The 72,089-nt window shown below is 41.0% G+C and overlaps 1 protein-coding gene, 1 long non-coding RNA gene and 1 pseudogene across 2 annotated transcripts; all 3 read right to left on the bottom strand.

Annotated features, from left to right (window-relative positions):
• GORASP2 (golgi reassembly stacking protein 2) lies at nt 14,675-45,988 on the bottom strand. Its single transcript, XM_021074828.1, is given in 11 exon segments — nt 14,675-15,741; nt 15,744-15,824; nt 17,734-17,841; nt 19,077-19,163; nt 23,491-23,614; nt 24,907-25,039; nt 28,104-28,234; nt 28,965-29,051; nt 29,535-29,738; nt 30,714-30,794; nt 45,741-45,988. Coding segments are annotated over 11 exon segments (1,356 nt in total). The 5' UTR covers nt 45,804-45,988; the 3' UTR covers nt 14,675-15,484.
• LOC110256942 lies at nt 45,738-46,121 on the bottom strand. Its single transcript, XR_002339024.1, has one exon. It is a non-coding gene; the product is annotated as an uncharacterized LOC110256942 (long non-coding RNA).
• On the bottom strand, nt 52,054-52,447 carry LOC100620292 (annotated as a pseudogene).

Raw genomic sequence — 72,089 nt, 5'->3', positions numbered from 1 at the left:
GCATCTTTTCCAACCACAATGCTATATGACTGGAAATCATCAACAAGAAAAAAAAAAACTGAAAAGAACACAAACACATGGACACTAAACAACATACTACTAAACAACCAATGGATCACTGAAAAAAATCAAAAAGGAAATTTAAAAAATACCTAGAAGCAAATGACGACAAAAACACAATACAAACATAAGGGATGCAGCAAAACAGTTTGAAGAGGGAAGTGTATCGGAATAGAAGACTACCTCAGGAAATAAGAAAAAGCTCAAATGATCTAACTTTGCACCTAAAGCAATTAGAGAAAGAACAACAACAATAACAACAAAAACTCAAAGGAAAGAAATAATAACTATCAGAGCAGAAATAAATGAAATAGAAATGAAGAAAACCATAAAAAAAATCAATGAAACTAAAAGCTAGTTCTTCAAAAAGATCAACAAAATTAATAAACCCTTAGCCAGACTTATCAAGAAAAAAAGAGATGACTCAAATCAATACAATCAGAAATGGAAAAGGAAAAATTACAACAGACATCACAGAAATACAGGATCATTAGAGACTACTACAAGCAACAATATGCCAATAAAATGGACAACCTAGAAGAAATGGGCAAATTCTTATAAAGTTACAATCTTCTAAGGCTAAACCAAGAAGAAATAGAAAAGATGAATGGACCAATTATTAGTACTGAAATTTGAAAGTTTGATTTTAAAGCTTCCAACAAACAAAAGTCCAGGACCAGTGGCTTCACAGGTGAATTTTATCAAATATTAAGAGAAGAGTTAACATCTATCCTTCTGAAATTATTCCAAAAAATTTCAGAGGAAGGAACACTCCTAAACTCATTCTATGAAGCAAACATTGCCCTAATACCAAAACCAGACAAATATACCACAAAAAAAGAAAATTACAGGCCAATATCACTGATGAACATAGATGCAAAAATCCTCAACAAAACACTAGCAAATTGAGTCCAGCAATATATTAAAAGGATCATATACCATCATCAAATGGGATTTATCCTAGGGATTCAAGGAGTTTTCAATATCCACAAATCAATCAGTGTGATAATCACATTAATAAACTGAGGAACAAAAACAATATGATCCTCTCAACAGATGCAGAAAAAGCTTTTGACAAAATCCAATACTCATTTCTGATAAAAATCCTCCAGAAAGTGGGCATAGAAGGAACCTACCTTAATGTAATAAAGACCACATATGACAAACTCACAGTTAATATCATTCTCAATGGTAAAAAGCTGAAAGAATTCCCCTTAAGATCAGAAACAAGACAAGGATGTCCACTCTCACCAGTTCTATTCAACATAGGTTTGGAAGTCCTAGCCATGGCAATCAGCAGGAAAAAAAAGAAAAGAAAAAGAAAAAAAAAAGGAATCCAAATTGGAAAGGAAGAAGTAAAACTATCAGTTTGCAGATGACATGATACTATACCTAGAAAATCCTAAAGAGGCTACCAGAAAATTATTAGAGCTCACTGATGAATTTTGTAAAGTCAAAGGATACAAAATTAATACACAAGAAATCAACTGCATTTCTATATGCTAACAATGAAAGATCAGAAAGGGAATGTAAAAAAAAATATCTTTTAAAATCACACACACACACATACAAAATATTTAGGAATAAACCCAGGAAGTAAAAGACTTATATGCTTAGAAGTATAAAACATTAGTAAAGGAAATTAAAGAGGACTTAAAGTAATGGAAATATATCCCATGCTCTTACACTGGAAATATTAATACTTTTTAAATGGCCACACTAAAACAATCTACAGATTTAATGTGATTCTCTATCAAACTACCTATGACGTTTTTCACAGAATTGGAATAATCAAAAAATTTATATGGAACCATAAAAGACCCAGAATTGCCATAGCAATCCTGAAGGGTGGGGGGGAAGCAGGAAGCATAAATTTCCCAGATTTCAGACAATACTATAAAGCTGCAGTAACCAAAACAGTATTTATTGACACAAAAAGAGACATATGGATTAGTGGAAAGAATAAAGACCCCAGAAATAAACCCAGATACCTACACTCAATTATCTTCGACAAAGGAGGCAAGAATATACAATGCGAAAAAGACATTCTCTTCAGCAAACGGTGTTGGGAAAACTGGACAGCTGCATGTAAATCAATGAAATTAGAACATATCCTCATACCATGAACAAAAATAAACTCAAAATGACTTAAATACTTAAACATAAGACCTGACAACATAAAATTCCTAAAAGAGAACATAGAAAAAACATTCTCTGCCATAAACTGTACAAATGTTTTATTCGGTCAGTCTCTCAAGGTGATAGAGATAAAAACAAAAATAAATGGGATCTAATCAAACTTACAAGCTTTTGCACAGCAAAGGAAATCATAAAAAAGAACCAAAAAGACAATCTATGGAATGGGAGAAAATATTTGCAAACTGACAGGGCTTAATCTCAAAAATATACAAATAACTCACACAGCTTAAAAACAACAACAACAAAAAAAATACAACCCAATCAAAAAATGGGCAGAAGACCTAAAAAGATATTCTTCCAAAGACGACATACAAATGGCAAGTAGGCACATGAAAAGATGCTCAACATCACTAATTTTTAGAGAAATGCAAATCAAAACTACAATGAGGTACCACCTCACACTAGTCAGAATGGCCATCATTAGTAAGTCTACAATAACAAATGCTGGGAAGCTGCTGTGTGGTGCGGTTGGTCAAGGATCTGGCATTGCCACAACTGTGGTGCAGGGTGAAACTGCACTGAGGGTTCAATTCCTGGCCCTGGAACTTCCACATGTTGTTTTTCATTTGCAGCCAAAAACAACCCCAAAACACACACACACACACACACACACACACACACACACACACACACACACACACACACACAATGCTGAAGAGGGTGTGGAGAAAACTGAACCCTCTTATACTGCTGGTGAGCATATAAACTGGTATAACCGCTATGAAAAACAGTATGGAGGTTCCCCAGAAAAGTGAAAACAGAATTACCATATGATCCAGCAATCCCACTCCTAGGCATTTATCTGGACAAAAGTATAATTCCAAAAGATACATGCACACCTATGTTCATAGCAGCTCTATTCACAATAGCCAAGACATGGAAACAACCTAAATGGATTAAGAAGATGTGGTACGTAGACACAGTGGAATATTACTCAGCCATAAATAGGAATGAAAAAAAATGCTATTTGTAGCAACATGGATGCCACTAGGGATTATCATACTAAGTGAAGTACATCAGAAAGAGAAGACAAATACCCTATGACTCCACTTATAAGTGGTATCTAAAATATGTCACAAAGAATCTATCTACAGAACAGAAACAGACTCATAAACTTGTGGTTGCCAAGGCAGAGAGGGGAAAGAAAGGGATGGCCTGGGAGATTGGGGTTAGTAGATGTAAACTATTATATTTAGAAAGGATAAACAACAGGCCCCTACTGTATAGCACAGGGAACTATATCCAATCTCCTGGGATAGACCATGATGGAAAAGAATTTTAAAAAGAATATACATACATGTATGTACGTATATGGCTGTAAAATTTTGCTGTATGGCAGAAATTGGCACAATATTGTAAATTGACTATATTTTAAATTTAAAAATTTACAAAAATACCAAATTTCTCCAAATTTTGGTATCTTGAAGCTAAATTAAGTTAAATTTGGTTTTTCCTTGAAGCTAAGTTAAATGATGCAACTGTGTTGAATAGTTAGGTCATTCCCAAATAAAACAATATACCAATCTAAAAAAAGGACACAATGAATTTCTTTGCAGAACAGATACTGACTCACAGACTTTGAAAAAGTTATGGTTTCCAAATGAGACAGGTTGGGGGGTGGGGGATGCTCTGAGGGTTTGGGATGGAAATGCTATAAAATTTGGTTGTGATGACGGTTGTATATCTATAAATGTAATAAAATTCATTAAATCATTTTTTAAAAAGTAAATTTAAAAAGTGGTTGGGGAGTTCCCGTCGTGGCGCAGTGGTTAACGAATCCGACTAGGAACCATGAGGTTGTGGGTTCGGTCCCTGCCCTTGCTCAGTGGGTTAACGATCCGGCGTTGCCGTGAGCTGTGGTGTAGGTTGCAGACACAGCTCGGATCCCGCTTTGCTGTGGCTCTGGTGTAGGCCAGTGGCTACAGCTCCAATTCGACCCCTAGCCTGGGAACATCCATATGCCGCGGGAGCGGCGCAAGAAATAGCAAAAAGACAAAAAAAAAAAAAAAAAAAAAAAAAAAAAAAAAAAAAGAAAAAAAAAGTGGTTGGAATCCTGAAAAAAAAAATACACGGAGACATCAATTACTAAACAGAACTAAAGGTATTTAGAATGATTAATGGCATCTCAGGGTTCCACCCTGAGATATTCTCTATGAATCTACAGACTGTAAAAGTTCATGGTTACTTAAGGAAAGTAGGATGTGTGTTTTCAGTACAAAGGTATGAGACGTGGACTTGCATTTTATTAAGGGGAAAAAAAAGTAGGTTATTCTTAGAGCCGGCCAGGCCAAAGAACTAAGGGAAATACACCTGAACCAAGGGGCTATTCTGCAGTATGTAGATCATGTAGCCCCACCATGGAGCCCTCAGATCAGAAAACCATTGAAGTTCTTCATTTCTTTGGGGTCCAGAGCTATAGGTTCTCCCAGAAAAAGGTACAAATCTCATTATAACAAGTTGAATATCTGGGATCTCTTATAAACCCTGGACAATGTCAGTTATCGCCAGATAGAAAACAAACTGTATTAGCACCTAAAGACAAAGAAGCATCTTTGTACCTTCTTAGACATGGCAGGATTTTGCAAAATTTGGATTCCAGGATTTGGGCTAATGGCTAAGCCCTTATAAGAAGCCTCTAAAGACCGAGATACAGAATCATAACTTTGGACTGGGGAGCAAAAAAGCCTTTTAATAACCTTAAATAGGTCCTCACCAGAGCTCCTGCTCTGGGTCTCCCCAGTTTAAAAGACCATTCATCTTGTGTGTTGCTGAAAAGCAGGGGACAAGCCATGGAGGTCCTTATGCAGACACTAGGAAAAAGGCCTCAGTCTGTAGGCTATTTTTTTCAAACAACTAGATTCCAGGGCCTGGGGATGGCCTGGCTGCCTCCTGGCGGTAGCTGCCACTGCATTATGAGTGGAAGAAGCTAATAAGCCTACCTTTGGACAGTCACTGGAAGTCCAGATCCTTCATCAAGTACAAGGGATTCTGGAGATTAAAAGTCACCACTGGCTAAACTGGAGGCCACCCTACTGAGAACCAGGTTTTACTCTTTGATTCCCAAGAAGTAACCCTCAAAACTTGCCACATCCTCAGTCTGGCTATGCTGATTCCTGCTGAAGGCCCCAAACTAATACATTCCTCCTCAAACTCTTGAAGTTTATGCCTGTAGGTCTGCTCTATGGAAAACCCTGAAGAGGAATGGTTTACTGACTGAGGTAGTTTATAATTAACCACCAACCCTCACTATTCAATATGGGCAGGGAAATTGAGAACTAGTTCTCTAGTTTGTTCTTTGGATCCCACAAGTTATAAAAAACACTTTGGGGAGTTCCCATTGTGGCTCAGTGGTTAACAAATCCGACTAGGAACCATGAGGTTGCGGGTTCGATCCCTGGCCTTGCTCAGTGGGTTAAGGATCCAGCGTTGCCGTGAGCTGTGGTGGAGGTTGCAGATGTGGCTTCAGATCCCACGTTGCTGTGGCTGTGGTGTAGGCTGGTGGCTGCAGCTCCTATTCGACCCCTAGCCTAGGAACCTCCATATACCACGGGTGTGGCCCTAAAAAAGACAAAAAAACAAAAACAAAAACCATTTTGACAGGAGGTTTTCATTTTCTCCTAACCCTTCTCTTTTCCATCATACTGATTTATGTCATATTTCCAATGTCTTTGCTACTGTTGTAAATCTGTGACTAAGACTTTTCGGTCCAAGAAGGAGACCTGGGACTAACAGGTCCAGGCCTTCCTTCCATTTTAAATATAGAGAAATGTCCTAAACTTTAACCCTGAGATTAACAAAAATATACACCCAAGCAGAATGGCTTCACAATCTTGGCAAGGGTGATTATCACTTCTGCTGTCTGGCCAACAGTTAAGGAAGCCCTCTCAAACTTAACTTGGTACCATCCATTTCTGAGCCCTATAGTGGCTATTGCTGTTCTTTTCCTTTTGTGGTTAACCTTTTGGTGAAATTTGTGTCTTCTAGGAACCAACAGTTTGAAGTAAGGCTCATGAGGGCTCAAGGAATTCAACTCATTCCGGGGAAGGGTGGCCCAGGTCCCTACAGGTCCTTGGAATAGTCAGCAAGGGACTCCACACCTCTAGAGTAGGCTAGGGTTTGGGCCCCAGCAGGGAGAAGTTTCAGAAGAGACCTTTGACCCTTTACCTCTTCACAGTAAGGGTGCAGAATCCCTCATCTCTGGGAATGAGACAGGCTGGGACCTGGGACCCTTTGCTGCAGTGCCTGCCCCTGGACAAATGTCTCCTCCTCGAGCAACAATATACAACGAGGTTATAATAGCTGCACGCATGCACAGTTGAGGCAAACTATGGGCAAGTTACAAAAAGACCAAGAACCCACTGCCACTTCGGAGAAACCTGGAGCAAAAGTAGGGTACCAGGAGGAAAAACAGGGTACCGCACATGCCCCCCAGACACACAACCGTTGAAGGAATGGGCGAACCATCCCTGTGATCCTACTTTTAGACCCACCCCTACCCTCACCCCATACAAGGAACCAGCTCACCCCTCCTCAGCAAGCGAGGACGGGAACCTGCTGCTTGCTTTCACCTGCTCATGTTGCAGCAGAAGCCCTAATAAAGCCTTGCCTGTTTCTTTTCTGGCCTCTTAGCAATTTTTGTTAGGAAGGCCAAGAACCCTGGTCGGTAACCCACCCATCCCATCCCCACCTGGCACAGGCTGGGGCCAAGCTGAAAGAACAGGAATGGTTCCCATTTCCACCTGGGTACTAGGGCCAGCTCTACCACCGGTGTAGCTGTGAGCCCAATTAACCTCTCTGGATTTCACCATCTTCATCTGGAACTCGAGGAATTGAAAGAGATCTCCAAGGCCCCCCAACCCCCAAGCTGCTCTCCTTGGTGTATATGCATGGTTGGTTGCTGTTGTTGTTGTTGTCGTCGTGTTTTGTTTTAAAGCACCAGGGTGGAGAAGCACTGGTCTGTGGATTGCTTTCCTGCGCCCAGGTGGAAAGGAGCTGCAGACGAAGAAGAAACCTCACTCCTCTGGGCTCTTGGCTCTCCCCAGACCTCTATAGACTCCCCAGTCACACAGAGAGCAGGGTGCTGGACTTGGGAATGAGGGGGATTGGAAGGTGGGAGACAGGGCATCATGGTGCTTCTTTGGGTTTTAAGTCTCTTTCGAGATAAGATGAGATCCTAAAGTTTCCCCCCACCACATGCACTCTGCGGGACGCCTGCTAACGACCTTTCTCTCCTGCTCAGAGGGAAGCTGCCAGCAGCTCCACCTTGCTTTTTGGTTTTTAAGTCTATGCTCCACATATTTTATTTTCAAAAGGCTATCTGCTGGCTAAAACCACTGTTTTTCAAACCACTGATCTTTGTCAAGGGCAAACCTACTCCCTTCTAAAAACAAAACAGAAAAGCTTTCATCAGCTCTTCATTAAGGCACAACTTGAGCTCCCTGGCATGGCATCCAAGCACCCTCCCGCCCCAGCCCCCAAGTTGCAACTGCTGCCACGCCAGACGTCACCATTCCCGCCCCAGCCACTCGGAGCAATGTGCGGTCCCAGGACACACTATGGGCCACATACCTTCATGCCATTGGCGGATGCTGTTGCTTCTGCCCACAGTGACGTTCCACTTCGCCAGAGAACCTCTATGTATCCTTCAAAGCCCTGACGTCACCTCCCCCGGAAGTCTTCTCGGACTTCCTCCGGTGGAAGTCATCCCATTTCTGTCCCTTACTATCATCACGTGGGTACTAAATTACTCATTATAAGTAGTGGGGTGAATGTCTTTGGATTGAGATCACATGGGCCCAAACCTAGCTGTCCCTCTAGATGCTCCTGGGCCTGCAAAGCAGGAAGGTTCTCCTCATGGAGCTGTGGGGAGGATGAGAGAGGCCCCGAGTCCAGCCAGCCCACGGAGGGTTGTTGGGCCATGGGAGGTGCGCCCCCACATCCAGGCTCTAACCTCAGGGGGAAGCCTGGGGTTGGGGAATGGGGGGAGCAAGACCCTGCCTCTCCCCACCAGGTTCTCAGACTTCTGATGTTTCTTGCCATATCTGAGGAGTTTACAGACACCCGTAGGGCTTTTCCTTTTTATCTTAATCTTCAGGTTGATATATTTACTTTAAAATTGTGTTGAAAAAGAGCTCCTTTTGGTGAATGCACCCAGGCTTTTCTGCATCCCCACTCAGCTAAACTTGTCTGCCATAAAAGGGAAGCACAGGACCAATTCCAGGAGCCCTTTTCGAAAAAAAAACAACAGTCACCCCCATCCTTGGGGCCCCTCCCGCGACTCCCCAGCCCCGCCCCAGGGCCCTGCGAGGCCGGCCCGGAGACCCCGTGGCCTCCAACGGGGCGCGGCTTTTCCAGGTTCGCGGCGCCACCTGCCGGCAGAGGCGCGTACTGTGGACTGGCTCCCGCTCCACGTGGCGGTGAATTAAACAGAAATCCCGGGGCAAAAGCCAATGTTCGGCGCTGTGGCCAGCCGGTGTGTGGAGACAGAACTGAGACCTGGGTGTGGACCGACCTACTAGGAGTCAGGTCCTACCCCAAAGTTCCCCGCTGTATAAACTGGAGGAGGTTTCTTTTCTGGTAAATGGAGCGATCAGTACCACCTGCCGGGAGGCCAGGGAGAATTAATAGAAAAACTCACTCAGCTTGGTTCCTGGTGCCTGCTATCAATGCAGCACTTCTCTGTAAATTGATTCCTTTTTCTCACCAAAGTTTATTTGTAAAGGAAGCTATTTTAGCCTTGTCCTAGGAAGCAGCTCTATTTTTCCAATGCATGTTAAAATGCACATATATGTAATAAAATTAGAAAACAATTTCCTTCAGGTACAACACACCAACATCCCTCAGTGTCTGCCCAGGGACCCCTCCTCTTTCTCTTCTGCCCCTTTCCATGTCCACAGTCAACCTTCATGTAGAGGACCTGGAAGCCCCAGTGGGTTGAGTTTTCATCTCAGGTGACAGCATTTTCCTAGCAGAGATCTCAATTTGGAAAGACAGATTTCTCTGACTCTGAGGTTTCATGCCCTTTTTAGTTCTGGTCATTCCAGGAAAGGAAAAACAAACACTTGGCAGACACCAAGGAGGGTAAATGCTTTATTAAAATCAGAATGAGCTTGAGCTCCTGGACTGAGGCAATAGTAACCTGTCTCCTCTTGCTTTTATTCAATAAGACAGACGGAGTTTGCTCTCACATTTATGTTCCCCACCACCCAAAACACACAGGTTGCTCAGCTGACAACCTCAAGTGAAACAATGTTAGAACTGTGTATACTTCATGTACCTAACATTTCCTGAGATCTAAATGCCAGGACAGCCCCTAGAGACAATGTGTTTCTCCTGCCATCCTGTCTCTGCGTCTTTCTGCTCAGGATAGGTGTCTGAACCACAGAGGTTCAGTTTCTGGCCAAAGTGACAGTTTACTAACACTGCAGATGATCACAGTGTAAGTCTACAAAGGCAAACGTCACTGATAATTCTAATCTAGGGCCAGTGTTAGGGATCTCTTAGTAGAGAGCTTTTAAATGCCGCCAGAGATGGCAAGCCCCTCCACTCCAGGCTCAGCAGTCCTGGCTAAGTCTCCTACTTCTCCCCTACATGAAAATAGCCCTATTGTTTTCGTGGGTTAAAAAGTAATTCAAATATGTTTTTACAAAGTCTATCAACACACAAGTGTATAAAGAATAAGTTCCTACAACCCCACCCACCCTAATTCAAGTGTTCCTTGAAGATATGCTTTCTCCTGCAAACCCAGACAGACTTACTAGTTCCAGTCTCAAACCAGGCTGGCCTGGCCAGAGCTGGGCAAGGGTAGGCGGCTTTCTTCTCACCAGGATGGGAGGCCATAGAGTGGAGGGAAAGGAAGCCGTTCAGGAATTGAGGACTTCTCATTGCCTACTCCTTGGTCCCTATGAAAGAGAACTGATGATACATTTCAATAGATTTGGTTGATAAGGTAAATAAGTAATGGGTTTTTGGTCCCAGACTTGGCTTCTGGAAGAGGCTGGGGAAACCTAAATCCCTGTCACTGTCCAGAGATCTATGTCCCCCCAGGTTTATAGTTTAAGCGACGGCTTCAAATTTTGTCAACCTGAGTGCCCATTTCACCATGATTTATGGATCCAAAATAATGAAGTCCATGAAAGGATCCTGTTTTCTGATCCTGGATCCTCTAGGCTCTAGAGCTTCCAACTTTTTGAAGCCCAGGCTTCGACCCCATCCCCACCAGGATAATACTCAAGACACTGAGCTTCAGATGCCTGTGGGCCAGGCAGGTGGCAGAAACCAGTGGGGCCAGTGGCAAACCGCTCAAGGGGGTGGTGGTTTCCTTGTGGGGCTGAGGACCCAGTGTTGCCAGATAAAACCCAGAAATCTGGATTTATGTGAAGCTTTGTTTTCCAAATGCTGGCAATTAACTCATACTTAGAAATATACAAGGTGGCTCTAAGGAAGCATGTTTGAGGGAGGCCAGTGTGCTACTCTTGTTTACTGGGCAGCCTGTCCTGCCAAGGGCTTTGCACAGGGCTGGTTCAGCTCCTTGCTTCAATATTTACCCCATGAGCCAGGAGCACTTACTCAACCTTGGTTACTGCTATTATCATAAGACCTGAGGCCTTCATGGAGCCGAGACCTGTTTCAATCTAGTGCCAGGAAATATGGTGCAACCTCAGTCTGATAACACCAAGTCCCCAGGCCCCCGTCTGCCAGCGGATGGAGTGTTTTTTCTCGTTTTGTTTGAACTGGCAGGAGGGGTCAGAGAGTACTGCGCCTCTGCTGCCCCGGGGAGGCAGCTTTTCCTGAACCTGGTCTTTAATGTGAACTGTCCCCTGCCCTCTGCATGGGCCATGTCCTTGTGCACAGTGCACTCTGTCTCTGTCTCTGTCCCTCTCTAGTTGCCAGCATAATACCGGCTGGCAGTGGTTCCACCTGCCGTTCCTCTAGCCTGTGGTTCTGGCGTGATTTCCCCCTTCTTTTAGCTAATCAAGTTGGCTTCTATGCAAGAAGCCTGTAAAGGAACAGGTTGGTTAACAAGACTGGAAATTGTTCTTCCGAGATCTACTACAAGCAGTATCATTGATAAAAAGGATCCCTCTCTAGCATGTGTGCTCTAAGGATGAAAGTGTCTTAGTAGACAATGACCTTTTTGTTGTCATACTACTTCCTCGAACTATAGACCAGCCAGTCTCATTGACCATGCAGGTGGTGGTTCGGGGCTGCTGCTAATTGGAGCCAGGGAGGGTCAGGTTCAATGAAGACAATGTCAGTGTTTAGGGGTTCTCCTCCCCTGAAAAGCTTTTCAGAACCCCCAAGGGTTCAGGAATCCATATTCTAATTGAAGTGGTTCTAATTTGCAGCCAGGGTTGACCCCCCTGCTGGGTGGTCAGATGATTAAGGGGAGGCTTTCACCTTCAGACCCATGAAGAGCCATCCCTGAATATATATATATATCTATATATATGTATATATATAATATATACATATATATATATACACACACATATAGTCTTTTTAGGGCCGCACCTGTGGCATATGGAGGTTCCAAGGCTAGGGGTCCAATCAGAGTTGTAGCCACTGGCCTACACCACAGCCACAGCAACGCCAACTCCTTAACCCACTGAGTGAGGCCAGGGATTGAACCTGCGTCCTCACGGATGCTAGTTGGGTTCGTTAACAGCTGAGCTATGACGGGAATTCCGAGCCATCCTTGAATACTAGTTGCAGTCAAACAAATGAGGAAGGTCTTTTTCAATTCATTTCATTTTCTTTTTTGATTTTTAGGAAATGAAATAAAGTAGGCTGTTCTAAAGTTAGCATGTTTAGTAAGGGACTAAACATAAAACAAGAACACGACAGGGAATCACAGTCACTATCACAGACTCAGTCTTAGCTACCCAAGTGGCAGCAACCTCCTGAGTCCCTTTTTCCATGTCTGCTCTAATGGCACCGCTGCTGGCCCTCTAGCCTCCATTGCTAGACAAGCTTCCTCAAGTGCAGATCTGCGCCTGTCCCCACAGAAATCCTTCAGTGACTCTTGTTTTTAAGACAAAGCCGCAACCCCCACCCCCACCCCCCAGCCTGGCACTGAGGATCTGAGCCCCTGTGTTCTCTACTGGCTGTTCCTCTGCCACTTAAGACCTTTCCTAACCTCTAGTGGTCTCCGCTCCCCTCTGCCTGAATAATTCTTCATGTCAAATGTCATCTCTCAGAAAACTTCCTGCTCCTGCCCCAGCACCTTGGCCAGTTTCTCTTCTGGTCCCACCAAATCTTGGGCAAATAGTGGTGCTGTGTGGGGGCCACATGAGGGCTCCATGTGGTGCAGTGGGGCTGCTCCCAGGGCCTCACTCTTCCTCCTCCGCAGTAATGGATGCACACATGGCTGCAGGGACTTCATTTCTCAGCCTCTCTTGCAGCTGTAAGTGGCCACACAACTTCACAATGGTCCGAAAGGATGTAAGCCAAAGTGCTATGTGCAACTTCTCTCAATTGTTCCCAAAGGAAGGGGGCTAGCCCTTTGCTTCTGGCTGGAACCAGGGCATGGTGGGGCACCAGCTGCTGTCTGGGACCCTGGAGACAGAAACCACAGCGGGCAGAAGTACAAGATAGGAAATGTGGTCTCTGATACTGCAGTGGCCTGGTCCTCAGCTGGACCACTCCCAACTCTCTGAACCTGGGAGAGAGAATAACCTGGCTTGTTTAAACCACCGTTATTTTGAGAATTGTTAGAACCAAGCCTATTCAAACCACGGTCCTCCCTGTCACTGCCTCATACCTCTAGATGTGAACATGGGCGCACTGAGTGATCCACGAGTTCGTAGCTAATTCTGTTTGCCATCCTCACCGGGGCTCATTTCCATGGTTAAAGTGCTTTGAAGAATTGCACCCCCCCTGCCCCCCACCGTCCCCGCTTCAAGGTCACTGCTCGATAGGGACACTGTCTTTTACATCCCTGTATCTAACTCCTGGTACAAAATATGCTACTGTCTATAAACAGCGAAACTGGTGTTTCTGAAGGAACCAGAAAGCAAGTATTTTCTACCTCAGGATAATCCAACAAACCAGTGTAGGCCAAGTCTTTGCCCACCTTCCAAGTGAGTGCTAAGAATCCATCTCTCTCCAGAGCTTAGTGTTTTTACATGACATTTTCCTGGGAAGATGATACAGGGCTGTCATCACTCAGAGTTAAAAAATCACTGCATTGGAAAAACTGCTGTTAAAGAAAATTGTCTTCAAAGCTTAAAAATATTACTTGCTTTCTACTAAGGTATTTCCTTAATATTTTTAAAAAATATGAACACTGGAGTTCCTGTTGTGGCTCAGTGGTAATGAACCCAACTAGTATCCATGAGGATGAGGGTTTGATCCCTGGCCTCACTCAGTAGGTCAGGGATCTGGCGTTGCCGTGAGCTGTGGTGTAGGTGGCAGATGTGGCTTGGATCCGGCGTGGCTGTGGTGTAGGTCAGCAGCTATGGCTCTGATTTGACCCCTAGCCTGGGAACATCCATTATGCCGCAGGTGTGGCCCTAAGAAGACAAAAACCAAAAACCAAAACAAAAAAAGAGCATCTTTTAGAAAATAATAACAAACTTGGTCAACTTTTCCTATTCTGGAAAGTAAAAAATTCTAACATTTAATTTAAACATGCTGTGAATATTTCCCTACCCATTATAAGCTCCTTTTCAAAAAACAAGATTGTTAACTGAAAGAAATAGTCTAGAAATATTTATAATGCAAAATGAATATAGCTGGAGGCTTCTTTTACCATTTAGCTTTAAGTATAAGCCTAGCTCCAGAAATGATGGATCTGTCCTAAAAACAGGTGGGCGCTGGGCTGGGGCTGATAATGCTAGTCTCCAGCTGAGTGGTTGCAGACCAGTTCCATGTGCTGCTCTTTTAGCAGCGTTCGTGCCAGTGCCAGGTTAGTAACTGGTGAATCTCTTTCATCTAATTAAAAAACAGAGATAACACATTTAATTTCGCTCAACACATATGGAGTTCCCATTGTGGCTCAGTGGTTAATGAATCTGACTAGGAACCATGAGGTTGCGGGTTCGATCCCTGGCCTTGCTCAGTGGGTTAAGGATCCGGCGTTGCCGTGAGCTGTGGTGTAGGTCGCAGACACGGCTCGGATCCCGCGTTGCTGTGGCTCTGGCGTAGGCCGGTGGCTACAGCTCTGATTCGACCCCTACCCTGGGAACCTCCATATGCCAAGGGAGCAGCCCAAGAAATGGCAAAAAGACAAAAAAAAAAAAAAAAAAAAAAATTCACTTAACACAAAAACTCCATGTAACTTACCATCCCTTAGAAAATTTAGGAGAAAGTGAATGTCAGACATGAAAAATCACATTAACACAGTGTGACATATCAGAGAGTAACCAGTGCACACATGGCAGTCAGGAGTTGTAATTTAAACATACCACAAGAAGAAAAGCAAAATTACTGCAATTTATTGCTGTGTTTATGCTTTCCCAGTACAGCTGTAATATTATGAGTAGCTACAAAGTGCCACCTTCTGGTTTAAAACTGTGCAACATCTCCTTTATTTCTTCTCTTTCTAAATGGCCGTTTTATGGTGGACGTATAAAGCAACAACAGCAGCAGTTACAAAATGTTGTCTGAGTAATTCTGAGAGCTCAAAACAAAGATTTGTGTACAGGCTGAATAAAAAGATGTTCAATTAATAGTGCACATCATGTAACTTTAACAAACATCTTTAGTTGGAATTTTTGTGTAAACCTTAATAGAGATCCCAAGTAAACCAGCTCAACCATCTTTTCCTTTCACGGTTTAGTGAGGTGGTCTGCATTCTTGCAAACAATTTACAAAATACAAGAAACGTTGAGTGTGGGTATTAGGCATAAAATATTTCATTTTCTTACAGAAGGAGCAGCAGGAGAACAGGGAGCCTAGTAGGTACCCCGTCACCACCTTTCCCAAAGATGTACACCCCCAAGAATGGCAGTGGAAACCTGGCAGCAAGCCACCCTTCCAATTCTTTTTGGTTGTTTTAAAATACAAGCACTTTCTGACCTTTCTCTCCCCAGCCCGTGAGCCCCACGCGGACCGGCAGGATACAAGCCCCACATCCTCTTGCTTAGTTTTCCCCTTAGAGTTATTTACAGGACGCCTAAAGATACGGTACAAACTAGTACGAAATTAAGGATAGTTTGCAGCTCCAGACTCGCTTCCGTGGTTAAATAAGCACACCACGCCAATTCCGAAGGCCGGTCCACAGCTACGGTGACTCAGAGGCATTTGCATCTGTACCCGCAGAGGCAGGCTTCTCGCTGGCTGGGGCGGACTCGCTGGCTCTGTCCTCAGCAGTGGTGGGGGCCTTGGGAGTTGGGGGCGTCACAGCCACAGCGAGCGCGGAGGCAGCGTCTGCCCTTACAGAGGTCGGGACGGGGTCGGAGGGTGGGCTGCTGGCAGGCGGGAGGGAGGACAGCAGCTCCCCTGAGCCTGCTGCGGTAGAGACCTCTGGAACCAAAGGAAGGACGGGAGGAACTCGGTCGGCAAGGGGAGAGGTGCGATGCCAGGTAAGTTTCGGGGAGGCAGGGAAGGAAGAGGTGGCAAACCTAGGACAAAAACAGCAGAGGTCACTCATCCTCCCCGCACCAGAAGAGCAGCGGTCGTCATCGTCCTCACATGAATTATTTTAACATCTCGTTAAGGAAGCCGAAGCAGAGGAGTGACAATATGAACCACAACCTCTGCTCTTCCTCAGCTGGAGGCTGGGACTGAGTTAAATATTCCACGGCAGGACCAGCTCAGGGAAGAAATGATTCTCCCAGCCGGGGACAGCAGGAGCCCACAAAGCAGGTGATGCAGCCACATGGAGTTTGGGCAGGAGGATTCCACTCCCAGGCAAACTGTAGGCTGCCTTTATGCTGTCCTCTGGACAGGCTACGGGAAGAGGAGACACTGGCCAGGCCGCCTGTGAAGGTTTCCAAAGTGAGGGGCCTATGGGGCAGCAGCCCCCGCATTAGCCTCACCAGAAGCACCCAGCCTTTGTCATGCCCTGTGATTGACATAACTATTTATACTATACTTGGCAGATTTATTGTAATAATTTCAAAATGCAGACTGAAGGCAAAGAGCATTACTTCTTTAAGAAACAAAGGAAAGGCAGGTTGTACAACAGATTCAGGGCAAGCTGGGGCCTGGCGAAACCCTCAGGGATCTGGGTCTGTCTGTTAATCTGGGGAAAGGGCAGAACCAGAAGCCAAGCATACAGGGCACAAAAGAAAAGACAATGGAAGTGACAAGACAGTGGACACTAGCTTGAACTTATTGGCTTCATTTGTTTTGTAAACTATTGTACTGAAAAGCGAATGGGTTAAATGAGGATGGGTGATAAATATACACAGATGCTGAGTGTTACAACAGGGGCAGTTAGGACCTAAGCAGAAATATAACGATGTACAACGTACACCCTGGTGTAACAGGACCGCTCACTGACATCACCGACGGGCCCAGTTACTGAGACGAGCAATTAAAAGGCAGCCCCGACAGGACATGTGGCCATCTCAGAGCTAAAGGGAATCTGGGTAACCATTAACCACAAGAGCAGGCATGCAGGGCATTTTGCTGCTTCGTGTTCATCAGTGCATAAAATCTGAGTGTAAACACTCCCATTATGTGCTGACTCAACTATCTGCAGCTAAATCTCTCATAGTTTTTATCATAAAAGATAACTGTTAATAATGGAGAATATTTATCAAATAAGCCCAACCAGCTGAGCAAGGGTGACAGCTTTTGGGGCTGGGCCTGGGCCATGCGAAGCAGGCACCTCTATGACCTGGAGGGCAGCTCCTCCAAACCCGAGGAGAGTCATAGGGGGTTCATTCACCTCCACAGGGTGCACGGTTCACCTCCCATCTGATCAGCTCCAGCTCATCCAGGCCACGGGTCTCTACCTCTACAACTGGCCTTGCTGGTGCCTAAGCTGTCAGGGCGCAGGAGGAGGAAGGGGGAGGAGAGGCAGCCAGGCAAGAAGCCTCACAAAGACATTCCTCTTCCTCTTCTTTTTCAGGTTTTTAATTTTTTTTATTTTTTATTTATTTATTTTTCTTGTCTTTTTGCTATTATTTCTTGGGCCGCTCCCGCGGCATATGGAGGTTCCCAGGCTAGGGGTCTAATCGGAGCTGTAGTCTCCCGCCTACGTCAGAGCCATAGCAACGCGGGATCCGAGCCGCATCTGCAACCTACATCACAGCTTACGGCAACGCCGGATCCTTAACCCACTGAGCAAGGCCAAGGCTCGAACCTGCAACCTCATGGTTCCCAGTTGGATTCATTAACCACTGCGCCACGATGGGAACTCCTCAAGTTTTTTAAATAGAATAGATTAAGTTTTGTTGGAAGCAGCTGAAATTTGTTAAACTGATCTGCCCTTTCCAGGAAAAAACTGAAATAGAGGACTGCCTTTTCTGGATACAGCTTTTTATTAGACCGAGTCCTAGGAGGGCAAGGTGGGCAACATACCCGGGTTCACGAGCTCCGGTAAGCCGACACCTGGCACGATGGGCGCGGGGAGGTTGAGATTGGGGAGGGTGGGGAGGTTAGGTAGTCCTGCTGGCAAAGGTATCAGACCTGAAGAAAATGCAGAGAAGAGAAAGCATTCAATCTTTCTGCACTGAAAAAAATACTACCCACCTCACAGTGAGAACACCCCCAGTCCATTTACTGTGTGGGAGTTTTGTATCCTAACAATAACAAGACCTTACCCAAGAGAAGGGTCTTCCATACCTAAGCGATGAGATGGTAAAGGGGGTAAGGGTTAAAACAAATGAATACTTCTAAATCCAAGAGCAAGAATGATGCTGGCCTCAGTGTCTTGGAGAAAGGACTGATTTATCTCAGCAAGTACGGAGCTGAATTTTCTTTGATGGCTGAGGTTTACAGTTTATCAGGCAAATTTTTCCCCTCCTTTTGAAATAATTTCAGACTTCCAGCTGCTAATTTATATAAAGAATCCCTATATATACCTTTCATTCAAATTCCCCAAATGTTAACATTTACCACACCTGCTTTACCATTCTGTATGTGTGCACACATTTGGTTCATGGCTTAATATGTCTGTGTAATGACATTTTTATCCGTACAATTAAAGGCTCTCACAAAGCAGATGTATCTGAGACTGAAATAATATGTGACCACTATCTGCTGGATAAAGGGACTTGGTCTTCACTGGGAACAGTGAGCGATATCACACCTAACGTTAGAGCTACTGAAGACTCGAGCAAGGAGTGCGCTCCTCCGGGACACAGTGTTATTGGGCTGAAGGACCGCACCTTCACACCCTCCTTATTCCTGCCTCAGGCTGCTCTGCAGGGGAGGGGAGGTAGTCGGCTGCAGTTATGGAGCCCCAAGGCTCAGCAGCTACCCAGCTAGTGACAAGGAGCTCATTGCCACTTGCTTACATTTATCACAAAGTTACAGCAGAGATAAAAATAAAAAACATAAAAAGTCATGACACAGGTATACATTTTTTTGTTTTTTAAGATGCAAAATATCAGTAATGCCATTCTTCTTCTTCTTTCTGTCTTTTTAGGGCTGCACCTGCGGCATATGGAGGTTCCCAGACCAGGGATCAAATTGGAGCTGTAGCTGCTGGCCTACATCACAGCCATTGCAACACAGGATCTGAGCCACGTCTTTGACCTACACCACAGCTCACGGCAATGACAGATCTTGAACCCACTGAGCAGGGCCAGGAATTGAACCCGTGTCCTCAGGGATACTAGTTGGGTTCATTCACCACTGAGCCACGACAGGAACTCCAGTAATGCCATTCTTACATACATCTCTAGTCTGCTGCTGCTTACCTGGTAATGTAGTAGCTGGGTTCATTGGTGGCACAGAAGTGAGGGACTGGTTTACTTGTGGTGGCAATAACGGTACTGTTGGTACACCTAAAATAAAAGCACAACCTTTAAAAAAATTTCAGTTGATAAAGAATGAGCAGCCCATTGAGGGGGGTCTTCGGTTGGCGGGATGCAGTCAGTCTGGGTCTCTAGCTGCATATTCTCCCTCCTACCCCCACCTTAACAAAGACTGTTAGCCAAGCCTGGGCCAAGAGAGCAGGAGGCTCTGGGAGCCCACCCCAGCTAAGCTCATGAACAAGAGTTTTACATCTGACTTAAGCAGGACTGGATCAGAAAACTGTTTGGGGAATTTCTGTCGTGGCGCAGTGGTTAATGAATCCGACTAGGAACCATGAGGATGCGGGTTCGATCCCTGGCCTTGCTCAGTGGGTTAACGACCTGGTGTTACCGTGAGCTGTGGTGTAGGTCGTAGACGCGGCTCGGATCCCGCGTTGCTGTGGCTCTGGCGTAGGCTGGCAGCTACAACTCCAATTAGACCCCTAGCCTGGGAACCTCCATATGCTGGCAAAAAGACAAAAAAAAAAAAAAGAAAAAAGAAAACTGTTTGGGAACTTCAGAAATGGGACACAAGGATTCTAGTCAGTCTCTTCTAGGCTCCTGCCCTAAAAGGCCACGTAAACCTGGGGCTGCTGAGGAGGGGGGTAGGTTTGGGAGGGAGGGGCATGCACTCTGTGAAATGCTGAATGCTGGTCTGGGAAAGGGAGAATGAAGCCGAAGGTCTGAAAGAGACAGAAGAGCACGGGGACCTCCAGAGAGGGCAAGAATGACCTGGCTTCCTGAATCTCCATCTCCTTTTGACCTGTGTTCTGTGCCCCACTTTTGAAGTTTAGTACATTCCCATTTTGAGGGATGTCATCAGTTTGAAGAGATTGTGTTTTTTACATTCAAGTAACTTTTAGGATACCACCTGATAAAGATTACCGATTGTCTACCACCTACTTGTGTGAGAGGCTTTGCTGATGTTTAAACAACAGTAATACTGCACATGGGTTCCAGATCTTACAGAGGTCTGCTTAAATATGGTAGTAGGGACACATTGTGCCTCAAAGTATGAAGCAACCATTTTCGGATAGTTTATTTATTTAGTCATGTATTTACTTTTTTACAGAAATTGGAGGCATGCAAAAGTACAAGAGGATTCTTTGCTTTATCAGATTCTCAAATGGGCTGGATAGTTGGTTAGTGTGTTCAGCTTTTCAAGTTTTAGGGGGCAGCTACTGTATGTCAGATATTGTTCCAGACACTGAGGAACTTTACAGCATAAAGAAAATAGAAATCACTACCTTCAGGAAATTTAAAGTCTGATGAGGGGCAGGAAAAGGGAGATAGCTATTAAACAAGTAAAACAGCACATAAAATGGTGAGTTCTTTACAGAAAAAATCAAGAAAAGAAGACAGGAAGTGAGAGGAGGTAGGTGGACCAAAAAGGTCACATGATTAATGCCATTTCAAAGTGATGTATTCATGTTTTAAAAATTTCTCAATCCAGGAGCTCCTGTCGTGGCTCGGCGGGTTAAAAACCCAACTAGTATCCACGAGGATGTGGGTTTGATCCCTGGCCTCACTCAAAGGGTTGAGTAGATGTTGCTTGGATCCCACGTTGCTGTGGCTGTGGCGTAGGCTGGCAGCTGCACCTCTGATTCGGGAACTTCCATATGATGCAGGTACGGCCCTAAGAAAAAGAAAAAATTAATACCAAAATTTTCAAATCCAGAGTTTTCTCAAACAAACCCAAACCACACACTTTTATGTTTCTAGTTATTACTACTTTGTAGCAATATAACTAAAAGCAAAGACAGAAAAATATATGCCTAACAAAAAGTGGTTTCTCATATGTTATGAAACTAGAACATTTGAGTATATTTTAACTGATTTACTCAAAATGAAAATGTTGACTTTTTCAGTCTCTTTTGAGCAACTACTGCTTTATTTATTATGTCTCTGTCTTTTAATATTCAAGAAGCCATTTCTCTACAGTGTAACAAGCCCAGGATCTCAGTTCATGTGCTTCTAAGACAGCACAAGTATAACTGTAATGTAATGAGGGAAGAATTAAAATGTCTCTAAAAGGAAACCTGAACTTAGAGAGAGATGCCAGCTATCTCCTAAAGCTGGAAGAACTCTCATGTGGCACTGGGACACACACTCTAAAGCCAGGTGAGAATTATTCAGATACAGACGGGCTTGCTACTTGGGAAGTACCCCAACCTGCCTTTACTAAGTCTAATCAGGAATAAACCAAGGGACCACTTCTTATATCTCATGGGATGTAAGAAAAAACTTAGTATCATAAAAAGGACTCAAACACTGCTTGAATGAAATAAACTTTAAAATCTCTTCCAACTGTATTTATGACTCGATACTGATGACAATATTTAACTTCATCTAGGAAATACTGTAAAACTGGATTGTGGTGGTGACTGCACAGCTTCATAAATTTACTAAAAATCATTGAGTTTTATACTTGTGGTGAGTTAATTTTATGACATGCAAATTATACCTCAATAAATCTGGAAAAAACACCAGCAAAAAGTAGGGAGTGGGAGGTTTGTCACCATACTGATAACTGGTGAAGCTGGGTGGTGGGGGGTTATACAAACGACTATCTGTACTTATTAATATTTATCCACTTTTTTTTTCCTTTTAGGGCCACACCTGTGGCATATGGAAGTTCCCAGGCTAGGGGTCGAATCAGAAGGGCACCTGCAGGCCTACACCACAGCCACAGTAACACGGGATCTGAGCTGCATCTGTGATCTATGCTGCAGCCTGCGGCAACGCTAGATTCCCCAACCCGCTGAGACAGGCCAGGGATTGAACGTGCATCGTCAGGGACACTATGTTGGGTTCTTTACCTGCCGAGCCATAATGAGAACTCCTAATATTCATCTGCTTTTAAGTATGTTTAAAATTTTTAATTATAAAAAATAAAAAATTTAGGAGTTCCTTTGTGGTGCAATGGGTTAAGGTTCTAGCATTGCCAGTGCAGCAGTTCAGGAACTTCTACATGCTGTGGGCACAGCCAAAAAATTTTTTTTAAATTTCATCTGGAAAAATATATCTTTTGGAAATAGAACAAAGACTCTGAAGAGATCCAGTATTTGAACTTAGGGGACAAACTCCAGGAATCATACTGCTGACCTTAACTGCATCTGGATGGGCTTTTTTAAATGCATTCCAGAACAAAGTGGAGTATGATCAAATCTGGCATTTAAATAATAAAGAGTTCAAAAGGTTATTCAAAAATAAAAGGTTATTTCTAAACCATGTCAGTATTTCACCCACTTACTTAACATTAATTGAGTATATAATAAACTTCGGTACTATGAAGAAAGAAAACCAGCAAACAGGGGATTGAAAAAAAAAAAAAAGGAAAAAATAAACTACCAACATACTATGTTAAGAACTATATTATGTGACTAAGCAGTTCCAATTTCTAGGTATTTAACCAAGAAAAATAAAAACATACATCCATGCAAAAACTTGTATACAAATGTTCATAGCAGCACCATTCATAACAGCCAAAAAGCAGAAACCACCCAAGTGTCCCTCAACTGATGAATGGATAAACAAAAAACAGCACATCCATACAATGGAACATTATTTAGCTACAAAAAAGGATAAACTATTATTATATGCCATGACATGAAATGAACCTGGAAAACATTATTCTAAGTGAAAGAAGCCATAGAAGGGCACAGAAGACCACACATATAATATAAAATGTCTAGATTGGAAAGAGAAAGTAGATTAATAATTGCCTAAGCCTGGGGGTTGGGGTAAAATAGGGAGTGACTGGGTTCAGGGTTTCTTTGGGGTAACGAAATGTTTTAAACTGACTGAAGTGATGACCACAAAACTGCAAATATGCTAAAAAAAAAAAAAAACACGCACTAAATTGTATACTTTAAATGAGTGAATTGGATGCTATGTGACTTACATCTCAATAGAGCTGTTGCAAAAAACTAGAACCAAAAAGCACTATATCTGGTAGAACAAGGAATACAGAAGGAGAGAGGTACCTGTCCCCTGACCAAGACTGAGCCCCTAGAAAAGGAATGGTAGCCTGCTCACTCTGTATCCCCAGTGTCTACTACCTATGGAACACGTACACATTTGGTGGGTAAACAGAGCAACAGGATTTGAAGGTAAAGTCCTGACTCTATCCCATGAGAAGACCAAAGTCTAAAATTCACCAAGAAGAGGTTTATATGTGCATGCTGATTTAGTATCAGCTTTCACAGACAGTTTTCAAAGAACACTGGCATTATTTTTAAAAATTCTACAGTTTGGACAAAAAAGAATATCATGTAGAACAAAGTAAAATGAAAACAGAATCTATTTTTCTGCATACCTGTACTGAGAACATTACTGACGGCTGGTGGAGTTGAGCTAATAGAAAGTCCAGACAGACCCTGTTCAATTTCTGTAGTTCCAGGTGGTGACAAAGATGGGGGATTAACTGAAGACAGCTGGACCTTCCAAAAAAAGAAAAGAAAAAAGAAAATTAATCAAATTTACTTAAAAGAATATATATAAATACTGGCTCTCACCAGTCCTATAGGTACTTTTGATCATGTACTAACTATTAAAAGTTTTCTCCTGGACTTCAGCTTTTAGACACTCCTTCCTAATTCTGATGTGTCAAGGACCATGCACTGTAAACATCTCCCCATCCTTTCATTTCTAGTCTCTTGACACATGGCACCTAGCCTATTATACACACTACTCTAGCTACTTTGACATCAGGAGGAGATCTAGTCTCTCCTCCTTCCTAGCCATCCAAAAATGATTTTACTCACCCTTAAAGCACCACTGCTTTCCTCTTCTCCAAATTCTCGGCCAGTTTTTAAACTTTCATGCTCATGGAAGAAGTCATCTCAAGTCTCAATACAATGATAGATTCCTTATAAGTTTCTTAAGATGTCTAACCTCATGAGTCCATCTTATCTTTTCTCATCAGTGAATGAATGAATGTGGCAGCCAGATCTCCACCTTTGGGGGTGGAGGTCGGGGTGGGAGTGGGAAAGACTCTCCAGACGGATGAGTGGGTGAATGATTTCACCTCTGAATCCTCCAACTTCTGCCAGCTTCATTCAGTGCCCTTTGGCACATTCCGACACAACTTGTATTCTGGCCCTTCTTCCTCGCTGCCATTTCACCCTCTGGTCTTCTCAGATGGCCCTTAGGGGTTCATCTGGGGCAGAGAGCACTGACTGGGGCAGCAGATATGGTAGCAGAGACATATATTACACTGGCTCAGGCCAAGAGCCAGAGTAGGGTTGGGGGAGGTCACACTTCTCCACAGTTCCTCACCACTTCCTCTAGAACTGGGGACAGCCAAACATATAACATAAAATGGCAGGGATAGTAGCCATTTCTTTATAGCTGCAGCATTTTCTTTTTGAACGTTTCGTTTTTATTTAGTCACGCAGACAAAAGTGAACTGTTCTGTAAGGCCAGCATAGGAAACATTTAAAAAGCCTATAAGCCTGTGTAAATATGCCTTATTCCTTAAAAAGCATCACTTTGATCCTGTAAATTTTTTTTTTTTTAAGTCAATGCTCACGGGGTTAAATTACCCTCTCTCTGATGATCCCCAAATCTGTTTCTCTAGCCTTGCTCCCTTTCCTGAAATCCAAAACTTCAAATTCAACATGTCAATATTTAACTCATCACCTGCCCTATTTCAATCAGTGCTACCACCACACACATCAACTCATTTGGGTGGAAGCTTTACGATATATAATCAGGTAGAAAGTTATCTTACCTCCGTAAATCCATCTTTAAGAGGAGTAATAGGTGTACCAGTCATTTGTCCTGGAAGAGAAATTTTCTTTCCTTCTTCAAATGGGCGTGTAGGTATTCGATGCAAATAACCATATCCAATGCCACATCCTAGGCTATGAAAATATTTTTTCCTTAAAGTTCTTGTTATCAATTACAGCTTGCATTTCTTTGAGGTTTTGAAATAGAAAAACAAATCTCCATTCGTTTAAATACTGTCATCTTATCATAAGTCTCCTCTGACCACTCTTTTTGAGACTGCACCCTTCGCATCCAACCCACCAACACTAACCTTACGCCCCTGTATTTTTCTTCAAGTATTTATCACCATCCAACACACGGCATATTTATTTGTTTATTTTATTGTCTCTCCCAATAAAATGTTAAGGTCCTGAGGGGAGACACCTTTCCCCTGCCAAGGTATCTATTATTTCCACAGGTGAAGAAGCTGGGAGAACAGGCAGTGGCCAACTCTGATTTAGTAACAATGCCCCAGGAGTTCCCACTATGGCTCAGCGTAGTACTCATGAAGATACAGGTTCAATCCCTGGCCTCGCTCACTGGGTAAAAGATCTGGCATTGCTGTGGCTGTGGTGTAGGCTGGCAGCTGCAGCTCCAATTTGACCCCTAACCCGTGAACTTTCATATGCCACAGGTGTGGCCCCAAAAGAAAAAACAAACCCCCAAACCAAAAAAACACCTTCCCCTCCAAAACCCAAAACAGTGCTTCATAGTACAAAGTAACTGGTTCCTTTTTTTCTCACTTCTCCTCTTTTCTACCATCAAACTGCAGTTCCTACTGAACTGGATCTCAGATTCAGAGGAAGAAAGTAAGATTAAATAATTTATACTAATCAATAAAAGCCTTTCAGAGGTAGCTGCATTTTAAAACGAAGTGCTTATTAATAAACAAACAAAACAAAAAAACCCCAAAAAACCTGACGTGGTGGTAGAGAAAGCACTTTAAGCAACAGTGAGACCCTCTACAAACTTAGACCAAGAATGAAGCTAAGAAAAATGTGCTATAGTGAACACAATGTGATCAGTCTCTGAAACAGGAATGAAAATTAGAGGTACACATATGCCAAAGGGGGTAGGTCCAGGAAAATGGTCTGTTATGAGCCTATCTAAAGTAGTGGCTGATCAATGGTACTAAACCATGTCAATAGGAAAAATGTCTTCCACAGAAAAGAAGTAACTGCTAAAGTCTAGAAAAGAAAGGCTCCACAAACATAGTGAGCATAACTAAAAATTAAAGAACTAGTAATGTTCTTTGTTGTTGGACTTCACCATCTAGAATCTCTTCCTCAGACTAATTTCATGCTCACCAAGCACTCCTGTGGTAGTAATCAGATCTAAGTATTCTTCTAACGGGAAAGGGGGTATTTTTCCACTGTTAAATTTGCCATTCTGATGAATACAGAAGCTTTTTTACAAATTTAGTTTATATGACACAGTCCCTCTGAAATGAATCAATTTTGAATACCTTGAGAAGATCATACTTCTGTAAGTTTACAAATCTGGACAATGATAACTTGATCAAGTATGGCCCCCCAACAGTCTAGAGTCTCTCTCATTTTCTCAGAGTACAACAAGTTAGCATTCTGGTGGCAACTATATTCAGCTGCAGAATCTCAGGTAGTGTGGGTAAAGGTACTGTAAGCAAACACAGGCTTTCTCTGTCTGTATCAACTAAGTCGTCTTTTTTCCCAGCAGGTGCTGGAACTTTTACAAGCCATCTGAAGAAGTTTCTAAACCCTAGGCTTTCCTATAATCATGGCTTATGGTCAACAATTCCTCAAATTAAAAAAACTTGTTAGAACTTTCAAAATAATAAAAAACATGTACAATTTAAACAACAGTCAGCATCATCAAAAAATTTACAAATAATAAATGCTGCAGATGGTGTGGAGAAAAAGGAACCCTCCTACACTGTTGGTGGGAATGTAAATCGGTATAGTCACTCTGGAGAACTGTATGGAGGTTTCTTAAAAAACTACAAATAGAGTTACGATCTGCATTCCTACTCCTGGGTATATATTCAGAGAAAACTATAATTCGAAAAGGTACATGCACCCCAGTGTTCACTGCAGCACTATTTACAATATCCAAGACACAGAAACAACCTAAATGTCCAATGACAGATGAATGGATAAAGACATGGCATATACAAATAATGGAATATTAGCCATAAAAAAAGAATGAAACATTGCCATTTGTAGCAACATGGATGGACCTAAAGATTGTCATATTAAGTGAAGTCAGACAGACAAAGACAAATATCAGGTATCACTAAGTGGAATCTTAAAAAAAAAGGATACAAATTAACATATACAAAACAGAAACAGACTCCCAGAAGTAGAAAACAAAGTTAGGTTACCCTAAGGGAAGGGGAGGTTGGGTGGATAAATTAGGAGTTTGGGATTAACATATTCACACTACTATATATAAAACAGCGAACAAGGACTTACTATATATATAGCACATGGAACTATACTCAATACTTTATAATAATCCATAAGGGAAAATAATCTGAAAAAGAACTATATCTATATCTATCTATATATATGTAACTGAATCACTGTGTCACACATCTGAAACTAACACAACACTGTAAATCAACTACATTTCAATAAAATAAAAAATAAGAAATGATAGTCAGAAGGTCTAAAGATGTAATGTCAAGTCAGCATGCTTTACTTTGGTTTGGCTTTTTTAAGTTTGGGAACTGACTTGATAAATAGATGATTTTATAAAGTCTGCTTATCTGCTTGGCTTGACCCTCTTTCTGAACTGCTTTGTATTACTGTTATCATTACAATTTTGTCCGACTTTTGGTTGAAATCAGCCTGTCCATTGTTGAAAGCCAACAGTTTCCACAAAGTGCTAAGAAATTTCCCCAGCAGCTAGAGAAAGCATCGCTGTATTGTCTCACTACTGAGGAGGGAATTGGGAAAATAAAACCGAAAACCATTTTATTAAAAAAGAGAAAAGGACTGAAGTATGTATACCATGCTCACTAAATATGTGCTTTAAAAAAATGAATTACGGGATTCAACATTCTAAGTTAGCTCTTTACTTTCTCAAGAGAAGTCTTATAATAAACCAGTAACTTGTTTCAAAATAAAAACAATGTTTACATTAAGCAGTCATAATTTAAGTCTAAAAAAATGACCTTACCTGCCTTCTCCACCCCATGCAGAATTTGGTGTAATAATCACTTCTCGACAGTTATCAGTGTCGGTATTATACACATAAAGTTTCAATGGTTTTGCTTCATGTGTTTCAATAAGGCTGAACAGATCTTCAGACTGCAAAGGCATCACAGGAGAAAAATGTTTTTATGTTACTGAACTTTAGAACAGTAGGCCTCAAACCTGGCCAATATCAGAATCACCTAGAAAACCTGAAACAAACCCCAACCCCCCAAAAACCTAGATGCTGGGCCTTGCCCCTAGATATAAAAATCATTTCTTAAACCCATTACTCCAAACAAGGGTTAATTCAATATATTACTCATCTGCACAACACAAGGCCTTATGTCCAGTTCCATAAGACCTGGTCAGCAATTTTAATAAAAGTCTTTTACATCTAAATTCTACATGTTCTATTTGTGCTAATATTAAGACTTGGGTATCTGGGCACTAATTTTTTCTCTCATTTGTGATTTAGCAACACATACTTCCACCAGCTAACCGACAAGGAAAAGGATATAGCTAAGCCAATTTTGCTACCTTAGAAAGGAGAAGAGAAAATGAAATCAATAATCAAAATTGAGGATCTGATTTAATTTTGAGGTACAAAAACTTTCCACATGCCATACACAAAATCTGTGCAACCACCATAAAGGACATGTTTTTCCTCACAGCTATACCTAGGTAAGACACCTCCCAGATGCTCTGTTGAACACCCTGGACCATAAGCTATCTCGATCAGCAAAGGCCTAAATTTCAACTCTAAACGTAAAGTGTGCAAATACACTTCTGAACTTTAATGAGAAAATGTTAAGTAATTTTTAGTATTAATATACAAACTAATTACCTCATTCATGACTGTATCTGCTCCAATGATATAATCACTGTGAGGTCTAAGACCCGCCAGTGCTGCAGGAGAATTAGATTCCACTTCCTAGGATGACACAAAAACAATGTGGCCCCCCCCATTAATGAATATAAAATAATCTTCCAAATTATATAGTTCACAGTCCTTAACTATATACAGTGAGTTAAGACCCCCTATATTTCTAACTGTCTTGTAAGAGACAACGTCAGATGATATATTTCATATCTCCCAAGCATGAAAAATCACCTAATATTTAATAAACATTTAAAATACTTCTGTAGCTATTGGCTTTAACATTATCTTCTTCTAATGGATAAATCATTGGAAAAATAGTTCTTCATCATCCTATTTGCTTCTTTTCCTCAAACTGTTTTTCTTTTTTATTATCCATATTTTAAAAGCAATGATTTCTGACTTTCGAAAACTAAAAATAGCCTAATAATAGCTCTACAATCTCACATTGGGAGACAATCACTGTTAAAACACCTTTCTACACTGCTTCTTGCATGTTCTTATTATACTGCTTAATAGTTCTCAGTTGATACCTACCAACACATGCCAAACGTTTTCATTTGCCCCATCAAAGCTGCAGAAACGAATGCTCACTCCCAACAAGCCCTGGCCACCCCACATGTTACTTGGTGTGACTGAGGTCTCTCGCAGCTCCAGTGTTTTACTACTGTAGATAAGCATTTTTACAGGCTTTTCAACATTTGCTTTCAGTAGATCCTTAAGAGTGTCATTGTCTTTATTCTGTAAACACAAAGAGATTTTTCTTAATAAACGCAAATCTAATGTTCACTATTTTAGTTTTAGCATTCTATGGCCCAATTGGAGTAATATTAATAATTAACATAAAGAAAGCATTCAACAGGCATAGGTTTCATTAACATTCAAATATTCTGCAAAGTAAAAGAATGTCAAGAAATTAAGAACTTAGGTTAGTGTAACCAAGCAGGACCCTATGGATCCTTCCCAGGACAGACCCCTCCCGCATACCCTCTGTTGTAGCCCCTCTCTGAGGTACCCAGATAACAGTATCTAATGCATATTTCCTGAGTTTTTCAGATGCTAAAACCCACCACAAAATTGAAGAAATTAACTATTTGATGATCCAGAGCAGGTAGTCCTCAGACCTACTGGCACCTAAGGCGTTGATCACCATCAACCCACCATCAACCAGAGACTTGTGCATAAGCTGATCACAAAGCCTGGGACACCTCTCCCTCACTCTCCTTTAAAAATGCTATGCCTGTAGGTCCCGTCGAGGCGCAGTGGAAACGAATCTGACTAGAACCATGAGGTTGTGGGTTTGATCCTTGGCCTTGCTCAGTGGGTTAAGGATCTGGTGTTGCTGTGAGTTGTGGTGTAGGTCACAGATGCAGCTGGGATCTAGTTTTGCTGTGGCTGTGGCATAGGCCGGCCAGCAGCTACAACTCTGACTTGACCCCTAGCCTGGGAACCTCCATATGCCGCTGGCAGTGTGGCCCTGAAAAGCAAAAAAAAAAAAGGTCTCCAGTGATTTTCTTCCCCTAAGATAATTACTGGAGTGTGAGGTATAATATTTTATATTTAACATTCTCATGTTTACTAATACACAGTTATTTTTACAAATTAGTATCATACTCTATATGTTTGTAATGAATGAACATCTCAGATAATTTGAAAAATTCCATTTTCAAAAGATTACAGAATACCACAGGCAAAACTACAAAAAGTTGAACTTACTAATCTCGAACCATTAATAGAAACAATAAAATCAAAGAATGGCTCCAGTCCAGCTCTATGTCCTGGGGAATTTTCTTGTACCTGTAAAAACAAAAATGCCAAAAATGAAAAATGCAAAGATTACAAAATTGAAAGCTAAAATTGAATACCTATCACTTTTCAGTTGAAACAGATTGATTTAATTGATAAGGGAATACAGGTACTCACCAGTTGTCTCATTTCTTTTCATCAGTTAATGCCCTTGTAGCCCCCTAAATTCTACCCCTTCCTTAAATTCATCTTGTATATGAGGTTCTTCCTCTATAGTTCTATTTCATACCACTTTCCACTTTTGGGGGTGTGGGGGACAACCCTCCCAGCATTTAACACATGACATAGCAGAGAGTTAATCATTACTACTGAATGACAAATTCAAATTAATTTATTTTACTTGCTCTATAACTACTGCTAGCAAAGCACCATTCAGTTACAAAACTAATGTAGGAACACTGCTGCTGATGTCAAGACATTTATGATCTGCTGAGCAACAGGCAAGACAAAGTATAGACAGAAGACACACAGACCCCTAGGAACTGTAATATAAGACCAAACAGGTTAAAGGCTAAAATGGAGGTACAAAATTCTAAGGAGAAGGTTAAATCTGAATTGTGCTTTAAGAGGTGTTAAGAACTTTGAAAGGTGAAGATGGTAAGGGGATGAGGAAGGTCATCTGAAAGTTGAAGAAATAATATGAGTAAAAGCTCAGAAGGAGCTTAAAAAATAAGGATCACAATTTAGTATAGCTAGACAACAGGTGGCATGGCGCAGAAATAAATTATATGCAATATTCTGTACGAATCAGCAGTTTTCAGGGTGTAAAGATCCACGGCTTATATGTTTCTGCGTTTCTCCATGACCCAAATAAAGTGTTAAGACCATGGATTCTGCACAACTCTTTTATTTTACAGGTGAAGAAAACATTTCATGACTTGCCTATGGCCTCATAGCTGGCTAGTGGTAGAGGTGAAACTCAGAAATCTATCTTATAATCGGCCCAGTAAGAAGGCTGGAAAGGATGGCACTAGTTACAGAAAACTCCACATGGAAGACTAAGATCACCTAGCTTCTCAACAACTCAAATATTCGGCATTCCAAATTTGAAATGGATCAAAATAAATTATTAAATTTTTTAAATTTGCAGTAATACAACTATTAGCAGATAGTAATGGTAGTAATATAACAAAAGAGCAAAAATTTAATACAAGCCATTTTGCACTTTCTCTAAAACATTTTCATATTGTCTAAAGAAAATTTTATTTTGCTTGATGTTATTAAATCCTGTCAAAATTATGCTGTGAAAACAGAGTTTGCACTGATATTTGCAGGCTGATTTTCTATAATAGTCCTAACAGATCTAATAGTCAATTCTGAGGCTATGTAAATAACAGGTCCCACATTCACCCATATATAAATCTGTAGCTATTCACACAATAACATCATTTTAATGCTTTCAAAATGGAACCTAAATTGTTTCTACAATATGTCCCTCTAATACCAGACCTCTTGGATTAATGAGACTTTATCTTGGATTAATGATATATTCCTTATTGTTTGGATTAATGTTACCTTTTATTCATTTAAAGCCAAATTATACTATCATTATTTCTAAATAAGTAAAACTAAATTTTCATTTGCCACAGTAAGAAATAGGAAGTTGTTCATTATAAAGATGGCTCAATATTTAACTTACTAAAACTATTTCGTCTGGCTTTTTTTGGGTTCTTTTTAGGGACGCACCTGTGGCATATCGACGTTTCCAGGCTAGGGTTGGAAATGAAGCCGTAGCCAATGGACTATGCCACAACCACAGCAATGCTGGATCTGAGCCGCATCTCATGGCAATGTCAGATCCTTAACCTACTGAGTGGGGCCAGGGATTGAACCTGCATCCTCACAGATACTAGTAGGGCTCTTAAACTGCTGAGCCACAGTGGGAATTCCTGTTTGACTGTGCTTTATGTAAAATTTCCTACAGATGGGGAACTAAATCATTTTTGTAAATTGAATAAGTATCAAAAACACTTATTATTTAAAGGTGTTGGCGCTAATAAAAACAATATATGTTTATTTTTTTATATTCGGTTTTCTTAAATGGGGGATATTTTATATTCTACATACTATCAAACAAAATGTCTAGAACCCAAAATGGTAGATAGATTTCTCCTCAAACGGCAACTCTGAAAGGAAAATGGTGGCTGCCTGGAGGTATCATCAGAAGAAAAGAGGTTAAGTCAGAGAAAGCTGGTAAAAAGTCCTGAGCCTTTAGGTGTGAAAAGGCTGTCTATTGTTCCTATTAAGTAGGTGCGAAATGCCCCGGTGTGAAAGGAGGACATTTAGCACAGACCCTAAGAGCCCCCTCAGAGAGGAGTTTCTCATTTAATAGGCTCTACACCTAATCATCTCATTATCTGAATCTGAATGTTTCCAAATGAAACATTCCAGTTGGACTAGAAGCCAATTAGTCCATTGATCAATTTCAGACTTCTCTACTGAGGCTGCCAGCAGTTTACCTTTAGTTACTTTTGTCATGCTGCAGCTACCACCACCTTAGAAAGGTGATCCAGCATAGATTCTTATCATGCCACCCTCCTTGTATCAAGTTTTACCACTCTTTGCTTGAAATGGAAAGTTTCCTATACCATTAAAATTATTCTTCCCCATAACTCAAACCTTTTTCAATAAGCTAAACTTGGATTCTGAAGTAAACTTAAATAATCCTTTCTCTAATTTTACTTTTCCATTTTCATTTGCTACAAACATCAATCTCTCTGTTTCTAACGGACCTTGAAATTAATTTCTTTCCTAAATTTACTTACATCATTAGTACCAGAACAATTCTGGCAACAAGATACCTTAATTACTGCTAAGAAGCCAGCAGAGGGAGCCCTGGAAAATGCTCTATGACCCTAATAAATATAAAGGAAATTTCCTACATTTCACAGCATGTAAAAATAAAATCCACAGCATTGCAAATTAAACATCCACAGGTAAGTTTCTCCGGCAATATTATCCAGTGACAAGAATCTCTTAGGCACCTAATCTCTCAAAGCATCAGATTACCACTTCAATACTTTCTGTCCCCTAAGAGATCACTTGCTTATTGATTCATTGTCTGCTTCCTTCAAACTATCTTAAAAGAAAAAAAAAAAAAAAATACCTGGCTCTATGGGCTATTTAACATTTATTATTGGGCCTAGTATCATGGCAATTTAAGATGAACAGATTAAATGTAAAAGATTAATAATTAAGATTTTTACATGATTTTGAAAAAATGTATAATAAAAAGATAAAAAGTTTTAGAGCCAGACTAACTTTATTTTTTTCTTTTTGGCCATACCAACAGCATGTGGAGGTTCCTGGGTTAGGAATGGAACAGATGCCACAGCAGCCACTGGAGTGGGTTGCTGCAGTGATAATACTGAATCCTTAAACTGTTTCGTTACAGGAGAATTCCCAGACTGACTTGATTTTGAATCATGCTTTGTCTGCTTATCACTTATTTGAACTCAGGAAAGTCTGTTATCTTTCTGGACATCAGTTTCTCATCTGCAAGGAAAGGATAACGCCGTCTACTTTATAAGAATATTGTAGATATTGAATGAGTTTAGATTTATGAAATGCCTAGCAAAGGCATGTCTCTGACATATGACAGGAGTTTTACAAATCTTAAGGTCATCTTCCTAATTCCACATTTACCACCTGAGGGCAAATCTTTATAACCAATTAATTCCTGGACACTACATTATTTTTTTAACCATGTATTGATTATCTCTTATCCCTTTTTAAAAAAGAGAAAAAGATACAGAATGTTAGTCATCTAGGAAGAGGAGATACATCATTTTTTAAAATGTTGCCTCTTGGAGTTCCCTTCGTGGCCCAGTGGTTAACGAATCTGACTAGGAACCATGAGGTTGCAAATTCAATCCCTGGCCTTGGTCAGTGGGTTAAGGATCCGGCATTGCCATGAGCTGTGGTGTAGGTTGCAGATGTGGCTTGGATCTGGTGTTGCTGTGGCTCTGGTGTAGGCTGGCGGCTACAGCTCCAATTTGACCCCTAGCCTGGGAACCTCCATATGCTGCCGGAAGTGGCCCTAGAAAAGGAAAAAAGACAATAAAATAAAATAAAATGTTGCCTCTCAAAAATCAACTCCATTTGGACAACAGATCTAAAGAGCAAAGGTAAAATGATAAAAGCTTTCAGAGAAAAACACAGGAGAGTATCTTTGAGACCTTCGAGTATGAAAAGACTTCTTCAACTGAATACAAAAAGCACTAACTAAAAAAAAAAAAAAAAAAAATTAAATTATACTAAAACTATGAATCACTTGTCATAAGACACAATTGAGAGTGAAAAAGACACAATATATATCCAACAAAGGAACTGTATTCAGAACAAATTCAGAACTACTACAAATTTTGAGAGTGAAACCACAAGGAGACACCACATCACATTCACAAAAACCGCTAAAATAAAATAGATAATAACAAGGATTGGCAAGGATATGAAGCAACTGGAACCCTCATACATGATGTAGGAATGGAAAATGGTGCCGCTGCTGTGGAAAACTATTTGGGAGAACTTCAAAACGTTAAACAGAGTTATTATATGACCTAGCAGTTCCACTCGTAGGTATATAACCAAGAGAAATGAAAACATGTCTATATAAAAGTTGTACACAGGGAAGGCTCAGTGGGTTAAGAACCGAACTAGTATCCATGAGGATGTGGGTTCAATCCCTGGCCTTGCTCAGTGGGTTAAGGATCCGGCATTGCCACGAGCTGTGGTGTAGGTCACAGACATGGCTCAAATCTGCTGTGGCTGTGGCTGTGGTGTACGCTGGCAGCTGCAGTTCTGATTAGATCCCGAGCCCGGGAACTTTCATATGTTGGGGTAGATGCAGCCCTAAAAAAAAAAAAAAAAAAAAAAGGGAAATACCTTTATGAGGATATGGAACTATCAGAAACCTCAACTGCTGTTGGTGGGAATGTAAATTAGTACACTATTTGGCAATATCTATCAATATTAAAATGTGGACACCTTTGCCAGATATTTCACTTCTGTATACCCAATAGAAACATATATATATATATATATATATATATATATGTGCATGTGTGTGTTCTCCAAAAGACAAACACAACATAACATTCACAGCAGCACTACTTATAATAGCCCCAAACTAAAAACTACACAAATGACGATCAACAGCAGAATAGATAAACAAATTCTGGCATATTCATTCTATGGCATAAAATATATTAATGAAATGAAAGATCTACAACGACACACAACAACATGGCTAAATCTCACAAGCAAAAGAAGCCAGACACAAATGAGTACCTATCATATGATTCCATTTATATAAAGTATAAGAACAGGTCACTAATCTCTGGTCTTAGAAATCAGGATAGTATTCACTTTGGGGAGTTGGGGGTGGCTGGGGTGTGACCGGAAAGGGACAGGATGCTGCTTACACGAGTGTGTTGTTTGCAAAAATACATCAAGCAGTACACTTACATGGATTTTATTTGCTTTAAAATTTTTAACTTTTTAGGGCCACATCTGTGGCATATAGAAATTCCCAGCCTAGGGGTCAAATCAGAGCTGTAGCTGCTGGCCTATACCACAGCAACACCAGACCTGAGCCATGCCTGTGACCTACACCACAGGTCATGGCAACGCTGGATCCTTAACCCACTGAATGAGGCCAGGGATCGAACCCGAATCCCCATGATTACTAGTTGGGTTCTTAATCCACTGAGCCACAAGAGGAACTCCTATATGGATTTTTAATACAAAAAGTTTTAAGATAGGCTCCTTTTATCCAAAAAGTAGAAATGAAATTACTACAATTTAAGAACATACCCTAAAAGGACCACAGTTTGAAACCTACCAATTAAGTCTAAAAGGACTGTGAGCCTTTTATAAATGTAAAGGCCACTAAATAACTTGCTCCTAACGCTTATTCTTCTTCACAATGTGAAAAGAAATACTTCTCTCATATGCACTCTAGAAAAAATAGCTATAATAAGCAGGATGAAATCTGCCAGACATTTTACACTTCTCAGGAAGCAAAATGTGAGTTTATGTAGAAATGGCAGTGACAGGGCAACCATGCCCATTACATAAAAAGAAATTAGCACCAATGATTAGAAGCTGGATCATGAAGATCATGAATCACCAACTATACATAAATAATCCCTAAGGTGGATGCATTCAACTACTACAAGGAGTTTCAGTGGGTTCTGAGACTGATTTGGTGAATTATGACAGAAGAGACAAACATCAAAACAGAAAAATAACAGAATAGACTGCTATCAAAGTCATGACTTAGTAAGGGTCACCCCAGAAAGAAACCCTATTGTCAGATGCTTCCTGTTCCCCTCCTTGCCCCAGCCCCAGGTAACCACTAATCTACTTTTGGTTTACTTGCATTGGCCTATTCTGGACACTTCATATAAATGGAATCATGCAATATGTGGTCTTTGGGCCTTAGTTCCTATGTATCGACCTAACTGTTCTACACTGGGTTGCTTTCCAGTAAAGCAAACACTTCTTCTAGGACTAAAAGTATAAAAGTACTTTATACTAGGTTTGAGTCATTTTGCTTGAATGCCTCTCTTTTTAAATGATTTTTTTTTTCCATTATAGCTGGTTTACAGTGTTCTGTCAATTTTCTACTGTACACCAAGGTGACCCAGTCACACATACATATACACATTCTTTTTTCTCACATTATCATGCTCTATCATAAGGGACTAGATATAGTTCCCAGTGGTATACAGCAGGATCTCATTGCTGATCCTTTCCAAAGGCAATAGTTTGCATCTATTAACCCCAAATTCCCAGTCCATCCCACTCCCTCCCCCTCCCCCTTGGCAACCACAAGTCTGTTCTCCAAGTCCATGATTTTCTTTTCTGCGGAAAGGTTCATTTGTGCTGTACATCAGATTCCAGATATAAGTGATATCATATGGTATTTGTTGAACGCCTCTTTTAATTTTGGCTTGGGGGAGAGAGGGTTAGCAGAATATGAGGGAAGAAAAGTTGGGGAGGAATCGGGATGGGGGTGAAGTATTCATTCTTCTAACTGCACTGGTCCATTTACTTATATACTTCAAGCTGAGGAATAGAGAACTGATAAAGAAACAAAGACAGGAAACCAGAGGCTACTTTCTAAACACAGGATATCACCATACTAGGTGTTTTATAAAGTGACAAAGATACTCAAATGTCTGGCTGGTATGTCAATTATCTCCCTTAAGGTTTCTAACCATGGAAATGTTACCATAAAATTGGCTCAGTAGAACGTGTAACTGTCTTCTCTTTATTACTGCATTACCAATTCTTCACACATAAATGGTAAATAAGTCCCTTAGAATGGCTTTGTTTTTATACCATCATCTACTCCAGCTCTCAATTTAATGTTAACACTCTTGTCTTTGTACCATTCTAAAAAACAGTAGAGATGTTAAATAAGACTAAGAAAAAAAAAAAACAAACAAAAACCTGAACCCAAGTAACACCTAAATGATGATTTATTTCAACTTCACACATAAAGCTTCATGTTATATGTGTGTACTTAGGTGATCAAAATGTCAGGAAAAGGCTTAAGAATGTCATGTAACATGTGCCTCAATGTTCACAGCCGCATTATTCACAACAGCCAAGACAAGGAAACAACCTAAATGTCCATCCACAGATGAATGGATAAAGAAGATGTGGTGTATACACACACACACACACACACACACACACACACACACACTGGAATACTGTTTGCCATAAAAAAGAATGAAATAATGCCATTTGGAACTACATCGATGGACCTAGTGATTACCATACTAAGTGAAATAAGTCAGAAAGACAAGTACTATATTACTTATATATGGAATCTAAAATGTGACACAAATGAACTTGTCTATGAAAGAGAGATTCATAGACATACAGAAGAGACTTGTGGTTGCCACTGCCAAGGGGGAAGGAGGGTGAGGGATGGATGGACTGGGAGTTTGGAATTAGCAGATGCAAATTATTATATACAGAATAGATAAACAACAGGGCCTACTGTATAGCACATGGAAGTGTATTCAATGTCCTGTGATAAACCATTATGCAGAAGAATGCAATAAAGAATATATATATAAAAACTGGAATTACTTTGCTGTACAGCAGAAATTAATAAAACATTGTAACTCAAATATAATAAATTTTTAAAAAAATAATGTGCTGTAATAAAAATAAACTCCAAATTGTTCACAGTTATTAAAAAGGGTACTTTTCGAGTAAGGGGAGTGCTCCTCTGTCTGAAAAAGAACAGTTTCCCTATTTGGGACCTGACACAAATGTGTGGTAAATAATTTTGCAGTAGACCAGAGGAGTTCAAGGCCTATCTGCTAAAACAATCTCTCACATGTTCTACTAAAATAACTCAAAGAGCATGTTCTCCTGATACCAATACTCTGATGTAATTTGTAATCTGACACTGGCACTACGATGTAACTTGTAACATATAAGCAATTTGAAATAAAATCCAAATGATAAACACTTATTGAGTTTTTATCATAGTCCTGACCCTAGGTTAAATGCTTTACATGGAATATGTCATGTAATCCTGGGAATAACCAATGAAGTGGACAGCACTGTTTTGTTTTGTTTTAGGGCTGCACCCAAGGCATAGAGAAGTTCCCAGGCTAGGGGTCGAACTGGAGCTGCAGTGCTGGCCTAAAGCACAACCACAGCAAAGCCAGATCTGAGCCACATCTGAGCCACGTCTGTGACCTACACACAGCTCACTGTGAGGCCGGATCCTTAACCCACTGATCAGGGCCAGGGATCAAACCCAGGTCCCTGGATCCTAGTCAGGTTCGTTACCACTGAGCCACAGTGGGAACTCCTGGACAGCACTGTTTTAATAAAGAAATTTAATGAACCCAATTTTTTTCAAAGTATTTTCACATACAATTTCTAATCTGGTTTTTAGTTAAGAGAAAAAAAGACAGGGGAGGCACTACTATTACCCCTGCTTTTCAGATTTAAAAAAAAAAAATGAAGCTCAAATAAATTCAAAGGTTTGCCTGAGGAAGACAATGGAGTGATGGAGCTGACACTAGAATTCAGTGATTCCCAAGGGTGGTCTCCAGTGGCTAACTATATCTCAACGTATCCATGTCCACAAGACGACAAGGTTCCTTACGGCCCACAACGTGCTTGAATGATTTCTCATTGGTGCTAACACGCCAGCCAAACAAAAACAAAATGACCCCGGCATCATTCTCTTTATGGGGCAGTACATTTATTTGAAATGCCAAGAGGATGTGTACAGTCTTTCAAAGTTTTTGCATATGCTGTTTGGAAAAAAGTTATCTTAACTTGATAATCACAAATTCCAGGGCAATCTACAGTCAGATTCCAAAGCACATAACAAACCTTTATGGATTATTTTCTAGTTTAGATTTCTAACTGATACTGTAGTAGTGAATCAATCAATATAATCCTTTCAGTGAATATTAAAGCCAGCAAAATGAATGTACTGATGTTAGTGATTATTCTAAGTTCAATTCTTATGAACATTTTAGGGGGATTATTATAAAGCCCAAAGGCACTGGAGCCAGTCCTGTTCACTCTATTACTTACTGACCAGAGATAGAAACCATAGTTACCCAACAGCTGTCTCCCCCAATGAGGATCCTAAGGAGCCATACATTAAATTACATTTCCTCATAAAAATATAAAAGGGTATATAAACAACATGACATTACTAGTTTGTTCAAGACCTAATATTGGGAAAAGTTCATGTCTAATGATACTTAAATTTCTAAAAGTGTCCTGAGGTTCACATACATTGAATTCCATGACATTAATAAACTTAAATATTCTTTTTTATTTTCTTTTTAGGGCCACACCTGTGGCATATGGAAGTTCCCAGGCTAGGGGTCAAATCAGAGCTGCAACTGCCAGTCTAGACCATAGCCACAGAACATGGGATCTGAGCTGTGTCTGTCACCTACACCACAGCTCGTGGCAACATTGGATCCTTAACCCACTGAATGAGGCCAGGGATTGAACCTGCATCCTCATGGATACTAGTTGGATTCATTTCCTCTGCACCACAACAGGAATTCTCAAATATTTTAATTCCTATATTAAAAGGCAATTTCAAAGGATGTTCTTTAATTAAACAATCTCACAGTCTTTTATTGGAAGAGATCAATTTGGGAAGAAGGTCAGAATCTTTAGATGGTGTTTATAAAGCTTTTTCAATTATAACTTTTTATTTGGAAAACATCAAATAACCCAACTGTTTTCTTTTACACTTTTTTTTTTTTTTTCCCAGAATGAGTGAGAAGAGAAGGGGTAATAGTGAGATTTTTAAGTTTTTCAAATGAGGGTATGACTTTAAAAAGTTTGAGAAACAATATCTTATAAGAATAAAGAAAAATTATGCTTATCAAATAATGGAAATTCGCTTTACCAAAATAGGTACTAAGTTAAAATCCTGCAGGATTTCATGTAGATTAATGAGGTACCAAGAAAAAAAAGAGCACATCCATATAACAGTAGATATGGCCTAGGTATTGCATTTTCTATAGAAATAATTCCACTTACTGTCATCTTCTCTCTTAAGGAGAGTACCTACTGCTGCCCAGGCTGCAGCAAATGGTTCAGAAGATAAAGGCTGTATTACACTGGAGACACAATTCATCTCAATAACCTTTCCTTCAAAACACCCATCAACTCAAAATCTCACTCAGAGGAAATTATAAGGAATAGTGAACATGACATTTCTCATGTCCCCATACTGGTGTGAACACTGGTTCCAGAATGTCCTCGGATATCCTCCATCTTAAAGAGTATTAAGTGCAGAGTGGAATTAATTTGAATATTTTAATTTAGAAACATCTTATAATGGGCATCCATAAGGCAACTCTATTGGGCTGGCTTGATAACTAATGGAAAATCTAGGCAAGAATTCTGTATTTGACATACTTTGACTGTAATAACCTCTAACAAAACTGAGACACCCTGGCTAACATTTCAGCTTAATGTTAGGATTAGAGGATGGGAATAAAAGTGGTATGCATGGTAAACGTGGACCTGGACCCATGAGAAAGGAAATCTGAAATATAATGTTATTTTTAAAAGAAAGCTTCTGAACAAATTTTAAAATCTTCCACTCGGAGCCCACTTTATTTAATTAATTTATTTTTAAGGCCTCCACCTGTGGCATGTGGAAGTTCCCAGGCTAGGGTCAAATCGGAACTGCAGCTGCTGGCCTACACCATGACCACAGCAGCCCCGGATCTGAGACACATCTGTGACCTATGCTGCAGCTTGTGGCAATGCAGGATCCTTAACCAAGCGAGCAAGGCCAGGGATTGAACCCGAATCCTCATGGATACTAGCTGGGCTCTTAACCCACTGAGCCACAACAGGAACTCCTAGCAGTCCACTTTTAAAAAACAGATTTTTATATTTTTGTGAACATACACTTTAAAAATTTTGGAAAATACATTAAAGTTTAAAAGAAATAGTAACGTCACCACTCACCAATAACCCTTTTAATATCCTGGCTTATGGAACATATGTGCACATACCCAGAGGCATACCCATGACCAGAGAGTGTTTTGAAACAATTTTCACTGAATGCATAGCATTCCAATCTGTAGTTAGGCCCTGACTTATGTAACAATTCCTCAGCTGTTGGCTATTTAGGTTTTAAAGCCAACATGTTACAACTTTTGGCCATACTGTACTTGAATATGTTATTTACTCAAAAACTTTTTGAAACTTGGCTAAGGGGCAATATTAGGCACAGGGAAAAAAGAGGAAAAATACTTAACAGTATTTACCTTCTTTAGAGGGTCGGATTACACATCATTTAGGTTCTTTGTTAAACTTTTTGAACTTATCCAAATGATCTCTAATGAGCATGTGCTGATAATCAGAAAACAATGTAGTAATTTCTAAAATGAAGACCCCATATTTATACAACACATTAAAATTCACTAATATGGGGAAATACGTTTTAAGTGAAAACAAAAGGCAGGATTTAAGGTTGTATATAAATGTCTAAAACCAGGAGGTGGTGCTTAACCAAACTCTGGTACAAGGGACTTACTCTGGAGCTAAGTAAAAGCAAGAGGCGAATCTGTGTGCTGCTATGGAAAGGCAGCCCAGATGCCTTGATAGATAAGAAGGCAAAGGTGTGTAACAGTATGTATCCTATGATTCTGACAATTATAAAAGGAAACAAAAAAAGAGAGGGAAAGGTTGTGTGTCTTCCTTTATAAGCATGAAATAATTTTTTTTTTTTTGTCTTTTTGCTATTTCTTGGGCTGCTCCCGCGGCATATGGAGGTTCCCAGGCTAGGGGTCCAATCCGAGCTGGAGCCACTGGCCTACGCCAGAGCCACAGCCACGTGGGATCCGAGCCACGTCTGCAACCTACACCACAGCTCCTGGCAACGCCGGATTGTCAACCCACTGAGCAAGGGCAGGGATCGAACCCACAACCTCATGGTTCCTTGTCGGATTCGTTAACCACTGCTCCACGACAGGAACTCCAAGCATGAAATATTTTTGAAAAAATACATAAACAACGGTGGTTACTTCTAGATTCTGAGTATGGTGACTAGGTATATAATATGATCACAACATGAAAATGTGCATTAATACATAAATACATAGTAGAGAAAAAGGAAAGTATATAGCAGAAAACCTGGAACCATTTCAAGGCTGTCCCCTAAATACATTCTAAAGCAGAACCTACCAATGGATGTGGACAAAACATGTTCAATCCCTGAATTGTGGTAATACAACTCTGAACCAGCAATAATAAAATAGCAGTGGACATCAGTGTCACTATAAATTGGTATTTCAAAACACAATCATACAAGTTTCTATTACTAGCATGGAAATGGTCAGGGAATTATTTTTTTAAAAAGTAACTTTTAATTAAATGCTAGAACTTGTTAAACTTGGGTGACTTTATTCCATGATTACCCTGCCATATTTATTCTGGTTAACAAGCTCAGTAATTCAGAGATGGAATATACAACTGTAATTGAGATAATAACAAATGAAGATATTTTTAAATGTTGAGATTTAACCTAGTACTTTCTCCCTCAAAAAAAAAAAATTTTTTTAATTAGCCTAAACTAGATGATCATGACTATTTTAAAGCACCAACAAAACTCAAATGAAAGAAAAATTATTTTGTCTTTGTAACATTTATGCCCTAGATGAAGACTGGAAACTAAAGTTGTCTCTAGTGCTTCTAAAAACCATATTTATAGATTAATAGCCGATACACCACTGAATATGAGTGAGTGCTGATTTACTGAAGTGCACCTATGTAAAGAAATTCACTTCAACTTTAACACTGAACGAACATAGTCATTAACAGAAGTCACTGAATTAGAATCCTTTTGATGTGTACAGCTTTCTTATAGACTAAAAACTCATCAACACTGCTTTACCTAGTGCATGAATTATAAAAATATCACGAATCCCAGTATTCATGGCCACAATCAGCAACTGTGAGAATCATCTGGTAATACTGGACAACATAGTCCAAAAGCAGAGGAACTCAGAATCAAACCAGAGAATAGAAAAGTACTGCCACCAAGTTTCACTTCACAACTGGGATTTGACCATTCTCCCTCCATTTCCGTCAGCGTGGTACTTGGGGGCTGGCTTAGCTGAAGGGAATTAGAAGGTAATAGTTTATTTATACATTCTCTGTATTTTCTGGGAAAATCATACTCTCCTACCAAGAGTGTGGCTTCAACAGGGATTTTTAGCAGAGTGGAGAGGCAACTAGATGTGATAATCCTGAAGATCAGAAAGGTGACTGATGACAGCCCTATCAAGCAGACTTCTGGTAATTTAGTTTAAGAATGCTGTCTCACCTCAAACATGGGACCTAAGGGAGAACATGGCTGTAGCACCACGGATTGAGCTTTCCTACTTTCAGTGAAAATTAGCCAGGAGCTAATATCTAGTTACACTGAATGGTGCTCCAGATTGGGGCTAGTTTGCTGACAGTCCATCATGTTATCACTCACGCAGGTGTCACGCACACAATCAACATTGCTACTTTTAAAGACACTCAGTTCCACGAGGAAAGGACCACATGCTCTGAACAACCCAGGCTATTCATAGCAGGGACTTAGCTAATGCTTTCAGAGATACTGTTTCCCTGCGTCCTGGGGACTGAGGTTGCTTTCCTTTATTTACCTGATTTTTTTTTTTTTTTTAACGTTCCTCTCCATTTACCTCTTTTACACTGTGGATCTAAACATTCATCACCACCACACCCTGAGCAGACTTAGAAAAAAGAGAACGGAAGTTCCCCTGGGCAGGAAATGTGGAAGAGGAGCGTTGGAAAGGTCAGGAGCGACACAGGACAGAAGAAAGTCCAGTTGAAAATCAAGCAGATTTAAGTACGTCGAACCTGCTTCTAGGCCATTTCGTTTTGTTTGCCTAATTGGCCTTTCCCGACATCCAGACAGCGCCGAGGTAGATTAACACCTGCCGTCGCATCCCCCTCCCCTAGCCTGCGGATTCCAGACTTCCTTTTCACAGAAAAGAAACGCTACCTTCACCATCACCTCTTTTACAGACTTTGCCCCCAAGCCTTCCTTGACTTTGGGAGCTAAGAATGAAGGGGAGAGGGGCAGAGAAGGCTCTCAAAAGGAAAAGGAGCCGAGGTTGCCCTCTTCGCCTGGGCCGCCCCCGGCCAAATCGTAGGCTGCCACCTCTGGCTCCAGCCTCTCCTTCCGGATGCTGGGCCCGGAGAGTCCGGGGTAGGCGGGATGCGAGCGGCCTCTCGAACCGGCCTCGGCCAACGCAGCGCCGGCACTCGCCGCTCCTTCTCGGGGTCCGGCCTGGCTGCCCCAAGAAGAAGCCCGTCGGGGCCTCAGCCTCCCCGTGACCGGGCCCCGCCTCCAGCCCGCCACCCCCGCGCCGCCGTCGATGCTCTTACCCGCAGGACGTGGTAGCCCTCCGTGCCCCCGCCTGGGATCTCGACGCTCTGCGAGGAGCCCATGGCGGCGGGCGATCAGTGTGGCCGGGCCGGGCTTCGCGCAGCTCCCGCCTCCCGCGCACCACCCGCTCCGCTCCTCCGCGTAGCACTTGGGACGTGGCACTCGCTGCCTCGGGAGAGCCGGGCCGCGCTGCCCGCTGGGAGATCGTCGCCTCGGCAGCTGGGGCCGCAGCGACGCCGCCGACAGCGCCACCTGCCGCGAACCACCGGGAGGAGCCTGAGCGTACAGCAGGCGAGGGGAGGGGGGAGCGGGAAGGTGGGGAGGGGCCTTACTCGTGCTCGCGAGAGAGCAGAAATACGGTTCATCCAGCCTTGGCACCTTGCTACGGGTCCCTGGGCTTGACAAGATTCATCTAAGCCGCGTTCCCGCTAGCCTGCAAGAAGAGTTGTTTGATTGTAGCTCCGCCTGGTGGCCAGAGACCAGGAAGGGGCTGCTGTTGAAAAGAACCGGGTGGATGCAAACACTACGAGTTCCCTCTTCTCTGAGTTTAAAGTACTCCTCCCAGGTTGTACGGAGGAGCGTGGTAGGGTATCTTCGTGGGCAGATAGCGCTTCCGCTCACCTCTTTATAAAGGAAAACGCTCCCTTCATAAAGCACTTGTCCTAAAGAGTCATGGAGGACCCGCCGAAGTTCTTTGTTTTTTTTCCCCTAATTATGAGAAAAAGATCGTCACAAACTGAGCGGTGCCCGAGTGGGGAGCACAGTTGGATGCCCTTGGAGTTCCACCGCCTGCTGCTCAGTTCTCCACCCCGCTTCCTTCAGTTAGCCAACTTGTGGTCACAGTTTTCCTACTCGGTTGCTCCTTTTGCCCCTTCCCTTCTAAAACCCCGCAGTTATGGCCATTGCCCACGGGTCAATTTGAGTATCACTTACGGTGGATCAACCAGATATCAGAGCATGTGTATTCTGATGTGAAGCAACATGAAGTACCTGTTATCACCTGTGAAGTACTCTGGTCCAAAATGTTTACCTTGCTCCTTTCACACCTTTAGTTAGATCTTCCAATTTACAGGAAGAGAGGATAGAGGAATAAGTAAAATGATTTCACAAGGAAGCAACCAGGCAAAAATACAGGAAGTGAGCCGTTTTTCATAACAGCTGGCCAGTTCTTTTCATCAAATCGGAATAACAAGAAAGAGTTTATACTGGATTAAAAGAAATAATCAAGAATATAGCCAGGAGGTGCAATGAAAGGCCATGAGTTAGGGGTTGATTTGGAAAAATAAGCTGTAAAGGACAGTTTGGGCTCAATTGGGAAAATGTGAATACTGAGAATTTGAAGGTAAAGCATTAATTGTCCTGGAAAAGTGGAAATTATTGACTGAAAAAAGACCAGGTTATAAGGCAAAATATGTCTGTAAACAATACAGACATATTTTTGTAAACCAAATACACCTTAACGCAGAGTATGTGTATGAAGATGTAGCAAGATATGAACCAAGCATTACTATGGTGACCCCTTGGTAGTGATGGAATTTTTTTTTTTTTTTTTTTTTTTGGTTTGGTTTGTCTTTGCTGGTGCTACATTCTGAAATACTCATGGACTGCTTTTGTAACAATAGAAGAGTATTTAGAATTTTAAAATAAAAAAATCATTTTTCTTTCTCTGCTGTCCATAAACCAATACCAGGTTTTTAGGAGGCCTGGGACATATATAAAGATTCAGATGATATCTCCAGTTATGAGGCTTCTCAAGGACAGGGAATGCAGTGGAGTCAGCTCTGTATTCCTAATACCTAATAGAGTACCTGGCAGTTAATTCAACAAATTAATGAATTTGACGCAAAGGAGTAAGTATAAGAGCTAGATTTGTTGATAAATATTCTTGTTCTGCTTGGCAATTATAATCCTCTTCGTGGTGGTGTTATAAGCTGTTGCTATGTTCAGTGGTCAAAATTTTTGTTTCCCAGACATCTGACAGGAGCCATAGTTTGCAGAACACCAGCTGTGGACCTGAGGTAGTGGATGCGCAACTCCAGCCCCTGCTTAAAGCTGCTGTGTTGCAGCCCTGTGAGTACCTGCATTTCCCATACAGACCATTTACTCTTCTCTTTCTTTCCTTCTTTCTTTCCCTCCTCCTTTTTCTTTCTTTTCTTCCTTTCCCCTTCCTTCCTTCCTCCCTCCCCCTCTCTCTCTTTCTTTTTTTTTTTTTTGCTTTATAAGGCCACAATCACAGCATATGGAGGTTCCCAGGCTGGGGTCCAATTGGAGCTGCAGCTGCCAGTCTACACCAGAGCCACAGCAATGCAGGATCTAAGCCACGTCTGTGACCTACACCACAGCCACAGCAACGTGGGATCCGAGCCGCATCTGCAACCTACACCACAGCTCACAGCAACGCCGGATCCTTAACCCACTGAGCAAGGCCAGGGATCGAACCCGCAACCCCATGATTCCTAGTTGGATTTGTTAACCACTGAGCCATGAAGGGAACTCCTCTTTCTTCCTTTCTTTCTCTTTTTCTTTTACAGCTGCACTTGCAGCATATGAAAGTTCCTGGGCTAGGGGTCGAATCGGAGCTGCAGCTGCTGATTCGCCACAGTCAATGCCAGACCAAGCTGCATCTGTGACCTACACCACAGCTTGCAGCAATACCAGTCCCTTAAGCTACTGAGCGAGGTCAGCGATGGAAGCCACATCCTCGCAAACACTATGTCTGGTTTCTTAACCCGCTAAGCCACAAGGGGGAACTCCCCGCATACCTTCTTACCTTCTTGACTTTATTCAACTTCATCCATATATCAGGGATGTTCTCTCCTACATTTTCTATTTAAAAAAATTCTAACTAATCCCTTAAGGCCTTATCTCAAATGTTATTTATTCTTAAATTCAGAGTGACTCTCTCCTTACCCCGAATTCTTGGACTAGTTAGTTTCTTCCTTGCTGGTTACTTCATCATCCTCACAGGCCTCTCTTTCGTCATTTATACTCCATTCATTCAGGGTGAGGATCATGTTTTTTCACCTTTAGATTCTCAGTTCCTGGTTGGGTGCTGGGAACACGGTAGGTGCAGGTTCCATCCCTGGCCTTGCTCAGTGGGTTAAGGATCTGGTGTTGCCGGGAGCTGTGGTGTAGGTTGCAGATTCAGCTCCGATCCTGCATTGCTGTGGCTCTGGTGTAGGCTGGCAGCTGCAGCTCCGATTGGACCCCTAGCCTGGGAACCTCCATGTGCCTCGGGAGCGGTCCAAGAAAATGGCAAAAAACAAAAAACAAAAAAACCTGTGCTATTTCTTTAGGGGCAGCTGGCAGAATGTGAGGTGCAAGGCTCACCTGACTTGAGATTGAAAAAATGTGATAACCATTGCTCCAGCTTTCCTGGTGCCACACATTTTCCTCTTTTACTGGGGGAATCTGCTCAGAGGGCAGAGCATAAAATCCCAAAGATGTTGCCAAAGCAAATGTAAATTAATATAACATGATGGAGGGGAACACATGAGAGGTTATGTCCAAATCAGTCTCAACTGAAGTAGGAATCTGCTGCAGGCAAGTTGGTATTTTGAAACATCACAGGCAGCAGAGAAGCAAAGCCCAACAAAACCAAATATCTTCAGACTAAAAAAGGCTAACAAGATGAAATCTATTTTTTTTCTGAAGGAGAAGCATCTGAGATGCAATTTTGTGGGTCTATTCTGGGTTTCGTTAATTCTGAGTTCCCATAAATAAGCAGTCCCTGATAGAAGGGTTATGTGTATCATATTGGCTAGTACGAGCCTTTTTTTTTTTTTTTTTTTTTGTCTTTTTAGGGCCACACCTGTGGCATATGGAGGTCCTGAGGCTAGGGGTCCAATCGGAGCTGCAGCTGTCAGCCTACACCACAGCCACAGCAACTCGGGATCCGAGCCACATCTGTGACCTACACCGCGGCTCACGGCAACGCAGATCCTTAACCCAGTGAGTGAGGCCAGGGATTGAATCTGCATCCTCATGGATACTAGTCGGGCTTGTGAACCACTGAGCCACAACAGGAACTCCCAAGCCTAATATTTTTGCCTCCAAACTGCTCTGGGAAAGTTTGGCTCCTGGGGCATTTGGAGGACAGCCACTCTGCATAGTCAGATAGCGGGGCCTCCTTCATCTACAACCCCTTTCTGACCTAGTTTATTTTGCTGAGGGAGTAAACCTCAGGAGGAGTCATGTTATGCTGTGGAACCCAAGTCATTGCTGACGGGAGTAGAGGGGAACCCCTGGCTTATCAGCAGCCAACATCTACACTAACCAAAAACCTGTGAGGCGGCTTGTTAAAAAAGCTCTGCCTCCACCTCCCACTCAGACACCCCTCCTTCCCAAAAAACAAATAATAGATGGTGGTGAGTAGCTAGGTCAATCAGACTTTCTCTTTGGGGACTTGGAAGTGGGAAATACAAGCCGGCACTCAGTCAGCATATACTTCCAAATTTTGGCGAGTATCAATAAAGCTGCTATGAACACTCATATATAGGTTTTGTCTGAATATAAAATTTTAATTCGCTTGGGTAAATACCTAGGAGTGAGTTTGCTGGGTTTCATGGTAAGTTTTCATTTAACTTTATAAGAAACTGTCAAATTGTTTTCCAAAATGGCTGTGCTATTTTGCATTCCCACCAGCAGTGAATGTTCTTTCCTAATGCCCTGCATTCTCACTAGCATTTGATATTATCAACTTTCAGATTTTAACCATTCTACTAGGTATGTAGTGGTATCTGATTGTGGTTTTCATTTGCATTTCTAATGCCAAATGCAATTGAACATCTTTTCATATACCTATATGCCATCCATAGATCTTCCTTGGCAAAGTGTTCAGATATTTTTTCCATTTTAAAATTGGGTTATTTTTATTTTATCTTTCTTTCTTTTTGCTTTTAGGGCCACACCCATGGCATATGGAGGTTCCCAGGCTAGGGGTCCAGTCAGAGCTGCAGCTACCGGCCTACATCAGAGCCACAGCAACACAGGATCCGAGCCATGTCTGCAAACCGCACCACAGGTCATGGCAATGCCGGATCCTTAACCCACTGAGTGAGGCCAGGGATTGAACCTGCAACCTCATGGTTCCTAGTTGGATTCGTTTCCGATGCACCATGACGGGAACTCCAGGTTATTTATTTTTTTATTGTTGAGCTGTAAGTGTTCTTTATATCTCCTGGATATGAATCCTTACCAAATATGTGACATATTTTGGCTTGTCTTTTTCTTAACAGTTGTCTATCACAAGGAAAAACATTTTTCATTTCTAAAAAGTCCGATTTATCAGTGTTTTTCCACATATTTTGCTTTTGGCATGGTACCTAAAAACTTATCACCAGGAGTTCTCGTCGTGGCGCAGTGGTTAACCAATCTGACTAGGAACCATGAAGTTGCTGGTTTGGTTCCTGGCCTTGCTCAGTCGGTTAAGGATCCAGCATTGCCGTGAGCTGTGGTGTAGGTTGCAGATGCGGCTTGGATCCTGCGTGGCTGTGGCTCTGGCATAGGCTGGTGGCTACAGCTCCGATTCGACCCCTAGCCTCGGAACCTCCATATGCCGCGGGAAGCAGCCCTAGAAATGGCAAAAAGACAAAAAAAAAAAAAAAAAAATTTATCACCAAACCCAAAGTCACACGGGTTTTCTCCTATGTTTTCTTCTTGAATTTTTATAGTTTTATGTTTTGCATTTAGGTCTATGATCCATTTTGAGTTAATTTTTGTATATGGTGTGTGTTGAGGCTCATTTCTTTTGCTTAGGAACATCCAATTATCCCAGGAAACATATTGAAAAGACTATGCCTTCTCCATTGAATTATCTTTGTGCCTGTGTCAAAGAGAATCTCTAGAGCTGGGTGCAATTTTCCCAGCAAACGATCTCAATAATAAGGCCCCCAAATGCACTAATGCTCTTACATTCTTTTGATATTTCCATCACAATTTTATCACCACATTATTTTTCACTAAAACCTTTATTACTTGAGGTAGCCTGCTTATCTGTTTGTTTGTTTTTTTTTAAACAGATAAAATAACCTGCTTAAAAGTTTTCCCAGGTTACCTCTTTCAAGTGTCTCCTTCAGCTAAATCCTTCCAGCAACTTTATGGGTGTGTAATTTTAGGGAATGAGCCCTTTGGTTAATTATTATCTGTGGGCCCTTTGAAGATGAGCGGTGCTGGTGGGGCCAGTAATTAGTTCAGTAAAAGCTATATTGACCTCTTCATATCTGCCTTGCTTGCATGATGGTTGTCTGTGTTTTTTTGTTTGTGGGTTTTTTTTTTTTTTTTTGATTGTGCTGCGTGGCTTTATTAGATAAAGTCAGGATTACAAAGGACTTAAGAGTTGGCATTGGGTCCCTTCTTCTTGCCAAAGGTGGGCACAACACTGACAATGTTGGTGCGGCCAGTCTTCTTTTTCTTTTTATCTTGTTTAGCCCCCGTGGGAGTCTGACCTCTGACTTGCCCAGCACAAGCCAGGGAACCACAGACTTTACCTCCAAGCATTCGACCAGCTACTTTCAGAGTGCTCAGAGCCTCCCTGCACTGGCCCAGGTTAGGCTCATCCTTTGGAGGCATGCCTGCCAGGAGCAGGGCTTGATCTTCTGGACTGATGCCCTCCAACAACATGAGCCTTGATCTGGGCAACCGTCTCCTGGCCGGTCACCTCAAGAGTATGTAGCTCCTGGGCACGGACAAAGAGCTTCATGTGGGTGACCGAAGCGCGGACACCACTGCCACTACCTCGAAGATGGAGTCGAGAGCTGTTTGTTTTCGATATCATGGAAAGATAGAAGTTCGTGAGCTGCACCAAATCACTTCCGCAGAACAAGGAAGAGGTTGGCGCAGATTCTGTATGGTTCTGGGTGATAGAGGGGAACCTCTCTGCCCATCCCAGGTAATTTTTTTCTCCTGGCCCCTGTTCCATATTATGGCTCAAAGTAAATCATGTCTTTAAAGCACAACATATACAATGATGTTAGGGGGGATTGTTGAAAGTCTCTCATCTAGAGGTCACGATGTGCCAAGGGGCTCTCAGGAACTTACAGAGGGCTTGATAATGCATTATTCTTGGACATTACCCCAAGGGAATAGCTGTTCCATGTTAAGATAAATTCTTTTTCTGTCTTGACACTGGAATCAGATATGAGTGAGACAGTCATCCTTAGTCAAATTGCTCTTCAGCTGTGAACCTGTGAAATCAAACCTACTATGTGCTTCCAAAATACTATGGTGGGATAGGCATGGGATAGACATTCCCATTCCAAAAGGGAGACATAGAAAAGAAGAAAGGAGTAGCAGGTCCTGAGCAGATGTGAAACTCTAAGGCCCATGAGGGCAGAGGTCTTACTTTCCTGATACACTGAGGCAGGGGGTTGGACCCCTAAGCTTCAGGCTGCCTCCCCCCTATTGCCCCCTCTTTGCCAGGTGCAGGCTTCTCCAGGCCGGAATTGCTGGCAGGGTGGGGCATGGCTCCACAGCTCAACTGGGTATAGTGGGAGTGGGAGTGGCAGGGCTCTTTGGGGCAATCCCATCCCCCAGACAGCCCTCTGCCTAAGCTTCCTTTTGAAATCTAGTGGGAGGCAGCCACTCACCCATGGCTTGTGACCTCTGAGCAAGGTCCCGAGGTTTACACCTGTGACCTCCTGAGCTGTATTTGGGGGCAGCAGAAGAATTCAGCACCAGAATTCGGAATTCAGCCAAGTTTTTTGCCACTTTATATAGCAAGGATCTCATTTCCTCCAGTTTCCAATAACATATTCCTCATGTCTGTCTGAGACCTTATCAGAATGGCCCTTACTGTCATATTTTTACCAACATTCTGTTCACAACCACAGAGGTATTCTTTCTTAGATGAGGCTTTGCCTACAGCTCTCCTCCTTATGAACCTTCAGAGGAATCCCCTGTAACAGTCTGTTCAAAACAATGTAGGCTCTTTCTAGCATGCACCTCAAATCTCCTCCAGCCTCTGCCCATGGGCCAGCTGCAAAGCTGCTGCCACATTTTTAGGTATTTGTTATTACAGCTACACCCTACTTCTTGGCATCAGTTTTCTGTCTCAGTCCATTTAGGCTGCTATAACAAAATATCACACACCCGGTAGCTTAGAAACAATGTAAATTTACTTCTGTTTTTCAGGCTAAAAGTCCAAGAACAGGGTGTTATCATAGTCCCATTCTCTGGTCAGGGTCCTCTTCCTGGTTTATAGCTGGCACCTTCTCCCTGTGTCCTCATATGATGGATAGAGAACGGGACCTCTCTGGAGCTGCTGATAAAGGACTAATTCCATTCATGAGGGCTCATGATTTGAGCACCCCTCAAGGAGCCCACCCACCTCCTACACCCGTCATCTTTGGGGGTTAGGATTTCAGCATGTGAATTTGGAGGGGGACACAAATATTCAGACTATAATAACACTGTTAACAAATGATACTAATTTGGAGGACACATAAGTCCTCCTGGGGTGTATCTAGGATTATGCAAAATTCTCAGTTTGATAGCTGACTGAAGTCCTTCATTTTTAAGTATAACTGATTTACAATATTATATTAGTTAGGTGTACAACACAGTGATTTGTAGTGATTTGTATTTTTATGCATTACAAAATGATCACCATGATAAGCCAAGTGACCATCTGTCACCACACAAAGTTATCATGCTATAATTGATTACATTCCCTTTGCTATACACTTCATCCCCGGACTTAATGTTTGTACCTTTTTTTTTTTTTTTTTTTTGTAAGGGCTGCACTCACTATAGCCACTGGCCTACACCACAGCCACAGCAATGCCAGATCCAAGCCGGGTCTGCAACCTACACCACAGCTCACGGCAATGCTGGATCCTTAACCCACTGACTGAGACCAGGGATAGAAGCTGTGTCCTCATTGATCCTAGTCAGATTTGTTTCCGCTGGGCCACAATGGGAACTCCAAAGTTTGTATCTTTTAATCACCCTCACCTATTTCACTCATCCTCCCCTTACCCTCTTCCTCTCTGGCAACCACAAATTTGTTCTCTGTAACTATGAGCCTGTTTCTGTTTTCTAAATTAGCATATTACCTGCCAGGTCCGTCTAAGTTGCAAATGGTAAGATTGCATTCTTTTTTAGTGACTAATATTCCATATTTGTGTGTGTATGTGTCTTTATCTTCTTTATCTGTTCATCTATCAATGGACGCTTAGGTTGCTTCCACATCTTAGCGATTGTAAATAATGCTGCAGTGAACATGGAGGTACATATATCTTTTCTAATTAGTGTTTTTGTTTTCCTTGGGAAAATACCTAGAAGTAGAACTGTTGGATCATATTCTAGTTCTATTTTTTATTTTTTAAGCAACCTCCATGCTGTTTTCCGTACTGGCTGTACCAATTTACATTCTCACCAATAGTACAGCAAGGTTCCCTTTTGTCTACATTCTTACCCATACTTGTTATTTGTTGTCTTTTTGATAATATCCTTTCTTTTTTTAAAAATTTTTAAATTTTTTTTTTTATTTTCCCACTGTACAGCAAGGGGGTCAGGTTATGCTTACATGTATACTTTACAATTACATTCCCCCCCCACCCTTTGTTCTGTTACAACATGAGTATCTAGACAAAGTTCTCAATGCTACTCAGCAGGATCTCCTTGTAAATTTATTCTAAGATGTGTCTGAGGAGTTCCCGTCGTGGCGCAGTGGTTAACGAATCCGACTAGGAACCATGAGGTTGCAGGTTTGGTCCCTGCCCTTGCTCAGTGGGTTAACGATCCGGCGTTGCCGTGAGCTGTGGTGTAGGTCGCAGACGCGGCTCGTTACCTGCGTTGCTGTGGCTCTGGCGTAGGCCGGTGGCTACAGCTCCGATTCAGCCCCTAGCCTGGGAACCTCCATATGCTGCGGGAGCGGCCCAAGAAATAGCAACAACAACAACAAAAAGACAAAAGACAAAAAAAAAAAAAAAAAAAAAAAAGATGTGTCTGATAAGCTCAAGCTCCGGATCCCTCCCACTCCCTCCCCCTTCCATCAGGCAGCCACAAGTCTCTTCTCCAAGTCCATGATTTTCTTTTCTGAGGAGATGTTCATTTGTGCTGGATATTAGATTCCAGTTATAAGTGATATCATATGGTATTTGTCTTTGTCTTTCTGGCTCATTTCACTCAGGATGAGATTCTCTAGTTCCATCCATGTTGCTGCAAATGGCATGATGTCCTTCTTTTGTATGGCTGAGTAGTATTCCATTGTGTATATATACCACCTCTTCCAAATCCAATCATCTGTCGATGGACATTTGGGTTGTTTCCATGTCCTGGCTATTGTGAATAGTGCTGCAATGAACATGCGGGTGCACGTGTCTCTTTTAAGTAGAGTTTTGTCCAGATAGATGCCCAAGAGTGGGATTGTGGGGTCATATGGAAGTTCTATGTATAGATTTCTAAGGTATCTCCAAACTGTTCTCCATAGTGGCTGTACCAGTTTACATTCCCACCAACAGTGCAGGAGGGTTCCATTTTCTCCACACCCCCTCTAGCACTTGTTATTTGTGGATTTATTAATGATGGGATAATATCCATTCTGACAGGTGCAAGGTAATACCTCATTGTGGTTTTGATCTGCATTTCCCTGATGATTAGTGATGTTGAGCATCTTTTCATGTGCCTGTTGGCTATCTGCATGGCCTCTTTGGAAAAACGTCTGTTCTGGCTTTCTGCCCATTTTTAAATTGGGTTGTTTGGGTTTTTTATGTCAATTTAGTCTTGGGAGATTGTATGTTTCTATGAATTTATTTCTTTTAGGTCGTCTATTTTATTGGCATATAATTATTCACGGTAATCTCTTATGAGGCTTTGCATTTCTGTGGTGTTGATTGTAACTTCTCTTTCATGTCTGATTTTATTTATTTGGGCCCTTTTTTGGATGAGTCTGGCTTATCAATTTTATCTTTCAAAGAACCAGCTTTTAGTTTCATTGCTGTTTCCTATTGGTTTTTAGTCTCCATTTCATTTATTTCTGCTCTGATCTTTAATCCTTTTTTTTTTTTTTTTTTTGGTCTTTTCTAGGGCTGCTCCCACGGCATGTGGAGGTTCCCAGGCTAGGGGTCTAATTGGAGCTGTCCAAGCCGCTTCTGTGACCTACACCACAGTTCATGGCCACGCCAGATCCTTAACCCACTGAGCAAGGCCAGAGATCGAACCTGCAACCTCATCGTTCCTAGTCAGATTCGTTAACCACTGCGCCACGAGGGGAACTGCTGCTCTGATCTTTATTATTTCTTTCCTTTTACTAACTGTGAGTTTTGTTTGTTCTTCTTTCTCCAGTTCCTTCTGGTGTAAGGTTAGATTGAGATTTTTCTTGTTTTATGAGACAGGCTTTTATCCCTATAAGCTTTCCTTTAGAATTGTTTTTGCTCTGTCCCATAGATTTTGGATTGTTGTGTTTCTATTTTCATTTGTCTCTGATTTCTTCAGTGATCCACTGGTTGTTTAGTAGCATATTGTTTAGCGTCCATGTGTTTGTGTCTTCTGCTACTTTTTTCTTGTAGTTGATTTCTAGTCTCATAACATTGTGGTCAGAAAAAATGTTTGCTGTTTCACTCTTATCAAGTTTATTGAGTCTTATTTTGTAGCCTAGCATATGATCTACCTAGGAGAGTATTCCATGTCTCTTGAAAAGAATATGTACTCTGTTGCTTTTGGATAGAATAACATACATACACACATATATAATAGATAAATATATTAATATATTATATATTAATGTATTATATGTAATATTATATATTAATATATTATGTTATATTATCTATTAAGTTCATCCAGTCCAATGCGTTTTTTAAGGCCAGTTTTTCCTTATTGATTTTCTGCCTAGATGATTTGTCCATTGATGTAGATAGATGGGGTGTTAAAATTCTCTATTATTATTTTGTTACTGTCGATTTCTCCATTTATATTTGTTAATATTTTAGTTTGCTTTGTATATTTAGGTGCTCCTATGTTGGGTGGGTATCTATTTACAATTGTTATATATTCTTGTTGGATTGATCATTATGTAATGTACTTCTTTGTCTCTTGTTACAGCCTTTATTTTAAAATCTATTTTGTTTGACTTAAGTGTTGCTACCTGACTTTCTTTTGACTACTATTTGCATGGAATATCTTTTTCCATCCCCTCACTTTCAGTCTCCATGTGTCTTTAGATCTGAAGTGTGTCTCTTATAGGCAGCATATATATTGGTCTTATTTTTGTATCTCTTTAGCACTTCTATGTCTTTTGATTGGAGTACTTAGTCTGTTTACACTTAAAGTAATTACTGATATACATGTACTTTATTGCCACTTTGTTAATTGTTTGGGGGTTGTTTTTGTAGTTCTTTTTTGTTCCTTTCTTCTTCTTTTGCTCTCTTACATTGTCATTTGATGAGTATCTTCAGTGTTATGTTTGCATTCTGTTCTCTTTTTTGTGTGTATATCTATTATAAATTTTGGCTTCTGGTTACACTGGGATTCATGTATAACAACCTGTATATATATGTGATTATTGTAAGTTGATTATCTCAAGTTTGAATGCATTCTAATAGTTTGTACAACCCCCCCATGTTTAATGTTTTTGAGGTCATATTTTAGATATTTTTGTTTTGTGTATCCTTTAACTACTTACTGTGGATATAGATTATTTTGCTTCTTTTGCTTTTAACCTTCCTACTAACTTTATAAATGGTTGATCTGTTACCTTTACCAATGAGATTTTTGCCCACATAATTTTTATATTTCTAGTTGTAGTTTTTTCTTCTCTACCTAGAGAAGTTGCTTTAACATTTCTTGTCAATCTTGTTTAGTGTGGTGAACTCGTTCAGCTTTTGCTTCCTATAAAAACTCTTTATCTCTCTTTCAAATCTGAATGATAGCCTTGCTAGCACCAGTGTCCTTGTGGTAGAATGAGCTCCTTCAATGGTTGCCACCAATGACTCTGTCCATTGCCTCCCCCCTCTCTGGGAGGCCCTCTAAAATCAGTCGATGGGTCTGATACAGGGTCTCTCAAGTTAATGCTTCCTTGCTGGGGGTTGGTGTGTGTGAGGTTTTGCACATGCCCTTTAAGTGTGGAGTCTGTTTCCCACAGCCCTCTGGTTCTCCCCTACTCAAGCCCCACTGGCTTTCAAAGCCAGATATTGGGGGAGTGGGGAGCTCCTCTTCTCAGTGCAGAACCCCCGGCCTCGGGAGCCTGATGGGGGCGATTTGACCCCTAGCCTGGGAACCTCCATATGCTGTGGGTGCAGCCCTAAAAAGAAAAAAAAAAAGTATTGAAATATAAGTGGGTAAGAGTAATACTTCCAGGAAATTAAAAAAATTTTTTTCTTTTTACAGCCATACCTGGCATATGGAAGTTCCCAAGTTAGGGGTCAAATCATAGCTGCAGCTGCAGTCTACAGCACAGCCACAGCAATACTGGATCTGAGCCACATCTGTGACCTGTGCTGTAGCTTATGGCAATGACGGATCCTTAACCCACTGAGCGAGGCCAGGAATGAAACCTGCATGCTCACGGATACTATGTTGGATTCTTAACCTACTGAACCACAACAGGAACTCTTATTACAGGAAAACTTTGATTTTGCTTTAGTGAATTTGCAAATATTACTTTAGGAAGAGTAATATATTACTTACGTAACTAGGGGTCATGAACCCATTTGTTTATGGAGGAAATAAGTTGGGTTGGATATAGGTGGAGGAGAAGAGAGGTTAAGCAACTTGTCTAAACTGGTACCACACCTGGTTGCTTCAGCAAATAAAACTCAAGGGAAAAAAAAAGGTGGGAAAGGGGGAAACTATAGATTTAAAAAAATACTTAAGAAGTATATAAACAAAACACAATATACGGTTCTTGTTTAGATCCTGATTTGAACTGTAGAAGCATTAAAAGACAAACATGGAGGGGTTCTGGTCATGGCACAGCGGGGGCAAATCCGACTAGGAACCATGAGCTTATGGGTTCGGTCCCTGGCCTTGCTCAGTGGGTTAAGGATCCAGTGTTACTGAGATGTAAGTCATAGACTCGGCTTTGATCTGATGTTGCTATGGCTGTGGTGTAGGCTAGCAGCTACAGCTCCGATTAGACCCCTAGCCTGGGAACTTCCATATGCTGCATGTGTGGCCCTAAAAAGCAAAATAAATAAATAAATAAATAAATAAATAAATAAATAAAATACAAACATGGAAATTTGAACACTGACTAGTTATTTGATAATATTATAAGTTATCGTAAATTTTTTAGGTGTGTTAACAGTTATTATTTTAGAAATACATAAAAATTGTAAGAGCTTTGAGCTTTTCAACTATTCGTCTTCCCTTGTGATATTATTAGATCTTATTACTTTATTTATTCTTTTTCTTTTTATGGCTACACCTGCGGCATATGGAAATTCCCAGGCTAGGGGTTTAATCAGAGCTGCAGCTGCCAGCCTACACCACAGCCATGGCAATTCCAGATCCAAGCTGCATCTGTGACATATGCTGTAGCTTGTGGCAATGCCAGATCCTTAACCCACTGAGCAAGACCTGGGATCAAACCTGCATCCTGTATCCAATGTCATGGAGACAATGCCAGGTCTTTAACCTGCTGAGCCACAATGGGAACTCCCAAGGTCTTATGACTTTAAAAAATGATTTTATTTGTTAATTATTTTTTTCCTTTTTAGAGCTGCATATGTGGCATAGGAAATTCCTGGGTTAGGTGTTGAATTGGAGCTTATACCACAGCCACAGCAATAAGGATCTGAACCGTGTCTTCGACCTACACCACAGCTCACAGTAACACTGCATACTTAACCCAATGAGCGAGGCCAGGGTTCAAACCCGAGTCCTCATGGATACTAGTCAGGTTCATTGCTGCTGAGCCACAATGGGAACTCCTTATTAATTTTTGAGTAGGTAATATACTCATTTTTAACAGATTCAATAGATAAAAAGAATGAACACCACTGTGGCCAAATTGCTCAAGAAGTTCCCTCCCCGGGAAGCAACTGATGAGTATCCTGTTGAAATCATTCAGTGTAATTTATTTTGATCAGAGTGGTAAGTACAGATCCAACCTGATTTTTCCCCCAATACTTGCCCAGTTGTTCTAAAACTGTTTACTAAATTGCGCAATTGTTCCCTGAAAAAATATCATTTGAAATACTACCTTTACCAAATACCGAATTCCCATATGTATTTGAGTCTATCTATAATCTTTCTATTTTGTCCATTGTCTATTCACAAACGAGTGTCACATTGCATAAATTAGGGTAATTTTCCAATGTATTTCTATAGCTGGTAGAACTAGTCACTTTTCATTATTCTTTCTTTTCAGACTTCCTTTTTTGCTTGTTTGTCTTTCCATATGAACCCGATCAAGGATGAGCAAACTTTTTCCATAAAAGGCCAGATAGCAAATATTTTAGGCTTTGCAGCCCCCACATCTCTATAGCAATTATCATCTCTGCCACTGTATAGTGAAAGCAACAATTAACAATAAGTCAGTCAGTGGGTATGCCTGTATTCCAACAAAACCTTATTTACAAAAACAGGATGCACTGGATTTGGGCCATAGGCCATAATTTGCTGGCTGTGAAGTGGGCAAACTTATTTGTGTAGTTGAAAAAAAAAAACTTAGTGTTTTTAGTGGAATCTTGTTAAATTTACTGATTAATTAGAGACAACTGGTATCTTTATGATGTTGGGAAATGACTTTTTATTTGGCTAATGCTCATTTGGTATCCCTCAGTGATATTTAAATTTTTTCCTATATATTCAAATATATGTTCAGATCTAATATTTTGGTTCTTATTATTAGAACATTAAACGTCTATATGTTTAGATATTCCTTGGCTATTTTCTATAATGTTCTCTCTAATCCTCTTTATCTCTGTTCATCTGTTTCATTTTTCTTGGCTTTTCTTAATCCCACCCTTGTGTTTCTTACTGTGTTTTCAGTAAATCTCTCCCCTTTGGGTTGCCTTCAGTGTGGGCTCAATTGGAATACTTTCAGTTGCAAGTAACATAAGCCAAATAAAAGTGGCTTATAAGTTGAGGAAATTTTATTATTTCATGTAACAAGAAGGTTGGAGTCAGAGAAATTCCAGCTTGGTTAACTCATGGTCAGGGCACAGGGAAGGGGGGCTTCTCTCTGCTTCTCTTAGCTTTTCACACTCAAAACAAGATGATAGTGGCAGATTTATACATTACATTGTCATGTGATAGCATATAAAAAGAGAAGGTCTTTTTGGCTTTATATCTTTTTTAAGACCAAGGAACACTTTCTTAGAAGCCATCCAGAACACATATGATTTATCAGCTAAGGTTGTACCACATTGAGCCAGACTCTGACAAAGAGAAATACCAGACTTGATTTAGAGGAATGGATACTTACCCTTGAGACTAGAAAGGGGCCCATGAAGCACTCATTATAAGGCTTTAATAATCAAATCATGCTGATGTTGGCTGCAGTATACACGCACACATCAATGGTATAGACAAAACAGACCCACATATAAGGTTAAGTGACTTTTGGTGCTCAGGAAATTTAATGGAAAAAGGACCGTCTTCTTTCAAAACAGTGGTGAAACAAATGGACATCCATACTAGATATCCAAAAAAGAAAGAAAAAAAGGAAGAACATCAACCTATACTTCATACTACATAAAGCTGGAGTTCCCGTTGTGGTTCAGCAGAAATGAATCTGACCTCGAACCATGAGGTTGCGGATTTGATCCCTAGCCTTGCTCAGTGGGTTAAGGATCCGGCGTTGCCATGAACTGTGGTGTAGGTCACAGAAGTGGCTTGGATCTGGCATTGCTGTGGCTGTGGCGTAGGCCGGCAGCCGTAGCTCCAACTCGACCCCTAGCCTGGGAATCTCCATATGCCATGGATGCAGCCCTAAAAAAGCAAAAACAAAAAACAAAAAACCTCAAAGTAGGTAATATACCTAAGCACAAAACTTTAAAAATTCAAGCTTCTAGAAGAAAACATAGGTAAAGATTTTTATTTAGTATACAAAAAAATATAAGCCATATAAGAAAAACTGGTACATAACACTTCATCAAAGTTTAAAATTTTGGCTCTTCAAAAGACACTTATTAAGAAAAAGAAAAGATAAGCCACATACTAGAAGAAAATCTTTGCAAAACACACCTAGTAAATATATATACAATGAAGGACTGTCATAACTCAGCAATATGAAAACCCATTTTTTTTCCTTTTTTTTTTTTTTTTTTTGTTCTTTTAGGGTTGCACCCGCAGCATAACTTACATAAGTTCCCAGGCTAGGGGTTGAATCAGAGCTACAGCTTGCAGCCTACACCATAGCCATAGCAATGTGGGATTCGAGCTGCATCTGAGGCCTACACAGCAGCTCATGGCAACGCTGGATCCTTTAACCCACCCAGCGAGGCCAGGTATCAAACAGGCATCCTCATGGATACCAGTCAGGTTCTTAACCCACTGAGCCATGACAGGGACTCCCCAAAACCAACCCAATTTTTTTTTAAGGGCCGCATGTGTGGTATATGGAGGTTTCCAGGGTAGGGGTCGAATTGGAGATACAGCTGCCAGCCTACACCACAGCCACAGCAAAGCCAGATCCGAGCCACATCTGTAACCTATCTCACAGTTCATGGCAATGCTGGATCCTTAACCCACTGCACGAGGCCAGGAATGGAACCCACGTCCTCATGGATACTAGTCAGGTTCGTTACCACTAGGCCACAACGGGAGCCCCACAACCCAATTTTTTAAATGAACAAAAGGCTTGAACAGATATTGCACACCCCACCCCGATTCACAAAGATATACAGATGACAAATGAGAACATTACAAGAAGCTTAACATTATTACTTTGGGGAGATGAAAACTAAAACCACAATGAAATGCCACGACACACTTATCACAGGAGCTGAAATACAAAGCGCTTACGAGAGCAAGCACCAGCAAGGAGGCAGAGTAACTGGAGCGCTCCAACACTGCTGGTGGAACTGTAAAGCAGTACAGCCACCCTGGAGAACAGTTTGATGGTTTTTTGAAGTTAAACAAATACCTTGCAATCTAGTGATCTCACTGCTAGATATTTACAGAAGATAAATGTCTAGACAAAATGTCTGTACAATAACCTGTATACAAATGTTTACTACAGCTTTGTTTATCATCGTCAAGATTGGAAACAACCCAATGCTCAACTGGTGAAGGGATAAACAAATTGTGGTGAATCCACCCAGCGGAATACTACTCGGAAATAAAAAGGAACAAATTATTGACACAACCTGGATGAATCTTGAAAGCATCATGTTAAGTGAAAGAAGCCAGACATAAGAGGCTATAAGCTATAGATTCTAGTTATACGTCATTCTGGAAAAGGCAAACTTATAGGGTCAGGAGACAGATTAGTCTTGCCAAGGAGTGGGCATATGGGATGGAAATTGATTACAATTTTTTTTTTTTTTTTTTTTTTTTTTTTTTTGCTTTTTAGGGCTGCACCCTCAGCATATAGAGTTTCCCAGGCTAAGGGTGGAATTGGAGCTACAGCCGCTGGGCTATGCCACAGCCACAGCCACAGCCACAGCAACGCCAGATCTGAGCTGTGTCTGTGACCTACACGACAGCTCATGGCAACACCGGATCCTTAACCCACTGAGCGAGGCTAGGGATTGAACCTGCATTCTCTTGGATGCTAGTCAGATTCATTTCTGCTGAGCCATGACGGGAACTCTGATTACAATTCTTGATTAAAGTGCCATCTTGACTACAGACACACTTATCTCCATCTCATCTGAATTTAACTGAATGGGAAGGTATTTTATAACATATCAGTTGGACTTCTTGAGTGAGACATTGCTTTATTAGAAAATTAGAATTCTTCCGTGAAATACATGATTTTAAAAGCAAAATATTTAGAGACCAATAGAGATGCTGGCGACAAGGTAAAGAGTGGATAGAAAAAAATATGATACTTTTCATAGAGAAACTCACCATAGTTGTGATTCAAAACAAACCAAATGCTGGCTACATATAATTTCAAAATGAGTCTTCATAAGAAGTTGGGTTATGCTAAAGAAAAAGCTTCAGTGATTTCCCGAATCAGGATGGGCTTGGATGTGTGGGTTGGGGGAGAGACTTGGGAGAGGTGAACTGCTCTGTGCAATAAAAGCAAAGAGTAGAATATTGGAGAAGGCTGGGGGGACCAGGAGGAGAGAAGAGAGTGGCACTAGCATGGTGGGATGTTTGCATGGGTGGAAGGGGAGGAGTTGAGATCCCTCAGGGCAGAGTACCCTAAAGGGTCTCCCTCTGACTTTGGGTGCTACCTCATGCAGCCATTAAGCAGGCTGTCATGGCCAGAGGTGTCCAAGCAGAGACAGAAAGGTCCATGCCCCTAGGGATACTGTGTCCCCATCCAGCCCCCTCCAGCATGAGCCAAGGATGCCATGTTTCTTGGGCCACCCCCACCACTGGCCTATATTCTGTCTTTGGGGAAAGGTCTCTGTTAGTTGTCCAGAAAATGCTTCTCCAGCTCTACCTTGGGTGAAAATTTCTTTCAAAGAGAAAGTTCAGTTCAGTTAGAGAAAATCAAGGAGTCCTCGCGCTAGTATATTCTTTGCCTTTGCTCTTGCTCTTTTCTACTGAGAAAGCCCTTCTTACTAATTGTATCTTCAGGGAACTACGGTTCATTTTTCAAACTGAGCTTTTTAGCCTCACTACAGGAAGTCTTCCTTGACTAACTCCCATCTAATGAGAAGTTTTGTTTACTTTACCAGATGATAAAAAGGGATATGTACTCATTAAAAATACTACAAAGATGTATAAAGTAATAAAAAGTCCACTAAGTCTCATTCTCCACCTCTCTGAAATAACCAGTGTTTAAGATTTGAGTGTATATAGTTCCATTTCTTTCTTTGGCCAAATTCAAACTGATACACAGCCATGAACACACTCATGGGTTTTTCTTTTCCTCTCACACACACAAAAGGGTCACATTACACTCAGGACTTGCAATTTGCTTTTTCATTTATATATAATGGACATCTTTTTCATATATTTTAATGAGCATCTTTCTATTTTAATAGAAATATTATAGTTCCCAATCAGATGCTTGTGACAATGCTTAATTTTTCTTTCTTTCTTTTTAAAAAAAGTTTGCCACATTATCAAAGACATTCAAAGATTTGAGTGTATATAGTTCCATTTCTTTCTTTGGCCAAATTCAAACTGATACACAGCCATGAACACACTCATGGGTTTTTCTTTTCCTCTCACACACACAAAAGGGTCACATTACACTCAGGACTTGCAATTTGCTTTTTCATTTATATATAATGGACATCTTTTTCATATATTTTAATGAGCATCTTTCTATTTTAATAGAAATATTATAGTTCCCAATCAGATGCTTGTGACAATGCTTAATTTTTCTTTCTTTCTTTTTAAAAAAAGTTTGCCACATTATCAAAGACTTCCAAAACAAGGTGATTATTAGTGGTATCTTATACCTGGTTTAAAAGGAAATGTATTTAACAATTTATTATTTAATATGCTTGCTTTTAGTTTTTGCTAACTAATCTGTGTCATTTAAGATAGAATCCTGCTAAGCCTACCTCACTTCAAGTTTTTATTGGGCAAAGTTGCTAAATTTCAGCTTATGTTAAATGCCTTTGGATATATTTCACTTAATTCATGACTTTTCTCATTACACTGATATGTTTATGGGGATTTTTAAAAATGTTGAAGAGTTCCTTTGGGGCTCAGTAGGCTAAGGATCTAGTGATGTTCCTGTGGCTTGGGTCACTGCTGTGGCATGGGCTCATTCCCTGGCTGGGGAACTTCCACATGATGTGGGTGCAGCCAAAGAAAATGTTGAAGCATTTTGCATTCTTGAAGTGAGTCTTTTTTCGATATGGTGTTTTTTTTCACTATGCTATTGGATTCCATTTGTAACATAGTATTTTATTTATTTAGAAATTTTAAATCTGCAAATGAGATTTCTCTGTGATTTTGTTTTCTCTATTTATTAAGCTCTGTGCCTCTATAGCACCCTGGTCATAACTCTATCATAGTACTTATTACTCTGATGAAAATCGCATATCTAATTGTGTATGCATCAGCAAGTGGAGAGCAGGGCCCAGGTCATTTTCAATCTTCTGTTCTTTGTGTCAAGGACAATGGCTAGGACATGGTTGTCGAAGCTCAGTGGATCTGTGTTGAATGCAGGAAGGAACAGCTTTTGGAAACATTTCCCTCTCATCTAGTTTTACCTATACGTGGTAGGTGGCCATATATTATCTTTGTACCTCTTTTCTTCCAATGCCCTGTTTCTATCTTCATTTATGCCCTTGCAGAAATACCATCATTGCAGTTAAATGAATAAGCTAAGCCACATGTATTAACATGGATAGATCTCAAAACAAAAAAGCAAGAATACATATAGCAGGACACTCTCTGTAAAGTTTTTAAAATGTAAACAATACTGTGCACTTGTGCTGGTTACATGCTGTTGGCCCTCAACCCCCCTGCAGCCTCTCTGTGTACCCTCCTCTATTGCAAAGGGCTGGAAACCTGTGAACTACATGTCCTAGGCTCCCTTGTCACTTGGCTTCTGGTTAGGTTTTGCCTGTTCAGGACCTGGCAGGAGATTATAAAACACAAGAAAGGGAGATGCCATTTTCCTTTCCATTCCTGGCAGTGCTTCCAGCACTGGTGGTAGCCGCCATAGTAGGAGGTGACTGAAAATGAGCATTTTAGTAGTAGCAGTGGCTATTTTAGCAGCAGTGGTGCCAACCTATAGCAGCCCAACAGGGAAGAAGCCAAGTGAGCAGATGCTCTGATCTTGTCCTCCTCTTCCCTTCTACTTCTTGCCAACACTTCCCACTAGCCAAAGCCAACTGGAAATCAGAGGTCAAGAGAGTCCACTGGGGCAAGCTGTACTGCTCAGCTTTCTGAGCACACAGAAAGAAGGAGAATTGCCCTGGAGGGGAAAATGGGTGAAACGGAATATAGCCCCCCATCCTAGTTACATCTCCAGCCCTTTGTATACTTTTATAACCAAATCTGAGTAGTAAATGTCCCTTCTGTCTAATATATAGAGTGGTTTCTTTTTTTTTTCTTTTCTTTTCTTTTTTGGTTGTGCCTGTGGCATGTGGAAGTCCCCAGGCCAGGGACTGAACCCAAGCCACTGCAGTGACAATGCCAGATCCTTAACACACTGAGCCACCAGGGAACTCCCATAGAGTGGTTTCTATTTTCCTGACTGGACAATGACTGATTCAGTATAGTTTAAAGATAAAAACATATGTAGCAAAAGAAAAAGAACTGGCATGGCAATAATAAACTCCATATTCAAGATAATGGTGACCTCTAGGTGGAAGAGAATGGAATGGAATTGGGGAAAAGTACGCAGGTATCATCTTCTGTATCTGAAATATTTAATTTTTTAAGCTGAAAAGTGAATATATGGATATTTCAATGTTATTCTCTATGTTATATGAGTCTATTTTTTTCTCATGCTGAAACTATTTTAGCAATCCTCATAATTACATATGCATATATATATGAATAAATCAATGAATAAAAAGCATAATACCTGATTCTGAAGTCTGGCCCTGTCATTTACCAGTTACTTAAACTTAGATAAACTACTGAAGTTCTTTTAGACTTTGCATCCTCACCTGTAAGGATAAAGGTATTAGTGTTTATTATTCAAGACTATTGAGATGATTAAGTGGGATAATATGTAAAAGGTTTTAGCACAGTGCCAAGAACATGGCAGATCATAGTTTTCTTCCTTCTAAACTTCCTAGAAAAATAAGAACTTGATATTGATAAAGTTTTTTGGGGGGGAGGGTGCTGCACCTGTCACATATGGAGGTTCACAAGTTAGTAGGGTTCTAATTGGAGCTGCAGCTGCTGGCCTATGCCACAGCCACAGCAATGTGGGATCCAAGCCACGTCTGACCTACACCACAGCTCACAGCAACGCAGGATCCTTATCTCGCTGAGTGGGGCAGGGATTGAAGCTGCATCCTCATAGATACCAGTTGGGTTCATTACTGCTGAGCCTCAATGGGAACTCCCTACTGTTGATAAACTTTTAATTTCCATAATTATGCTATGCCTCAAGGAGGTGCTTGCTTTCTTTCGTTTCTTTTTTAAAGTCTTTAATGTTTCGTCTCTGATTATAAGAGTAGTGGTTGTTCAATGCAGAATGTTTGAAAAATATAGAAACATACAGAGATAAAAATTAAAATGTATGATCATTCTACCCCTCATAAGTGCTATATGTATACAAATCTTAAAAATTAGAACACTATACAGTTTTGTGACATAATTCTTTAATATCATGACATAAAGTTAGTCTTTTCCTGTGTGATGTATCCTATGACTTTACTTCTGCTGGCTGTATAATTATTCAAGTGGCTGGGATATTTAGGTTTTTCTAATATTTCACTACTCTAATTAATGCTGTGATGAACTTTCTTGTGGAAAAATCTTTTTGTACTTTTTTTTCTTACTATTTCCTTGGTCAAAATACTTGGGGAGATCTTGGTCAAATTTTATGTGCCTCTGAGGGCATCTCATGCCTTTGGCTGTCTTGCTTAAAGATCGTAACCAAAGAAAGATCATACCAATTTACACTGCCCCTAGCAGTGCTGGAGAGCACTACTTTGCCACATGAGGAAGTTACATTTAAAAAGAGAAATTAGAATAGACATAGACTTAATAGCAGAATCTACCACAATAGATTCTAACTAGTTATCTGTTTAAAAAATAACAGCACAGTGCCACATCTTCACAGAGGACTTCCATGGACCATTGAAATTGAATTTTAACAGGTTGCTATGCAGAGGGATTCCAGTCATGCTTTTAAGGGTCACCCTCTCTGGAATCATCTAAACATAGATACAAGCTCAAGATGATTTGGGACCCAACTGATTTGTGGGTTTTCTAAATCCTGATCATGATATACTCATTGGAAAATGGTGGAAAACAAGTCAAGATGATTTGGGACCCAACTGATTTGTGGGTTTTCTAAATCCTGATCGTGATATACTCATTGGAAAATGGTGGAAAACAAGTCAAGATGATTTGGGACCCAACTGATTTGTGGGTTTTCTAAATCCTGATCGTGATATACTCATTGGAAAATGGTGGAAAACAAGTCAAGATGATTTGGGACCCAACTGATTTGTGGGTTTTCTAAATCCTGATCGTGATATACTCATTGGAAAATGGTGGAAAACAAGTCAAGTGCACTGCTCCTGCACTTGACCTGAGACTTGGATTACTTGGGTCCTGAACTTTTAGCTCTTACCTTTTCCCTACCTCCATATCGAAGGGGCTTAGATCCACTCGGAAATTGTTAAATGAGAAAAAGCAAGGTAACAACAACAACAAAAAAAAATCAGCTAATAAGAGCTTTCATTCTTTGCTAATTAATTTCTGTAACTCTAACCCTCTGGCACTTGCCAGCTTCACTCTGTCCTGGAGCCAACAGATTTCAAAAATAATCAAAGTTAATGAGCTGCTCTTTGTGATAGGATGCTGAAAACTTAACAGCCATAATTAGTAGGAAGTGCAAAGGAGGGAAGGTGTCACTTGCTGATAAACAGAATTTCCTCATCTAGTTGATACACGAATCTGGCCCATATGTGAAAGTGATGCTCTATTGAGTCAAAGAAGATGTATGGCTGGGTTTACAAATTGGAAGTAAATTGAAGAACAAGTACCAATTTTCAAAATGATGTCCCTAGGCTAAAATCAGACCCCTCCCCCAAAGTTCCAAAATTATTGTGTCAAAACGTTGCTAAGAATTCATGGCAAAGTCTCCAGCAACCTTAGAGACTCAGTCGTTACAGCCAAAGTAGGGCATCAACTTTCCATCCCTTGGTAACAAAAATAAACATGGGAATTATGGGTAGAGGAGTCAAACACTACATTGGCAGCCGCTCTCTGAGAGTTCACTTCGGGCAGCATTTTTCAGTGAATTTCTTGGAAGCAAATACAAATAAAATCTGGAAATGGCTCAGTGGCTGGGAGGAAGTGATGGATCTGTGCAGGTGGAACCTCATCTAAATGTGGGTTTTCTCCAAGGGGCCTGCATTCTCTTGTAAGATGATTTTAGGTGGTAAAATGTCAAATGTGGGTTCTTCATTTTAATGGTTATAGATGTATTTTAATTCACATTTAAGCCATCCAACTAGTACATCAAAACCTGCACTTTATAAGAATAATTTTTTTTTCAAAATAAGTATATTTAGTTTTAAAAAAATGCACTTAAAAATTAATTAAATAGGGAGCTTTCTGGTGGTTTAGTAGTTAGGGATTTGGTATTGTCACTGCTGTTGCTGGGGTATGATCCCTAGCCTGGGAACTTCTGTAGACTGCAGGTGCAGCCAAAAAAAATTAGGAGTTCCAGCTGTGGTACAGTGGGGATCTGGCTTGTCTCTGTGGCATTGCCAGTTTAATCCCTGGCCCTGCACAGTGAGTTAAGGATCTGGTGTTGCCATAGCTGTGGTGTGGGTTGCAGCTAGGGCTCGGATTCGATTCCTGGCCTGGGGACTTCTATATGCTGTGGGTATGATAGAAAAAAGAAAAAAAAAATTAATAGGAACATATTTAAAAAAACAATAAATAGGAATGTAGGTGGAATTTGGTTCTGTCCAAAACTGAAAATTTACAATGCTGGGAAAATTTCAAGCTATTTTAGGAGCTTCCAATTATTTCTAGGGCTTTAACATGTACTATATTTCATCAAATCTAAGAAACTTTTAATTGTAAGATGATCACAAAGAAGAAAATGCTGCCAATGAAACTGTGACCCATGCTTTCTTAGCACTTAGAATTTTGTTTGATGTTTAATGAAAGCTCTCTTTTATTCTTACTAAGGCACATTTTTTGAAATTCCATATTGCAGTGCTCTGTCTCTGTACCTTTCTATTTGTTCGGTATCTTTTAATCTAAATCACAGTGTAATCTTTTTGAAGACCTTTTAACAATGATACACATCAAGTCTCGTGGTCCAGACAATGCACCTAATTCAGCTGAAGCAGACAGCTGAGCGACTCTGACCACATTTGCTCACAGGAAGCCAAAGGCAAAGCTTTCTTCGCTGCATCCAATTTCAGAGGAGGAAAAAGGTAACAGGGATGCAAACCTTAGAATTGGTGACAGGCAATAACACCTTTTAAAGATCACTAGAACTGTTTCTTTTCTTGGGCCCCGGGCTTTTTTCCAAGAGCAGACGTCCCTGACAAAGGTGAGGTAATTTAGAAAGTCTCAAAGGAAAAAGTGAGCTGGCTATCAGAGCCCTGTGACACTTCATATTACTGTGTGATGTACGGGGTCCTGACTCAGTTGCAACCAGGCTG

This window comes from Sus scrofa, chromosome 15, assembly GCF_000003025.6.
Source record: "Sus scrofa isolate TJ Tabasco breed Duroc chromosome 15, Sscrofa11.1, whole genome shotgun sequence".
Taxonomy (NCBI): Eukaryota; Metazoa; Chordata; class Mammalia; order Artiodactyla; family Suidae; genus Sus; species Sus scrofa.
Note: the sequence above shows the minus strand (reverse complement) of the source record. Positions and strands in the feature narration are given on the sequence as shown.